Source organism: Solanum dulcamara, chromosome 9 (assembly GCF_947179165.1).
Source record: "Solanum dulcamara chromosome 9, daSolDulc1.2, whole genome shotgun sequence".
NCBI lineage: Eukaryota > Viridiplantae > Streptophyta > Magnoliopsida > Solanales > Solanaceae > Solanum > Solanum dulcamara.
The window spans coordinates 10,329,047-10,401,135 of record NC_077245.1 but is presented as its reverse complement, the minus strand read 5'-3'; the positions used below and the strand labels follow the sequence as shown (position 1 = coordinate 10,401,135).

The 72,089-nt window shown below is 33.6% G+C and overlaps 2 protein-coding genes, 1 long non-coding RNA gene and 1 pseudogene across 5 annotated transcripts; 3 read left to right on the top strand and 1 right to left on the bottom strand.

The window, feature by feature from the left end:
- The first annotated feature begins 14,840 nt into the window (after positions 1 to 14,840).
- On the top strand, positions 14,841 to 19,474 carry LOC129903522 (uncharacterized; annotated as a pseudogene).
- A 4,289-nt stretch (positions 19,475 to 23,763) lies between these two features.
- Positions 23,764 to 40,557, top strand: LOC129902251 (aspartic proteinase-like protein 1). Of its 3 annotated transcripts, XM_055977398.1 has the most exons (11): positions 23,764 to 24,278; positions 25,342 to 25,480; positions 26,481 to 26,722; positions 35,810 to 36,037; positions 36,141 to 36,279; positions 36,419 to 36,483; positions 36,563 to 36,662; positions 38,089 to 38,149; positions 38,246 to 38,317; positions 39,021 to 39,149; positions 40,147 to 40,557. In XM_055977398.1, exons 1-11 carry the CDS (start codon positions 23,977 to 23,979, stop codon positions 40,239 to 40,241), a joined length of 1,572 nt encoding a protein of 523 aa, XP_055833373.1. In that variant the 5' UTR covers positions 23,764 to 23,976; the 3' UTR covers positions 40,242 to 40,557. The 3 variants fall into 3 exon arrangements, with proteins under 3 accessions (XP_055833373.1, XP_055833372.1, XP_055833374.1); XM_055977397.1 differs by lacking the exon at positions 40,147 to 40,557 and having other exon boundaries at positions 23,765 to 24,278; positions 39,021 to 39,350; XM_055977399.1 differs by lacking the exon at positions 40,147 to 40,557 and having other exon boundaries at positions 24,155 to 24,278; positions 26,447 to 26,722; positions 39,021 to 39,350.
- Positions 31,520 to 33,046, bottom strand: LOC129902252 (uncharacterized). Its single transcript, XR_008770067.1, has 2 exons — positions 32,714 to 33,046; positions 31,520 to 31,934 (listed from the first exon to the last, which is right to left on the bottom strand). It is a non-coding gene; the product is annotated as an uncharacterized LOC129902252 (long non-coding RNA).
- A 5,565-nt stretch (positions 40,558 to 46,122) lies between the features above and the next one.
- On the top strand, positions 46,123 to 48,387 carry LOC129903314 (heavy metal-associated isoprenylated plant protein 24). Its single transcript, XM_055978836.1, has 2 exons — positions 46,123 to 46,549; positions 47,960 to 48,387. The coding sequence occupies exons 1-2, from the start codon at positions 46,393 to 46,395 to the stop codon at positions 48,253 to 48,255; spliced, it is 453 nt and encodes a 150-aa protein (XP_055834811.1). The 5' UTR covers positions 46,123 to 46,392; the 3' UTR covers positions 48,256 to 48,387.
- The last annotated feature ends 23,702 nt before the right edge of the window (positions 48,388 to 72,089 follow it).

Sequence of the window (72,089 nt, the reverse complement as noted above, 5' to 3'; positions counted from 1 at the left end):
ATGGATTTCAAAGTATTTATGAATATTTATTTACATACATATTTGCAAGTTGAAGTGATTTGAACCCACCTAGTTTTACTATGTTTTTAATAAAGTTTGACTTGAAAGCTTTGACTCCAAATAAATATTTATAAAAGCAATATCTATGATCAAAAAGGGAGTCTTATGAAATGAAAGAATGATGAAATAATATGAATGATGGATTCTTTATGCAATAAGGACAATTCTTGCATATTTGAATTATCAAATGTTTTAATGAGCTATTCTACCGAATATGATGTTTGAATTCTCAAGTTATATGCTATGAATATTTTGAAGTATTAAACTATTCCGTGGGATTGACTTAGCACCGAATGAGGCATTGAGGTGGGATTCGGTAAGGGAATCCTAGTAGCAACCCCTTGTCTCATTAACTATGTGTCAACATAGGAGCCCTTGTAGGCTTAGGCTAATGGATCCATAAATAGCCCTTAAAGTTAAAGTTAAAGAAAAGAATGAAATTGACGGAGTTCTACCTGGCAAGTAGTCTCCCCGGCCAACGTAGGGGGTTATGTTGGATTCCATGTAATAGCTCGCATGGTCTTAAATGTCGGTTATGGTTAGATTCCCACAAAATGAATGTTTTAAAGGATATCCATATGATTTATTATGCATGTATTACATTATGTTCCATATTACATAAATGTTATAATATTTTCTCAATGTTCATGCATCCTTACATACTTAGTACATTCAAAGTACTAACGCATACTTTTTTGCCTACATGATATCACCATGTAGGGATCGGTGCTCCTCCTCGTTCTCCTCCACGTGGCTAGTTGATATTCTATTGAAGACTACTTTTGGTGAGTTCCCATGTTCCGGGAACAATACTCCTTTATCTTTCTAGCTTATGATATGTTAAGATATTTTATTATGGCATTTCTTCTATTATGATTGAGGGTGAGCTAGGAACTTGTCTTAGTCCCATTAAATCTAATAGTTAGAGGTATTGTTGGACATATGTAAGTTGAAGATTTATTATTATGATTTCCGCTTGTCTATTTATCATCATTACCTATGAAAGGCTAAAAGAATGCTAAGAGGCTTGTTTGAGGTACTTTCGGGTTCCTCATTCGCCATGTCACGTCTAGGCCCTAGGCTTGGGTCGTGACATAAGGGTACAAAGCAACTTTCAAAAATTATAGTAAAATGAATTTCAGAAGCTCTCGCTGTATATGTTTGACAAACATATTGTATAAATTTATATGGTTAAGTAAGCCAAAATATTTTAACAACATTTTTCATAGGTTAATTTGAGTTACATATCAATTCAATTTTTGACGAGCTAAAAGAATTTTGCCTGGATTGAGCGGAAGTTATGCTGAGTTGGAATGAAATGAGTTAGATTGAAATAGACCAAATCAAACTTAAGCCTAAGTTGAACGATTATGTCTTCATGGATAATTTGCAACCTTTACTTTAGTAGGGATGTGCAAAATAAAACTAACCGATAAATCGAATCAATAAAATGCTATTGTATTACCAGTATCGAGCTATTGGATCAATGATTTTGTAAATAGTTTTGTTGGGCTATCATATCGATTTCAATTTTTAGCTTGCGCTTGGACATTCAATGTGAAATCATAATTTCAAATCACCATTTGAACATGCGATTTAGATCATGATTTCAAATCACAAATTTCCCCCAAAAATATTATTTGAAATTTCAAATCATAATTTCAATTTTTTTAAATGTAAAAGTTAACCTCTAAGTTTATACTAGTACTTTGTAAAAAAAGACCCGTCATTGTAATTTTTGAGAAAGAAAAAACAAACTCATATGCTCAACATGAAGAAATTATTTGAACCATGTGAAATAATTATATTAAAGAATAACTAGTTTATTACTAATCTATTATTGTTGACTTGTGGATCCTTATAATTTTTTATTTTTAAAAAAAATTTGAGTCAATTTTTACGCACCTCGATTAATTCCACGAGATATATGTTACCTCCCATTAGCAATAGGTACCGAATAACTCTGTCCACCAAGGTGAGGACATATGAGAAAAATTACCTAGTACCTTTTTTGCCTCCGCTGTAATTTGAACCTCAAATCTCACTCTCAACCACTTCATTGACCACTAGGTCAAACCTTTGGATACTTATGTATATTTGAAAGTTTATACTCATAAAAAATTATTTATTAAAAATATGAAAATGTGACTTATCAATGATACACCTTAGGATATTCTATTATATTTTTATGGATTATGGTTTGTTTATTTGATAAGATTGTGCAGTAATTGAGAAATTTTTGAGAGTTTTCATAACCTGTGTACTTTTCGTGTTTGTGGAAACTTAATTCAAATTGTATGTCCAAACAAAACTTCAACTTTATAATAATTTGATTTCATATCACATGTCCAAATAGGTACTTAGATTTTACGTAACGTTTAAAATTTAAATTAATAGCCTAATAAGATCATTTTTTTAGCTTTGTACGAGATGATTAACTAGTCGTTTCTTCTTTCTCTTTTGGTTTATTTTTTCCATCTTCTGTTCCCCCATATTCTAATCTTCATAATTCATAGAGTTCATTCTTTTCTTTTCCAGGCAGTTCAGTAGGGAAATTAAAATAGAAGGTAGGGGAAAACTCACAAAAAGGGAGGGGGGGATATGCAAGACGCAGTGCGCCTAGGCGCCTGATTTTGTGTTGTTTCTTTCTTTCAACTAATATCATTAACGGTGTAAGCGGTACGGCACATGTGTTTATACACCTTTATTCTTTTGATACTCACGGAGCGCAACTGGCACCTATTGTCAAAACTTTGACCAAAGCCGACTTTGCTGAGCCACTTGCTAAAGGAGTTCATTCTTTTCTTTTCCAGGCAGTTCACTAGGGAAATTAAAATAAAAGGTAGGGAAAACTCACAAAAGGGAGGGGGGATATGCAAGACGCAGTGCGCCTAGGTGCCTGATTTTGTGTTGTTTCCTTCTTTCAACTAATATCATTAACGGTGTAAGCGATACGACACATGGGTTTATACACCTTTATTCTTTTGATACTCACGAGCGCAACTGGCACCTATTGTCAAAACTTTGACCAAAGCCGACTTTGCTGAGTCACTTGCTAAAGGAGTATGGCAGCCACACATAGTCAAGAAAACAAATAAGTATATCTCAACTTAAAATAAGTCCTGAACCTGCAAGGCCCCTATCAACAACTCTAGAAAGAAAATAGCTACTCACAATAGTTCATATAAATCAATAAGCAGGTGGCACATAAGTCTTGTTTGGGCCATCAAACCCGCCATGATATTTATAAAAAACATCAATGCTATGCAGGGTCATCAAGGTCACCATGATCTTTATATAATAACTGAAAAACATGTATATATAATGCAACTAGGCCAATAAGCTTCTAACTGCTACCAACACAACAATAAGTCCCAATTGACTAAAAAGATGCAGCTAATAAACATAGAAGGCCAAAATGGCCACCATCGTAGTTATGCAACCCAACTGACTAGTCTACAAGCCTCTATGAATATAATTCTTGGTGGGACAGGGCACTGTCGCACCCTATTTTCGAACGGGATTGAAATAGTTTGCAACATAAAAAATGGCTATGACTCTGATTTTGAAATTGTTTGTTTAGAGTCGCCACCTAATTTTAAGGAAAATATTAGGAAAACCATTGTAAATGTAAACTCTGTTTTGATTTGCGAAATCTGTGAGATTCTAAGTAAGGGTTTTAGTTACTCGAGGGAAAGGTATTAGGCATCCCTCAGAGCCTATCCGAAGATAGTCCTTAAATTTAGTTTTAGAAAAATGATTAGGGATATTTATTCATTTTGTTTGTTTTAGAAATATTAAGAAGAAGGGTTTTTATTAAATTTAAAAAAATGGTGAAAATATAATGTATGTCATATATATACGTCTTATATATGAATGAACCAAATTTAATAATAATATATTTATTGTATAGTAAAAATAAAATAATAAATAATATACTTAAATATACAAAAATACAAATGTATATTTTAAAATCATTTGAATAAATAACTTACTTAATTTATGGTAAAATAAATGTCTAGTATTAGCAATAATTACTTTATTTGTAGCCACAATAAAAGAAAATGAATAAGATAATAGGCAAGTGTAGATATATAAATATGTAATATGTTGTAAATCTAATTTGGGTGAAATCTCTAATAAGATTAAGGATGCCAAAAAAAATCATTGAGCTTTAAAATATTAAACTACCCCAAATATATATACAAACAAAAACATTTAAAAGTCGACAGGAAATAAAATTATCTACGTTCTTATTTTCTTTGGATCAGCGCCGGCTCATTAATCGGAAGACAAAATATATAAAGTTTTTGTCATTTTTCTGCTCGGGTCAACTTCCATCATTTCCGAAAGGCCTAATTACCCCTACCCCTCTTAAGTTTATTTATTATTATAATCCTAAAGCGATCTAAAAGAAATAATAAAAACTAACGTCTTTAAAAGGTGTCTAACGTCCCAACTTAATATCCAAGAGGCATTGGATGTACTATTTAGGATAAGTTTTAGACCAAAGGAAATATAGGCATCCTAATTAGACACATCGTCAAACAAAACAGATAGGACAAGCAGTTAGCACATAAAATCTCAAGTAAGCCTCTAAATTAATTAATTAGCATGCTTGAAAACACAGATAAGTTGTGAAGGTCATAATAATTATGAGTGTGCATATAATCAGACGTAGATATTGTAAAATATAAAACTTGAATAAGATAGACAATAAATTTCATTATTTTAAATATATGAAGGCAATGTTAATTACAAAGGCGATTGTAATAAAGAAGGCATGCTTGATAATTTTAGCTATTAACTAATAGTGTTTATAAATCCTATTAATATGATTTAGTTAATAACATGCTGAAGATTTATTAAAATACTATAGATATGGTTTCTAACTGAAATGAAAATTTATTAAAATGTAGACATGGCCTCAAAACGGAATAATACAATAAATATTTGTTAGAATCTTATAGACATGATTTTTATACATAATAACGTCACATTACAGGGGATATAATTTTAACCGGCAAAATCAATTTTTATCTATGGGTATGATTTCTACATAAAACAATGTTCTTAAAATATTTACAATCAAAAGATATGCTGAAATTATTATTTAAACCTATGAACATGATTTCTAAAATATAGAAATATGATGAAATATTTATTAAAGGCGCAGAAACTATAAGCATGATAACTACAATAACTCGTGTGAGTTCTTCCTAATATTTAGAATACATTTTTTTACTACTTTGCTGAAAATCTTGGATAAAGTTTATAAATATGGAATAATATGATTTTAAATAAAGAGAATGTTCTAATATAAAATTGATTAATTAACAATTATTCAAATAGTATGAGGATTGGTAATTTAACTCAAACGAGGCAAGATTTTGGGCATATTATTACTTTCATATGTATATTTAAAGGAAGTTCAAGACATTAAACTAGATGACACGTTTTAAATACATAACAAGGATAGTAAACTAAGATTTAGTCTTTCAACGTCCTAACAAACATAAAATCAACGACCTTATTAACAAACTATTGCTTTAAATTAGATCTAAAATGATATTAATGGCATGATTTCTAAATTTTATTAAAAAAACTATAGGTATGATTTATGGATTGACAACACACTACATTAGACATGATTTCTATGTAAATCAATATAATGAAAATATTTGACATCTTATAAGCATAATTTAATTCCTATAAAAATACTAAAATATTAATTAAGTCCTATAGACATGATTTGCTATATGATATTCAACATAAAATCTCATGCACATGATTTTCAAATGACTAGCATGTTAAAAATATTAATTAAAATATTTAAATATGATGTAATTAAAATTGTAGATCCAATGAACATAATGTCTACATAAAATGACATTTAAATTTGAATATGATTATTACTACATTCAAAATTATTTAGTAGATCCTACATATATAATGTCTAGATAATTAATATGACAAAGCTATTATTTGAAACTATATTCATGGTTTTAGTCTTAAGTACAGGTTATAATGTGAAAATATCATCAAAGTAATTATTAAATGAGATTTTTCATAAACAAAGATAACACATATAAAATAAACAAATTATTTTTTAAACATGTATGATGATAAACGATATTTAACAAACTATTCTTAGATCATTTTTATTGTTATTTTTTTAATATATAAAGTAAACATCTTGTAAAAAATATAAAATTTTATATCGTGAATAAATGGACCTAAGCATGTGGAAATGAGTAGTATAACTAGATCACATGCATTCAAACACATAAATTTATGATAAACTAAAAAATAAATAAATAAAGCAAGTAGCAAGTATATCCCCTCCCCGTATATTTTCCTCAATTTTCATTATTTATATAGAGAGTTACTTACAAAATTATTACAAAACCGCATAGAGAAGCAAATAAATAAAGTAACATAAATTACAAATAAAAAATTCGAAGTAGAGTAATAAAATTTCGGATCTCCGGTCCAGGCGAACTCTTCATGTCTTGAACTTTAAAGTTCAAATCCTGCTTAAAGCATAAGCAAAATACAAGCAATATACAAATATGTAGCGATATATCATGATTATACAATCTTACTACAACAAAGCAAACAAACAAAGCAAGAACATATTTCAAAATAATAAACTAATATATTGAGGAAAGTGGAAACTAACCTGAATACTTCATGTATTTATTTTGACAAGATATAATATGTAAGAATCTAAAGTAAAGACAGTACAATAAAATAGGAAAAGAAAGTACTAACCGGTTAATATGAGTTTTATGTCGATGAAAAGCGGTAGCAATATCCGAGATCCAAACAAGTTGAAGTAGCAAAGAGGCAAAAGAAAGAACTTAAAAGCAATTAAGTATTTTTGTTAAAGCGCTCTCTTGTGTTCTAATGTATTTTGTTTTTCTTACTACTAAAACTAAAACTATATTTGAGAAGAAGTATATATAGAGAGAAGAAATGCTTAAGAAAGCTTGATGAATAAAATGAGGAAATAAGGTGGGTATTTATTGGTGGGAAAGAGAGACCTAACAATAAATAAAATAATTATAAAGAAAAATCTGAAAATTTAATGGAATATATTGATGTCATGGATGATGTTAAATGTAGGACAATTTATGTCATGAATGATGTCAAATGTATCTATATATATATATATATATATATATATATAAATACCACATGTATATAATATGTACTAAAAATAGAGGTGTAATATATATTAACATAAACAAGTAAGAATATATATAATAAACTTAAATAATAACCCTTTTATATACATATGTACATAAGACCTATTAAAATACGTATATATATTAATATGAATAAGTAAAATTACAAAAATAAACTTAGTAAGTAACATATTTTATAAAGAAATACTTATGTATATACTAAAATAGATATGACATACATATTAACTAAAATTCACAATAAACTTAATTAAGTAATATTTATACAAAGAAAACACACACACACGAATAATATATACTAAATAATGTGAAAAAAATAATAATAATATAAATATATATATATATATATATATATATATATATATATATATAATATAAGAAAGTAATTTTTTTTAAAAAGCTTATCTATTAAGATAGTGAATCGAAAAAATAATTATAGGTCGGTCAAAATTGGGTGTCAACAGGCACCAACCTACTCAAAAAACTATAAATAGCAAAAAGGCAAATCTCTAAGACTCTAGCGACCCCTGAAAGGAAAAGAGCCAACTAACCCGCTGAAGCTCGGCTATGCTACTCGTCAAGTCTGTTTGATCATTACTCAAAACCTGCAGGCATGAATGCAGTGCCCCCAGGCAAGGTCATCAATACTGAAAATGTACTAAGAATTTAAGGCAAATAGAAAGCTGAAACTGAAGTATAAGTACTGAACGAAAAGGACAGAGGTTAAACAGAAGTACAATACCTTATCTCCCTATAACAAGACAATATAACACATAACAAGTAATAACCTGACCTGGCCCCTATAAGCCCGATAGGTACAAATAACACACAATCACTATAAGTCCTAACAAGTGCAAATAATTGCTAATTACCCATATTAGCCCCCTTACCTTGATCTTAATGATAATCTAATCGGAACTATCTGAATATACATGTGCCATGAATCAATGCAACTCTAAAGCTCCGTGGTACGATACATATATATTTCCCCATATGTACAACCTGCCTGTCCCGTAGGTACGATCTACCCAGACCATAGGCTCGGTATAACAATTAATTTATCTACTAAGCTAAAACAAACTCATAGGCGACAGCTAGATGATAAAACATCACAATAATAATAAGTAATCATAATTGATCAAAACATAATTATAACATACTCTTCTAGGCAACTAGGCAAGGAGTAGAGTGTCAGTGATATATATTAATCATACGATGGTAGCCAACTCAATAGGGCAAGGCTACAAGTCATATAACGATTATAAATAGGCCATGACAAGCTTAGGCTATCAGAATCATGCCATAAGAGAAAAAAATAGCCTTAACATATGTAATGACCCTCAAGGTCATTTTTGGAATTTTGTAAAATGACCATTTTACCCCTCCCTTTAGATGGCCCGAGTCATTTCTAATTGTTATCGGGTGTTGATTTTTAGAAAATTCTATGAAAAGTTAAGTCCTTGGAAATTTTGAGTTTCATAAGCTTTAAGTGTTAAAAAGTGGTATTTGGGGTCAATCGGAGCTACAGATCTCAGAACGGAATTCCGTCGATTCCAGCAGCTCTAAAATGTCGAAATTGGGCTAGGAGACTTTACGGAATCAGTTTTGGAGCTGTAACGAAGATTTGAGGCCTTGAGTTGAGAATTTGAGGAACTTTAAGCCAAGGTTTGACTTTGGTCAACTTTTGGAGTTTCAATGCTCGGAATGGAATTCCGACAACTCCATTGGATTCAGGAGATGGTTTTTGGTCTAGAAGAAGTGTTGGTTGAATTTTTAGAGGTCCCAAGTCCATTTTGGTATTTTAAAGGCCTAAATTAGTTTAGTTGCGACTTTTTGATTTTGGGCTAACGAAATCTCGAATTCAAATTCTGATGGTTCCATCAGCTCCGGAATGACCAAATTAGGCTAGTAGCACTGTTGGAATAACTATCGAGTCAATCGATACGAGTTTGGGGCTATTTGGCGCTTTTGACTTTGAAACTTAGCCTATAGTTGACTTTGGTCAACATTCTTGGAAAATGCGCTCGAATAAAAATTCTGACAGCGCGGTTAGTTCCGGAATGTTGATTTTAGTCTAGAACGACCCTTCGTTCGCTTTTTGAGACTTCCGGACTAATATCGAGGCCCGCTATGAAATATGACTTAAAATGACTCTTGGATGTGGGATCCACTTTTTATTATAATAACCTCGTATGAGAATTCTGAATGCGCCATTGAGTCCGAAATATCGAATTTAGTAGGGTATCATATCTGGTTTATTTTTATCGATTCCGAACGAATTCCGAGGGTCCATTCGGAGACTTTAAATAATGGAAAACCAGAAAAAATCTGGTGCAATAGTGCAGATTTTGCACCAGATTTTCAGATTTTTCTCCTCAACTTTGAACCCTCATTTCTTGAGTTCTAGAGCTCCAAATTGGGTGATTCAAAAGGCAAAATTGTGAGGTTTTTCGTGGAGAATGCATTGGAGAGATTGAAAACTGATTTGGAGCATTCGATTCAGGTAAAAATCGTGATTTTATTTGCAGCAGTATCCATTTTCGGAATGGATTTTTGAAGAACTTTGACAAGTTATTTCTTGACCAATATAAATCCGATTTGGGTGATTCCAGAGGCTATCTTGCGTGGAAATTTAAGGAGAACATTGTGGAAGTTTCAGAATCTGTTTTTAGCACGTCGTTCGAGGTAATAAATTGATTTTTAGCTGCAGATTTAGTGATTTTCGGAATGAAATTTTATTGAATTTTGAAAGAGTGTATCTTGCTCAATATAACTTCGTTTTGAGTGATTCTTGAGGCTAGATTGTGGGGTTTTTCGCAAGGATCATCATAGTGCAATTTGTTTGGGTTGAAAGAGTCTCGTATTTCCAAAATCTACTGATTTCGATGCTGCCATTTTTGGTCCTTTAGTCCAAATTTATGAGTTTTGGTTGTTTGATCGTCTTGCGTAATTTCCCACCCCGAATTGTATTATAAATCTGATTTTTGAGCTTGGGGTGACGTTTAGAACCTGTTTTGGGGGTCAAATCCAGAATTTCGTATGTGGGTCCCACAATTCCCGTTTTCGACCCCAAAATTGGTCCATTTCCAAAAATTATGAAATTAGTGTCTAAACGACCGTATCGACGTTGTGGTTCTATTTTTGACAGCTTGGCAGCGTTCCGAGGCCGTTCGAAAGGGAAAAGCTCCAGCACAGTGATTTGGAGCCCGCATGTTTGGCCTACAGGTAGGCTACGGTTTACCTTTCTTTAGATTGAGCCGAAATGTGTGAAAGCATGTTGAAATAGTTGGAATTTGGGTTGGGTAGTTTGATTGTATATCTTAGGCGTTAGAAATTATGCTTTAGGCTTATTATCGGGTTTTCGGATATTTAGAAGCATGTGTATCTTGTCGTTATTTGTTAAGTTTTATAAGTAGAGTTGAATGAGCATGTTATTGATACAGTGGGGTATGTTGGCCTTAGTATAGGATGTAAACTTGCTTTAGATGTCCCGACGTCGCTCCGGTAGACTTAGATCCTTGTAGAATGGTGTAGCGGGCTAGTGCCTAGTAGTTTGGCCTTAGCTAGGCGTTACTCTTACTCTTAAAAATACCATCATCCATAACTCGATATAATCATGACTTTTGTGAGGCATCGGCAGCACTAGATTTCGTGATCGTTGACTTTGGCTCCGGTTTTAGTTTTGGCGGCATATTGGTTGACTCATTGGAAAGGAGATTCTCGGTACTATTATTGTTTAGTTGGAAAGGAGAATATTCGGCACCATAAGATAAAATATCTGTGAGTATCCGGGTACCCAGTCCCGGCCTCCATTCTGAATTATCGAGGAGCATCCGGGTACCCAGCCCCGGCCTCCGTCGACTTGGTAGTATGACGAGCATCTTGGTATCCAGTCCTGGCCTCGATCATATCGATGTGTTACGACGAGCATCCGGGTACCCAGTCCCGGCCTCGACCGTACTTATATATTATGGCAAGCATCCGGGTACCCAGTCTTGGCCTTGACCACTTTGAATATTCGGGTGAGCCTCTGGGTCCCAGTCCCAGCCTCGACCCCTAAGTCACCACTAGATCGATTGACTCTTAGAGATTCTGGGTTTGGAAATAATATAATACTTCGGCTCCTAACATCGCAGATTCTTGGTTCCTAGCCTTGGTAGTTGTAGCTATTCTGTGTACTCGGCGGGCTTATGGGGGTTTGTCCGAGTTTTTATTTAACTTGCGCACGAGTGTCCCGGTTGGGCTTATGGGGGGCTCAGTTGGGTATAGTTAGCTGTAGTTTTCATAGGTAGTATTTTTTTTCCTTTTGATGCTTATGTTGACTCCTATTTAGGCTATTCTTCTTTTTCATATTGTTTTTACCTTTTTTGCTCAGTCGGCCTATGATGCCTACTGGGTACCTGTTGTCTTGGTACTCATACTACACTCTGCATCTACTTTCGTGATGCAGGACCGAGCACCAGCTATCGCCGTGGATAAATCGAGCCTGTTGCAGTCAACTTCGGAGACTAGGGTGAGTACTTGGCGTTTTTAGATCATTCTTGTCTCCTTCAGCATGGATGGCCCGTCTTTTGCCTTCTGAGACTAGCCAGTTGTTTTATATCTTTTTGGTCCACTTTCGGGACTTGTACTCGTATTTTATTTTGTAGCAGCTCTGTACTTGTGACTTCCAGGTTCTGGGAGGGATCTTTAGTTGTTTAAAACATGTTTTGGTTTACTTCCGCTTATTCATTCTGTTTACTTTTATATTTCAATGCTCTTATATAGTTTTTGCCTTCAAACACATTACTTGAAGTTCCGGGTTAACAGGTTGGCTTACCTACTAGAGGGTTATAGTAGGTGCCATCATGACCTACGAAATTGGGTCGTGACAACATACCATTCAACCAAAGCCCAAAAGATGTCGCTATGAAGCTTGGCCAACCAAAAATAGTGCTACAATGTGAAAATCAACATGACTACAAAACAAACCATAACTAATCAATAAGGCGCTAATGTCACACTCGTGATCAGCAAAGTTCAAGGCATAAAATGAGTCTAATAACAATAATACTTAGCAGCTAAATCCATTGAAGACATTCTAACAACATCACGAGGAAGCGACAAGCTCCCGAGGCAACTTAACTATGTATTTTTCACGCTATTTAACCTAACAACCATCTAATACAACCCGAATAATAAACACACTGATCCCCCCATTACCTCTATCACCTTAACACCATTAATACACAATAATAATATCCCAAATAGATAAGAAAAAGGGTCTGCCCAAAACCACAATATCAAAACACCACCATGTGGCTCAAAATAAATAGAAACGATACTAGGATATGGAATTACGAAGGAGGGTTGTAAAAAGAAAGTTAACTCAACAAAAATGCTTGAAATAAGAACCTTAAAAATTTTCCTCTTTGCAGCAATATTTGTAACGACCTATCTGCGTTGTTAGGAGTAGGCCAATGCGGAAGAATTTTGGGTCAGAAGACTTCGGATAGTATCCTCAAAAAAATTTAGCCTAGGCTAGACTTGGACGAATTTTAAGTTAGGTGAAGTCTGGAGTGATCACATGAATGATGGAGATCAAATCTCTAATTTGATTAGACAGACTGATAGCCAAGACGATGCGGAGCATTTACGCCTTCGCAGAATTGCATTCGAACAAGTAAAACTCTCGGAATTGAATTTGGCGTGAAGGGTGTATTTTAATATTTCCGTGAAAGGGGGTGTGTTGTGAAATAAGGGCTTGGATCACAAATTCTAAGCTCACTATATATCCCATCAGGGTGGGATTATTCCCGCCAGATCGGGGCAGTCGTGACAAAGTCCAAAAATGATCTTTTTCTACAAAATTAGTTTCTAAGACTTCAAGAGGCAATCTAGGGTGAATTCTATCAATTTACCACGGAATTCCACGCTTAAAATGAGGATTTTACCCTCTAAATTCATTCTTTGATTCTTAGAACCTAGAATTTATGGTTGGTAATCATTGTGGGGGGGGTTGAACTGAAAAACTAATTGTGGAAAATAGTCTTAAGGTGGGGTTAGGATTATGGGTTTGGCCCAGGATATAATTGTGTTATATTTTATGATAGTTAGGTCATGTGTTGATCCTTTATATGATTTTACTTTTTCTAGACCAAGAACGAAAAAAATGAACCTAGAAAGGGAAAACACTTGCAATGTAAAGTTGTTGAAGCGTGAATTTTAGGTAGGTGATGGTCTAGTTTTCCATATGTGATTCAATACTTGTTAAATTGCTTTATGATATGCATGTGTGTCTATGTATAGGGAAATCTGCTAGATTGTGTGTGAAATGATCATTTACTGACTTGTTTTGTGATGAATATGTTCTTGGCGATATGATGTTGTAAATACTGAATGCATTTGAGATTGTGGTATGTTTGCATAGGGTGTCACATTCCGACACATAATTAGATCGGGTGTCATATTTTAACACATAATTGGATTGGGTGTCGCATTTTGATACATATTTCGATCGGATGCCACATTCTGACACAAAGTTGATTATTTGTAGGTCTCTCGAGAAGACCCTTGTGTAAAGTTATAGTATGTGGAAAATATGAAGTTATGATATTGCTGAATATAGTTGAAATTGAGATTATTATTTTATATGTGTATATGCCTATTATGTGGAATTTACTTATTTATGATTCGCTTACTGGCTAACAGCGCGATCCTACAAGTACACCATTGTTTTTGTGTACTGATACTACTCTTGCTCTACTATTTTGTTGAGTAGAGGGCATATTCAGCCGGCTGCGGAGAGACCTCGGTTAGAAGAGTAAAGCTTGTTCGAGTTCAAGGATGAGCTATTTATTTTAAGTTGACGTGGACTCTTCTCTGTTCTAATTCCTTTTTCACGACTCAGATATTCAAACACTGTTTAGTTTTATGACTTTTTTTGGGAGTATTCTCCTTTTTTTAAAAATTGACATTTGATTAGAGTTTTGGTATGGACGACTTTCAGTTTTTAGGATATTTTCGCATTTCGTTGTTATTAAAATTATTAGTTGAGTTTATGGGAACTCAGTATTATTTTTGATTTTATTCCTGCTTCTACAAGTCTTCAATTGTTAGTTCTTAAGTTTGACAAGTTGAGCTGTAAAAATGTCTTTCCTACTGAAGGGTTATTGTGGATACCAGTCAGGGCGGGTCGGGGTCATGACAAGGTTGGTATCAAAGCCTAGGTTCATTGATCTCGTCATACTAAAATGAGTCTAATGGAGTTTTGCAGAATGGTACGGAGACGTCTGTACTTTTCTTCGAGAGGCTATGAAATTTTAGGAAAAGTTTCATTATTTTCTTTCCTTCGTACTATAACTTGATTCCAATTGGTATTTGGTGATCCAAATTTGTTTCTAACCTTTTTCACTCTTTAGTCTGCAGATGGTCAACACTTTCTATAATGACGTCAGGCCCGTAGCTCCAATGGAACCAGAAGAAGAGTCAGTTGTTTGAGGGCGTGGTAAAGGAAAAGGCAAGAGAGGGAGGCGAGGCAGGGGCAAAGAGAGAGCAACACTTGCCAGAGTGGAGGTCCCTTTTGACGAAGTGATGGTAGGTGAGGCCCCTCCCACTCCCCAAAATGAGTTTGAGGGAGAGGTGGAAGTTGGAGAAGAACAAGAGCAGGCCGAACAAGAGGAGGACACCCAAATTGGGGCTGCTGGTATTCCCCCTCTGGATTCAATATTAGCCCAGCATATCATGGTCTTTATGAGTGGGCTGGCTGGCACTGGCGTCATCCCCACCATGCCTGCAGCACCTGCTCTTGTTGCTCGTCCATTTGCTGCTGCAGCTCAGCTAGGAGATGAGATGGTAGGCAAAGATGTATTTTTTAAGTCACTAATGGGTTCTGTAATGACTGGTATTGAGCATGGCATGCTTACCAAGTTCCTCAAACTCAAACCCTAGTCTTTCCAGAGTACAAAAAATGAAAATGCTTATGAGTTTATTCTTAATTATTATGAGAGGTTGCACAATCTAGGTATAGTGCACCAACATGAAGTAGAGTTTGTGATGTCCTAACTATAGGGTGAGGCCAAGAAGTGGTTGAGGGCTTATATGGAGTGTCATTCGCCTGTGTTGCCCCCATTCACTTAGTTTTAGTTTCATACTCTGTTTCTAGAAAAGTATGTGCCCCGTACTTTGAGGGACAGAAAGAATGTTAAGCTTATGGACTTGAGCAGGGAGGGTTATCAGTGGCTGCTTATGAAGCCAAGTTTCATGCATTGTCCAGGTATGCCACTAAGCTGGTCACTATAGAAAATGAGAGGATCAGGTTGTTTGTAAAGGGGTTAAACCCCGAGTTGCAGGTACTTTTTGTCCATATGACTTCGTCTGGTAAGAATTTCAACGAAATTAAAGACTTTATTAAGAAGCCCAAAAGTGCAGGTAATTTTTAGGGATCCTATTTTAGAGGGTCAGGCAGGCTGGTGATTGCTGCCTAACCAATTCAGTCAGCACTTCTCGCTTTTACTAGCAGTTTTTCAGGTACTCCATAGCAGCATCCGAACTATGAGGGTCACGAAGAATCATTCCTAGGTAGCCGTTTGTCCTTTGATCGCATCTGTTTTAATTGTGGGGAGCCTGGACATATACAGAGGGAGTGTCCTCACCGCCACGGAGATAGTTTTAGCACCCCAACAGGCCAAAGCAGTGGTCCTAATAGCTGGAGGGAGCAATGACTAAGGACGTCCATATGATGGGTGAGGAGGAAATCTAAGAAGCTGTGGTGACCGAAGTAATGATAGTGTAGGTCAAGGAGCAGTCTATCTGGGCAAAGAGGTAGCCGTTAGAATGACTGGGCTCAATTTTATGCATTTTCGAGCAAGAACGAGGCAAAGGCGCCTGACACAGTTATCACAGGTACTATTCTTGTCTTTGACCGGATGACTACTATTTTATTTGATTCGAGTTCTATTTATTCCTATGTGTCTGTAAATTATGCCTTGGGTTTTGATGCACTGTGTGACATATTGGATGCCCTTCTATTGGAGAGTCAGTCATAATCACCTATGTGCATCGTGCTTGTTCTGTTGTATTTATGGGATACCAGACTTGGGTTGACTTAGTAATCTTAGTTATGACAGATTTTGATATGATCTTAGGCATGACTTGGTTGACCTCCTACTTTGTTGTACTTAATTGCAATGCAAAAACTATGGCTCTAAAGATTTCGTAGAGGGAAAGGTTAGAGTGGGAAAGGGTTTACAAGCCTAAGCCAGCTAAAGTTATATCCTTTCTTCAGGCTAGAAAAGTGGTGCGGCAGGGTTGTTTGGCTTATTTGACCCATGTTCGAGATGTAGATGTAGAGTCTCCTACTATTCAATTTATTCCAATATTGTGTGAATTTTAGAAAGTTTTCCCTTCAGACTTGCCTGGTATGCCTCCTGACCGAGATATAGCTACATTGACCTAGAGTCGGGTACTTGTCCAATTTCCATTCCTCTCTAACGTATGGCTCCAACAAAGTTGAGAGAACTTAAGGCTCAAATTCAGGAGCTTCTTGACAAGGGGTTTATTCGTCCTAGTGCTTCCCTTTGGAGTGCTCTGGTGTTATTTGTCAAGAAAAAGGATGGTTGTATGAGAATGTGCATTGACTACCAACAACTGAATAATGTCACCATTAGAAATAAATAACGTTTGCCTCGTACTGATGACCTTTTTGACCAGTTGTAGGGTGCTTCAATCTTCTCAAACATTGATCTCAGGTCTGGGTATCACCAATTGAAAATTAGGCCTAAGGATGTGCCCAAAACAACTTTTAGAACCAGGTATAGGCACTATGAATTCTTAGTAATGTCCTTTAGCTTGAGCAATGCACCTACAACCTTTATGCATTTGATGAATGGGGTGTTTAAACTATTCCTGGATTCATTCGTGATATTATTTATAGATGATATATTAGTATATTCAAAGAGTGAACAGGAACATGCATGTCATCTTCGAATTATGTTAGGTGTTTTGGAGAGACAAAGGTTGTATGCAAAATTGTCTAAGTATGAATTCTGGCTGCTTTCAATTACCTTTTTAGGCCATGTTATTTCAAAGGAAAGGGTAATGGTGAACCCACAAAAGATTGAGCCAGTTAAAAATTGGTCTAGGCCTAGTTCCATGACCGAGGTTAGAAGTTTTGTAGGGCTGGCTAGTTATTATCGCCGGTTCATGAAAAACTTTGTTTCTATTGCTATTCACTTGACTAGGCTGACTAAAAAGAAAGTGCCATTCAAGTGGACTTATAAGTGTGAAAAGAGCTTCCAAAAGCTCAAGACTTTTCTGACCACAATATCAATCCTGACCCTGCCGATTGAAGGTAAAGACTTTATTGTGTATTGTGATGCTTTACATTTCAGTTTGGGTGTTGTGTTGATGCAGGATAAGAATATTGTATCATATGCTTTGTGACAATTTAAGATGCATGAGAGGAACTACCCAATTCATGACTTGGAGTTGGTAGCAGTAGTGTTTGCACTAAAAATCTATAGACATTATCTGTATGGCGTCAAGTATCAGGGGTTCACTAATCACCGCAGCTTACAGCATGTGTTCATCCAGAAGGACTTAAATTTGAGACAACAAAGATGGATAGAGTTGCTTAAAGACTATGATGTCACCATCCAGTACTATCCAAATAAGGCTAATATGGTAGCAAACGCATTGAGCCAGAAACCGGTGAGCATGGGCAGTCTAGCCTATTTGGGAGCCTTTAAGTGACCCCTAATAGAAGAAATTCAAGCCTTGGAGGCCAGGTTTATGAGGCTAGGTATTTGAGAGAAAGGTAGAATGATGGCCGGAGTTGATCTAAGGCCCATTTTTATAGAAGAAATCAAGACCAAGCAGCTTGAAGATATTAAATAAATGAAATTAGAGGAAATGTATTGATGGGCAAAGCTCAAGACTCAACCCTTGATGCAGGTGGGGTGCTTCACTTTAGAGGAAGGATTTGTGTTCCCCGGATAGATAGACTAATTTAGAAAATCTTGTCTGAATCTCATAGTTCGCGATACTCTATTAACCCGGGAGTAACTAAGATGTATCAAGACTTGAAACGGTTATATTAGTGGCCTAGTATAACGAAAAACATAGTTGATTATATAGTCAAGTGTCAGAATTGCCAAAAAGTGAAATATGAAAACCAAAGACCTGAGGATTGCTTCAAAGAATATCCATTCTAGAATGGAAGTGGGAGAGAATGACCATGAATTTCGTGGTGGGACTTTCCATGACTTTGGGAAAATATGAATCCATTTGGGTGGTAGTTGACAGGTTAATAAAGTCAGCGCACTTCATTCCGATTAGAGTGAACTACAATGCACAATAGCTGGTCAGGATTTACATGAAAGAGATAGTAAGATTGCACGGGGTGCCCCTTTCTAACATTTCAGATCGTGGTACACAGTTCACTTCCAAATTTTGGGGGAAGTTGCATGAAGAGTTGGGCACTCAACTCACTTTCAGCACGACTTTCCATCCACAGATAGACGGGCAGTCGAAAAGGACTATCCAGGTGCTGGAAAATATATTGAGGGCGTGTGTTATAGACTTTGAAGACATTGGGACAAGTTCTTGCTCTTATGTGAGTTTTCCTATAATAATAGCTACTACTCCAGTATTGATATGGCACTATTCGAAGCCATATATAGGAGGGGATGCAGGTCTCTCATAGAGTGGTTTAAAGTTGGGAAGTGGAGCTATTGGGGGTTGACTTAGTGAAGGATGCTCAAGATAAGGTAAGAAGAATCTAAGCTAAGCTGCTAGCAGCTCAAAGTCGTCAGAAAGAGTACGTTGATCGAAAGGTTAGAGATATGCCATTCAAGGCTGGTAAGAAAGTACTTTTAAAAGTGTCACCCATTAAAGAGGTGATGATAGTTGGCAAGAAGGGCAAACTCAGCCCTCGCTATATTGACCCTTTTGAAATTCTTGACTGTGTAGGACCAGTGATGTATGGATTAGCCTTATCACCTAGATTGTCTAGGGTACACCCAGTGTTCCACGTGTCCATGCTGAAAAAGTACCATGGGGATGGGGACTACATCATTAAATGGGACTCGGTGTTATTAGACAATGAACTTCAATATGAGGAGGAGCCAGTTGCAATTTTTTATCCTGACATATGGAAGTTGAGGACTAAGGAGATAAATATGGTTAAAGTGCAATGGAAACATCATTCAGTGGAGAAAGGTACTTAGGAAACTGAGAAACACATGCGAGACAAGTATCCTCAACTGTTCGACGAAACAGGTACTACTCTATCTTTACTTTAGTCCTGTTTTCGCTAGTTAGTCACTCGGGGATGAGTGATGGGTAATTAATATCTATTGTAAACCTGTCCGCGTCGTTAAGAGTAGTCCAATGGGAAGGATTTCGGGCCAGAAAACTTTGGGTACCTCAAAAATATTTAGCCTATGCCATACTTGGATGAATTCTGAGTCAGGTGAGTCTAGAGTGATCATGCAAATGATGGTAGGTCAAATCTCTAATTTGATTGGATAGGCTGAATCCAAGATGATACAAAGCATTTACAGCTTCGCGGAATCGCATTCGAGCGAGTAAAACTTCTGAAATCAAAGTTGGCATGAAGGGTATATTTTAATACGTCCTTGAAAGATGATGTATTGTGAAATGGGGGTTTGGAGCACAAACTCTGAGCTTACTGTTTTCGCATATCCCGCCAGAGTGGGATTATTCCTGCTAGAGTAGGATGGGTCCCACCAGTGCGGGGTAGTCGCGACTTAAGTCGTGACAAAGTCCATAAATGGTCTTTTTCTGCAAAATCAGTTTCTAAGACTTTGAGAAGTGACCTAGGGCGAATTCTATCAATTTCCCATAGATTTCCACGCTTAAGGCAAATATGTTATTCCCTAAATTCATCATTTGATTTCTAGAACCTAGAATTTGTGGTTGGTAATCATTAGGGGAGGGTTTGAACTGAAAACTAATGGTGGAAAATAGCCCTAGAGTGGTGTTAGGATCATGGGTTTGGCCTAGGGTGTGAATTGTGTTATATTTCATGATAGTTAGGCCATGGTGTTGATCTTTTATATGATTTTACTATTTCTAGACCAAGAACGAGAAGAACGAACCCAAAAAAAAAACTCTTTCAATGTAAGGTTGTTGAAGCTTGAATTTAAGGTTAGGTGATGGTCTAGTTTCTCATATGTGTTTCATATATTTGTTAAATTGCTTCATGATATGCATATATGTATATGAATAGGGAAACATGCTAGATTGTGTGTGAAATAATCACTTGCTGGCCTGGTCTGTTCTTGGCGATATAATGTTGTAAATACTGAATGCATTTAAGATTGTGGTATGTTTGGATCGGATGTCACGTTCTGACACATAATTGGATCGGGTGTAACATTCCGACATATATTTGAACCGGACATCATGTTTTGATATAAAGTTGATTGTTTGTAGGTCCCTTAAGAGGACCCTTGTGTGGAGTTATAGCATGTGAAAAATATGGAGTTGTGATATTGCTGAATATGGTTGAACTTGAGATTAGTTGACTTATTTTGTACATGTATATACTTATTGTGTGGAATTTACTTGTCTATGATCCGCTTAATAGCTAACCATGCGATCCTATCAGTACAGCGTTGTTTTTGTGTAGCGACACTACTCTTGCTCTACCATTTTATTGAGTACAGAGCATATTCAGCCAGCTGCGGAAAGACCTCGATTAAAAGAGTAAAGCTTATTCAAGTTCAAGGGTGAACTGTTTGTTTCAAACTGCCGTGGACTCTTCTCTGTTGTAGTCTCTTTTTCAGGACTCAAATTTTCAAACACTGTTTAGTTTTATGACTTCTTTTGTGAATGTTCTCTTTTTTCTTTAAATTGACATTTGGTTAGAGTTTTAGTACGGTCGACTTTCAGTTCTTAGGATGTTTTCGTATTTCATTGTTATTGAAATTGTTAGTTGAGTTTATGGAAATTTAGTATTATTTCTAGTTTTATTTCTACTTCCGCACGTCTTTAATTCTTATCTATTAAGTTTGACAAGTTGGGCTGTAAAAATGATTCTCTCACTAGAGGGTTATTGTGTGTGCTAGTCACGGCGGGTAGGGGTCGTGACAATATCAAATGGAGCCTAAATCAACAAGAAAATTATACCACAACCATGAGCTCACGATGTAGAGCAATTTTCGTTCAACTATCGAGTTGAAAGAATCAACACCCATGAAAAGTTTAGTGGCTTGTATTATGATTTTTCTGAGTTTTTTTTGGTGATTTCTACTAAAAAAATGAAGAAAATAGGTTTATATAAAGATAAATCGACTTAGAGTTGGGGGCCCCACTACGAGGTGCCTGCTTACGTGGTCTCACCGAAATGTGAATATCTCTTAATTTTGAAGTCGTATGGACGAGCGATTTTGTTCGTTGGAAACGAGACTCGTAGACCTTCGATTTGGTAGGTCATGGACATTCTAACTCTTTATATATTAGGAGAAAAGTACTGAGACATTTGACCCAAAATTTTGGAGAATTCCCTAACGACATTTACAATACCTTTTGCTGACTTTTATTTCACAACTTTCTTGACTTCCATATTTAACATACAAACCTTGTGCAATTAAAATAACTCATAAAACATCCTTCCTTATATGTTAAGAAGTCTTCGTCTTATTCCAGAAGTAAAAGTTAATTCCAACGTTCAAATGGGCGGGGTGTTACATCCTTCCCCCTTTAGGGACATTCGTCCTCGAATAGTGCTAATATTTGTGACATCATAGAAAATAATACAAGAACTTATATAACACATAAGTAACATACGTCATATATTCAAAGGAGGGTCTATTATATGAAGAAACGAACAAGTTGGGATATTTGAACTTTATGTCTTCTTCAGCTTCCCACATTAGCTCTTCAATATTTCGGCTCCACCAAAATACTTTCACAGAAGGTACATTCTTATTTCTTCTTATAATGATCTATCGTAATTGACTTGTCCTTTTGAAATTTTATTCTAATTTTTTTTACCCTTTTTGCTTCGTACTCTATTTTTTTATCGGTTAAATTGAAATTAAATCGATCATTGATGGATAAATTATAAATTAAAAATTAATAATAAATATTTTACACCATAAAATCGAATCGGTCCGACCATTAACACTACTGCTGCTGTTTAGGACCTTCAAGACAGAATTTTTGTAAAACAACAGTAGTTTAAATCATGAATGTCACGGGATTACGGGGCCCATACACTTTTTGACCATAGTTAAGAAATACCACATTACATGCAAATTAATCATTATTATTTGTTCATAGGATTCTTGATGGGCATGCTAGAATCTCTGTCACCTTTCTTCATTGCCCTATCAATAAAAGTCACACAAGTGAAAAGATCCATTATAAAGTCTTGAAAACAAATGATTAAGCATGTGTATATAATGCCAAAAGTAAATCTAACAATATAGTCAAAAATTCAAAATATTCAACATATCCACAACCTCTAAAATTAAATATTCAATGATTGAGTATTTGAATATATGCTAAAATATTTCTCATTAAACAAATCAATCTCAAATTTTGAAATTTATTTTCTGCATGTTCCCAAAAACTAGTTAAAGAGGTTTTGATTTTTTTTTTTAAAAAGCATAAAAAATAATGTCCAATCTGTCATTATTGATTATTTTAAGAAAAAGCTATTCAAAAATTAGTCTTCAGTCTCAATAATTTAATAAATTTCACTAGTGGTCTTCTTGCCTAAAAAAAAAGGAGTCAAGTCTATTTGATTTCGTATATTTTAATTTATTTTATGTTTGGTCAAACAAAATATTTGACTTACGAAAATATTTTTTTAAAAAAATAAGAAAATAATTTGTATTAAATTTTTTTATGAATGAGAAAAATGACGCGCGAAAGAAATGTTTTTTCTCCTTCCCATTCATCAAATGCCCTAACCCCCCTATCATCTCACCACCTACTACCCTTGAACTCTCATCTAATCCTTGTAATATTTTATTAAATTATATATAAATGTTCTTAAAATAATATTATTTTATTTACTTACTAAACATTGAAAAATAAGTAAAAAAAAATATGCTTAATTTTTAATAAAACATTTCCTAGAAACATACCGTAGATATTGTCATGAAGTATTGTAAAATGAATGAGGTTTTTTATTTTTAATTAGAGATCCCAAATTTTGATTTAGGAATGGATAATCGGTATGAAGAGTGAATTCATATATTACTCATTTCGTATCATAATATTTTCTTTTTCGAAAACCAACTATTTGAACTATGAACAATAATTTTTTATTTTTTTTACACTTATAACATTTTTTGCATAATTTTTAATTAATATAATATAATTAATTTAAAATATTGATCAAATTGATCTCTCTCTAAAAAAAAAACGTGACAATTAGAATGGACTAGGAACTAAGAATTAGATGATTAAAAAAATAAAATGAAAAGAGCGGTGCTTATCTTTTTTTTTTTTTTTCACCAAAGCTATGTGCTTGTCAGAAAAAGAAAAGAAAACCAGAAGAAAAGAAAAGTAAAATCTGGAATGGGGATATGACTTTTCTCCTCAAGGAACAGTGAACACTCCCATTTTGTTAACTCTCTCCTTTGCCTTGAAAACACAAACAAAAAGCCTCGGATTCTCTATTTTCTCTTCACCCATTGCACCTCCCACTCCACACCTACAAAAATTCTCTACCCTCTAGGGCTTTGCTTCAATGGCGATTCCTCTTACGGCAGTTGTACTACTGACGGTGACGGCGTTGATGTTCTCCGTTGAGCTCGCCGCCGGCAATACATTCTCGACGAGGTTGGTTCACGGGTTCTCAGATGAAGCGATGTCGTTTTGGGCATCTAAAGGGAAGACTGTGACGTGGCCGAAGCGCGAGAGTGTGGAGCATATGAGGTTGCTACTTAGTAATGATTTGAAGCGACAGAGACTGAAGCTTGGTTCGCAGAAGCAGCTCTTGTTTCCGTCTGAAGGAAGCGAAACTCATTTCTATGGCAATGAATTGAGCTGGTTAGTAACAATGCTTAAATAAAAATAAATTTCAGAATACTAACAGTTTACGAGATTTGTTAAACATTGAAGCTTAAAATGCGCAATGCTGTAATGGATTTGGAGTCTTTTTTTTTTCTTTCGAATTTCCTGGAGTCGATTCTTTTTACTTATGATATTCAAGTTTTAGTTGAAAAAGCACAAGATAAGTGACTCCAGTGGGGCCTTGGGTACTCCCTCTTAGATATGTGAAAGAAATGAGCTACTAAAATCAAGGAACCTTATATTTCCAACTGAGCAATTGGTTGACGTTTTTTTTGGAAGTTAAAATCTTGTTGTTGTTGCCTCCTTGAATGTATACTCTTCTCATTATCCATGGTATACATTTTGAAATGATACAAGTTGGTCACATGTTTGAAGTTTCTTCTTCATGCCTCGGTCATTTTCTTCCTAAGTGTCAAGCCTCATAGTTATTCGGCTTTAAAAATCATGAAGAGATTTTCTTTCCCCTTTTATTTTAGTAGCTGTCTCTTCTTTCAGGAAATTAAAAAAATATCAGAGCCCCTATATGCTGGGAACAAGAAAAACTACGTTGGTAAATAAGAATAAGAATACTAAGCTCTTAACAATGTTAGTATATGAACACATCTGTTCCACCTTTCTCAACATGTCACCTTTTCGAACATGTCCCTTACTATGGAGCTCGGGGCTGTGAGAGTCATGTGATGGTGGCCGATTATGTTCCCTTTTCTCCCCTTAGAGGGGAGGGGTGGAAGTATTGGAGAGCTTGTCTCATCTTTCCTTGACGAAATGGATGTTGTAGGAGAGGTTGGAAGGGGGGATTTTGCTAATGACGGTCTGTGCGCAAGGAAGGCCTTTTACCTTTCTCCTTCCATTGCTTGACCATGTTTGCTTTGCAAGGAAGGGAAGCTCAACAAAAAATCCAAAACCCTTGACAACTCAAATAGTAAAACATTGTATATTGCATCAAATATTTTGTTGAGATCTTTGCCAAGTAGAAGAAAAGGTTTTTTTCTCAAGATCTAATTAAGTCTCTTGATTGTTCTGGATTACTATTATTCAGGCTGCATTATGTGTGGATTGACATAGGGACACCAAATGCTTCATTTCTTGTCGCCTTGGATGCTGGAAGCGATCTGCTCTGGCTCCCTTGCGATTGTGTACAATGCGCTCCATTGTCTTCAAGCTACTACTCAATGTTGGTAGGTTGCTCATGCTAAATGTTGCATTTGACTGTTTATTCTCGCTGGTAATATTTGACCTTTCTTTTATTTCAAAACATAAGCTATGGTTCTGAAACTACTATCAACTCAATTCTACGGGCGATGTCACCTTCACTTATAGTGGGACCACTAAAATTCTAAAATGTCCTTAATTTAATTTGATGCAGTTACTCTAAAGGAAGATATATAAACATTTAACCTTCTTACAACATCAATTGTGCTCTGCAATTTTCTGTCCAAGTTAAGGGGGTATTTGGATTGGCTTTTTGTAAGTAACTTCTAAGCTAAAAGTTAAAAGCCATAAGTTGGTCATACCCAACTTTTGGCTTTTAATTTATTCTTGTACTTCTTATTTGTCTTTCCCAAACACCTCCCAAAATAAAAAAAAAGTTTAAAAGCCAAAAGCTACTTAAAATAAGTCAATCCAAACAACTTCTAAAGCTACTCGTGCATTTGATGCTCTGTGCAACCTCAAAGTCCAATTCTGCGGTCTCAACTTCTTTAAGTTACTGCTGTACTCTGATGTATTTTCTTGGAACCTCAACATTTTTTTTTTCTGAAAGCCATTGATTTTCGTTTAAAGATATGCCAACTTGTAAAGGGTTAAATGATTTTAGATTTTGTTGTACCTCACAGCCTCCTTTGTTCCTCTGTTAACCTTTTTCTGTTTAAGTAAAACATTTTTATTTTAATATATGGAGGATTCAAAGTGTAGAAATTTTGTTTATCTATTTTACAATCTATACCGATTAGGGCATGTAAATTTTGGCTGGTTCATCTCTTACTAAACAAGTAGAAAAGCCATTTTTACTTTTCTTTATATCTGTTAAAACTCATTATTCAGTTGAGCTAATTAATCTCTTATCAGTGAAGCATTCAAAAGTAGTCGTGTATCTCATCCTGGGAACAGTTTTAGCAGTTAATTCTCCAATGATTGATTGGCAGGTGCTCCCTTGTATTTGGGGCATCTATTATGCAGGATAAAGATCTGAATGAGTATAGCCCAGCACGATCAAGCACTAGCAAACATCTATCTTGCAGCCATCAATTATGTGAACTGGGTCCTAACTGCCAGAGTCCAAAAGAACGTTGCCCTTATACTGTTAATTACTATTCTGCAAATACATCAAGTTCGGGTTTTCTTTTTGAGGACCAATTGCATTTGACTTCAGTTGGTGGATATGAACATCAAGGTTCTGTGCGAGCTCCTATTGTTATAGGGTATGTTTTTTTTCTCCAGTTCTGTATTCTTTTAAGTAGGATCAGCTCAATGGATTTGTTACATAAGAAGACTTGAAAGACCTACTTTATGAGTTTCATTAAGGGCGAGTTTGTAGGTGCCGTAGCTGAGTGTAGCAAAGGATTTTCCAATAAGAAGATTTGACCCTTGACCCTTGACCCTTGAAACCTTTTATAGCTGTCTCAGTTGTGACTGCTTATTTTTGGTACTATGATTAGTCTAGCTTCTAGTTGTTGATGCAGCTTAGAATCCTTAATCCAATTGAATGCCACACGAGAGAACCTAAAGAGTGAATATACAGAATCACTCTTGAACAGTTACACTCAAGAACCCTAATTGAGAGCTCAGATTAGTAAGAAGAAAGAGAGAAGATAGTATTGCCTTTAGAATTATTCCTTGCCTTTACAACAGCCAACTATCAGTTTATATGGAGTGCAGATCCATTGGCCGGAAAGTTAGTTGTAACAGCTAACTGACTAATTGGCAGCTTTCCCCCATGTGCTGTGCACGTGCCAACTAACTCTTTAACTACTAATTACTGTTTGCAGATACAATGAATTAACTATGGAAATTGGAATACAATTGAAATGAGATCATATCAATACACCCCTGCTAGAGGAGATTCTTGACCTCAAGGATCAAAATGAAGAAAAGCTTGAGTGAAAGAGTGGAAGTCCTCCCACGTGCTATCTTTAGGAGCTGAGTTAAGCCATTGGATCAAAAGTTGAGAGACAGCTCTACCATTTTCTGAATCATCCTCCTGTCCAAAACTTTTTCAGGATACAGCAAAACAGGACCGAACAATAGGCAGGGTGACAGAAGCATGTTGAGAGCCTATCTTCCTTTTAAGCTGAGAGATGTGGAAAGTAGGGTGGACCTTAGCAGTAGGAGGAAAGGCTAAGGTATAAGCAACACCACCACCCTGGCAATGTTTTCAAAGGGTCCAAAGAATTTGGGAGAGTTTTTGACAAGAATGAGGTTTTAAGGACATTTGTCTGTAAGGTCTCAACTTGATATAGACCCAGTCCCCTACAACATATGACCTATCTGTTCTACCTTTGTCAGCGTGTGATTTCATCCTGTTTTGAGCTTTAAGCAGGTTGGGTTTGAGAGATCTCAGAGTGGCTTCCCTAGCCTGAAGGCTTCTGTCGACCAAGTCTAGTTGTGAGTCAAAAGGCAAGTAAGGCAGGAGAGGAGGTTTTTTTTGACCATACACAGCTTCATAAGGAGACATGTTGATGGAAGAGTGGTGGGATGTGTTGGACCATCATTCAGCCAAAGCCAACCATTTAGGCCATTTCCTTGGTTTCTCATAAATCGTGCACCTTAAGTAACACTCTAAGCACCTATTAACAACCTCAGTTTGGCCATCAGGTTGAGGGTGATAGGCAGTAGAGATCAGTAAGGAAACTTTCTGCAATTTGAACAACTCCTTCCAATATCTACTGGTGAATACTGCATCCCTATCAGACACAATGGTCTTGGGCATACCATGCAACCTGAAAACCTCACTCATGAATAGCTGGGCCACATCTAGAGCAGTGTAGGGATGCTTGAGGGCAATGAAATGAGCTGCTTTACTCAACCTGTCAACTACTACAAAAATGACATCCTTACCAGCAGCTTTTGATAACCTTTCTATAAAATCCATAGAGATGTCTTGCCAAACCCTGTCAGGAATGGACAAGGGTAGTAATAATCCTGGATTAGTCACATTTTTATTTTTACGCCTCTAGCAACCATCACAGATCCTTACATAGGAATAGATATGCTGCTTCATCTTTTTCTAGTAGAAATCTTGGCCTAACCTTTTGAGTGTTGCTGTGATGCGTGAATGGCCCCCCATTGGGTTGTCATGGTAAAAAAACAATCAACTTTTCCCTTAATTCAGATTAGCCCCAACCAACATTTTACCCCTTCTGCTTAGGATGCCAGACTGGTACTGATAGTGAGGTTTATGAGCCTTCCCAGATTGTATCTGTTGGATGATGAGCTGCAATGTTGGGTCCGGACTCCAAGAAGCTTTAACTGCATCCAACAATTCAGCCTGCACCCCTGAAATGCTCTGGAGCTTGATAACATCTTCCTTCCTAGAAAGGGCATCAACCACAACAGTCTTTGCCCTTTTTGTGCTGTATATAGTAGTCATACCCCAATAGCTTGCCTAACCATTTCTGCTGATTAAGGGTAGTGATTCTTTGTTCGAGGAGAAATTTGAGACTGTGATGGTCAGTTTTAATCACAAGCTGCCTGCCCAAGAGATAAGGTCTCCACTTTTGAACTGCAGTCACTATTGTCAACAACTCTCTTTCATAAACAGAGAGTGCCTTGCTCCTGTGAGACAATCCTTGACTAAAAAATGCAATCGAATTATTGTCTTGAGCTAATACAACTCTTATGTCTTCCCCAGAGGCATCAATTTCAATGATGAATTCCTTTGAGAAATATGGAAGGGCGAGGACAGGTGCAGAAGTAATAGCTTGTTTCAGTTGATCAAATGCTGCAGTAGCTGCTGGATTCCACACAAAATTACCCTTCTTTAAGAGATCATTTAAGGGTCTTGCAATAACCCCATGCCCCCTAATGAACCTCCTATAGTATCCTGCTAATCCAAGGAATCCTCTCAACCCTTTGAGATTAGTAGGTTGTGGCTAGTTAAGAATGGATTCCACCTTCTGCATATCCATAGATACTCCTTGTGCTGATATAACACGACCTAAGTAATCTATCTGTAATACCCCAAATGCACACTTTCCCTTTTTAACAAACAACTTGTGAGTTTTCAATACCTTAAAAGCCTCCTGCAAGTGTCTGAGATAGTCTGTCCAGTCCTTGCTGTAGGTGAGAATATCATCAAAGAAAACTAAAATGAATTTCCTAAGATAAGCATGGAAAATCTGGTTCATCAAGCTGTGAAAGGTTGAAGGGCCATTAGTAAGGCCAAAAGGCATCACTAAGAATTCATAATGGCCATGGTGGGTTTTAAAAGCTGTTTTAGGTGTATCAGCCTCAACCATTCTAATTTGATGATACACTGACCTGAGATCCAGCTTAGAGAAGTATTTTGCTCCGTTCATCTATTAACTCCTCAATGACTGGTATTGGAAACTTATCTTTGATGGTCCCCTTGTTCAATTCTCTGTAATCCACACACATCCTCCAAGAACCATCCTTTTTTTTCACCATGACAATGGGTGAAGAATAAGAACTAATGCTATGCCCGATCACCCCAGACCCTAACATTTCATCCACCAACTTTTCAATTTCATCCTTCTGTACTGCTGGATACCTATAAGGCCCGATGTTAATACGTGAAACCCCTTCCTTCAATGTGATCTTATGGTCATGGAGTCTTGAGGGTGGTAGCTCTGTTGGGACTTCAAGAAGTCTTGATATGCTTGCAGTATGACTTGTAGGTCTTCCTTATCAACAATACTCCCCTGATCTCCTTCCATAGTGAGTAGTGTTCTCATGCCTTCCTAATCTTGTCTCTATTGAAAGATTCCCACCGAGATCATACATAGTTCAACTGGCTTGGCTAACAACTTCTCCATTTTCTCTTGTAGTATTACCCTTGCAGTGGGTGATTTAATTCCCCTTAATGCCACCTTATGGCCCATTATAGTGAATTCCATCCTCAACTTACTTAAATTCCACATGACATCTCCTAGTGTAGCCAACCATTGGATGCCCAAATTTACAACCACCTAGTGGCAGTATTAACATATCAGACTCAAATGAGACACCCTGCATTTTCCACACTAGGGATTTGCGTATATGAATCTCTTTCCATTAGTCACAGAGACAGAGAAAGGTGAGATGGCAGTCAGAACACACCCTAATCTCTTGGCAGTATCCAAGTCCAACAAGTTATGTGTACTTCCAGTATCAATCAACACCTGCACAACTTTCCCTTTGATAGAAATAGTGACCCTCATATTCCTGAAATCATGTAAGCTATTCATGGCATGGACAGATACATGAGGTAGTATGGAACTCTCAGAATCAGTTTCCCAGTCTTGCTCACGCATAGCCAAGCATTCAGCAGGATCCCATATTGCATCCTGTAATTCTGTAATCTCCTCATCTTCGTCCACCTCCATTGAAAATAATTGCCTCTTCTTTTTGCATACATGGCCAAAAGTGTATTTTTCATCACAATTAAAGCATAAACCCTTAGGGGCCGTTTGGTTACTGGTTAGAGTTATGCAAGTATTAGTTATGTAGGAATAAGTTATGCAAGTATTAGTTATGCAAGTATTAGTTATGTAGGAATAAGTTATGCAAGTATTAGTTATGTAGGAATAAGTTATGCAGGTATTAGTTATGTAGGAGTAAGTTATGCAGGTACTAGCTATGCATGTATTAGTTATGCTGGTATTAGTTATGCAGGTATTAGTTATGTATGTATTATTTATGTAGGATTTAGTTATGTAGAAATTACAATACATAAATTATTTTTTATTGAACATTTATTAATTATAAATCAATATGCTTTTTTCAAAAAATAAATTTGAAATTATAAAAATCGAAAAATAATAGTATACTTGATAAACAAGCATATGTTCGCACTATGCAGGTACGCTTGAAGAGGCAAAGTTGAAAATACTCAATCTCGGAGAAGATTCTAACATTTTTGAAATCACTGCCTAGTTGTTTGTTCATTAGTGTGTGTATTTAATAGATATCTGTTATGCTTTTATCTATAAAAAAAAGAAGCCAAAATATATCGCTGTAACATTTTTTTTATAATAATAAAATGAATTGCAAAGAGCCAATGAGTAAACAATAAAATTGGTTTCCATACTTGATGAAATCATGAAATACTAGTTCAGATAAGTAGCCACTATATTCGCATAACAAACAAAATTAAAAACCCAAAATTTGGATAACAGTAACAACATTAAATAGAAATCTAGAAAGCCCCTATTACTCTAGATTAGTCTATTCTTCTACGGCAGTTTCAACATTCTTCTTGTTGTGCTTCCTAGCACACCTCTAGTTCCTCATGAACTTGGAATCCATCCCTTTGGTGGAGCTGTGACGGTGACTCTTCGGTTTCTTGATTCCATTGAGCCTTGTACGACTGATTGTGTGCAATATGATTCTTCGACTTGGTCATTTTTGGTATTCGATCTCACAATCAAACTGCTGTCGGTGTTAGGGTTTTTAGTAGTGATGAACAAGAATTCGCTGTAACATTGGAATATTTCCAATAAATAAATTAGGGGTAAATATGTAATTTTATTATTTTAATCCATGTATAACTAATATCCACATAAATTATTCCACCTTCTACCCTGCATAAAATTATACATAGATTTCTTCATAAGTTATGTGAGTATTTATTATATTGAATTACTAAAACACAACCAAACACTGTATAGAATTAATACATGAAGAATGTTTATACAACATTTGAAACTTACCAACCAAACATTGTATAAAATTAATGCATGAATAACTTTTATTCTATTTACAAACCAAACAACGTATAAAATTTATACATGAATAAACAAGTTATTCATGTATTAAATCGACTCTTATACCATAACCAAACGGCTCCTTACTTCTCCTCTCATCCATCTTAGCAGGAGTGAGTAGTTTGGCATTTCTATAAGGCGGTTTAGGTCCAACAGTAGTGTTGGTGGGTGGCTTAGGTGTAGCTTGAGTAGGTCTGATATTATGACAGGGGTTTTGATAATTGAAAGGAGTGGCATTTGAAAATTCAGCATGTTTCTGGGATTCGGCAGAACTCCACCAAAAACTTGTTTGTGCACCACTCAAGTTTGTTCCTTAATCTTTGCCAAACTGATGGCTTTGGCCAAAGTGTTGGGTCCCAACATCTTCTCAGGCAACCTAATTTCAGGCTTTAAACCTCTTACAAAGCAACTAACTACATAATTTTCACGTAATTCTACTCTAGTCAACAATTCATCAAACAAGTCAACATAATCTTGGATGGAAGATACCTGCCTAAGGTCTTTAAAATCGCCCATAGGATCATCAGATAATTCTTTTCCAAATCTGGCATACAAACAACCCACGTACTCACCCATCTAGGCCACTCTCTGGTCATCCGATGTTTCATGTAGGATTGGTGCCATTGCAGGGCTTTCTCCTCCAAATTACATGAGGCCATTTTCAACTACGAGTCCTCAACTACCTCTTCCACATCAAAAAATTGATCACATCTATACAACCATTGAGTCCGGAGCTAAAAGGGTAACAAAATCTTTGAAAAATTCCAAGACGTCATGTTATTTGGAAATGATACCAAAAGGGTAAAGGCCCTTGCAGAAATGAATGGATCAGAAAGGGGCTTGGTTCTCTATTTCCGGGCGGCTCGAAATGATCTTCCAGTTAGGGGGAGAATTCGCAAAATTCCGTTTTCATCGAGAATTGAAATGCAGGTCAGCCCGCACCTTACCTTCGACGGCCTTAACAGTGTTTAACGCAAGTCACACAAGGTAGTGCGCCTTATATAAGTCGCACCAATATAAGGCGCATTGCCACATCACCCATCTATTTTTTTAAAAATAATTTCTTGTTTTCCCTTTAAATAATTCCTTTTTTCTTTAAATAATTCTTTTTTTTTAAAAATAATAACGAACAAACATAATTAAAATCTAATGATTTTTTTTTACTTTTTCACTTCATTGTCTTATTTTCCCACATTCTACTAAAATAATTTAAATTATTTTCATAAAGTTATCATTTTTTATACTAATTAAAATTATTAAAATTTTATAGTATACAAAAATCATATCTTTATTTTTTCTTGTTATAATTAAAATATGTGTTATTATATTTTAAATTATTAATTATTGTGATTTATAGCTGTTTTATTAAATTCCTTTCCAAAAAAATAATTTAAAATTAGGATTAAATACAAAATTTTACTTTTTTTCTATAGTCGATTAGAAATGTATTGGAGTCGAACAAAATTCACCTTTGATGAGAAAAAATATGTTAAAATCCCAATTCTAAACATGTGTTATTGTATTTTAAATTATTAATTATTGTAATTTATAGTTGTTTTATTAACTTCGTCGTATCATCCTTTCTAAAAAAATGATTTAAAATTAGGGTAACTAATAATGTAAAGTTAGGGTAACTCAATAATTTTGTTAAGTTTTATTTGTTGTATGTATGTAGTAGCTATTAGTAGCTTACTATATCCCCCCCCCCTTCCCTTTTTTTAAAAAATATTTTTTTCACTTTAATAAGTGTGTGATTGATCTTTATTCTACTAATATAAGCAATAGGGTTCTGGAATAATTTATCATCACATAATTAAGTCTTTAGCTAATTGCCATTTTTTTATTAAAAGAAAAATAATAAGGATTTAATAGATGAAATTAGAGTTATTAACTAATGGTTATAACTTTTAGCAACACTAGTAGACACTTTTCAATTTTGATATTTATTCTACTAAGTGGGGTTTGTTGGTTTTTGTTTGTTTGTGTAGTTGAAGTATGTTTTGGGTGAGAAAAAATAAAAAAATCATCTCATTTTTTGAACTTTTTGGGAGTGACAAAATGTCAAAGAATTATGATGGGATAAATGAATTTACATGCACCTGTGGTTATGTCAAAATGACACTTAACACCTCTCCTACGCTTATGACTAGATATTTGGTACGTGAAATTAATATACATGTATGCTTCAATATTGAGTAAACCAACAATGACGAAGTGTAGGTGTAGATCCAATACACCATTAAATGAAAATTAGAAGTTCACTAGCTTATAATTAGAAGAAAACAATTCGTTTTTTCAATCAATGTGGGACATTGAACAAACAAAATTTAGGGACATGAAAAAAAAGAAGCATTAAACGTCTAACATTGAATAATGATATTATCGTCTGCCTCGACGCGGTTGTTGTTGTTTACGTGTACCCGTTCCACACATGGTTGGTACGTGTGGCCTTGTTGTTCTTTGCGGATTGTTAATGTCCTGCAAAATTCATTAATATTAGTTATTTTAATATTTTAAAAATGTGAATATTGAAGTTTCGTAAATTAAAAATATCACAACATACATATTGTTGTGAAGATTCATCTTCATCATCATCATCATTTTGAGTTTGAGACATATCCTGCAATAAGACGAAAAATTATTATCACATAATTTTATTATGAATTATTTATTTAAAAATTATTTAAAGAGTATATTAATAACCGTCGAAAACTTCAATATCCCAGCATCAAATGATGAGTTTTGGAATTCACGTTGTTGTGTATTTTGCACTAAACCAAAATTTCCACCGCTGAATTGCTCAAAACCCAGAATTGGTACATTGGGAGTATGAAAACCGCTAACTTTTTGTTGCGTATAATTGGGCACACTCGAAGATGCTGCACCAGAGTCAAAAATAGGGTTATACAGAGTGTCAGAAGTAGCCAACAATAAAGTGGTGTTGGCGTCATATTGATTTTCCGAAAACTCCACATTATGTTCTTGTATATGAGTTTCATTAAGGCCGAGTTTGTAGGTGCCGTAGCTGAGCGTAGCAAAGGATTCTCCAATGAGAAGATTTGACCCTTGACCCTTGAAACCTTTTATAGCTGTCTCAGTTGTGACTGCTTATTTTTTGCAGTATGATTAGTCTCCTAGCTTCTAGTTGTTGATGCAGCTCAGAATCCTTAATCGAATTGAAAGCCACGTGAGAGAACCTAAAGAAAATATACGGAATCACTCTTGAACAGTTGCACTCAAGAGCCCTAATTGAGAGCTCAGATTAGTAAGAAGAAAGAGAGAGAAGATAGTATTGCCTTTAGAACTATTCCTTGCCTTTACAACAGCCAACTATCGGTTTATATGGAGTGCAGATCCATTGGCAGGAAAGTTAGTTGTAACAGCTAACTGACTAATTGACAGCTTTCCCACATGTGCCGTGCACGTGCCAACTAACTACTTAACTACTAACTACTGTTTGCAGATACAATGAATTAACTATGGAAATTGGAATACAATTGAAATGAGATCATATCAGTTGTCAAGTTACAGTATTTACCAGTTGATAGATGAATGTGGTTTTCTTTTACCTATTGACTAATGCAGCTGTGGTAGCAAACAAAGTGGCAATTATTTGACTGGAGCTGCTCCAGATGGGGTGATGGGGTTAGGGCCAGGAGAAATTTCTGTCCCAAGTTTGCTGGCGAAGTCTGGATTTGTTCCACGTTCATTCTCATTGTGTTTTGGAAAGAGCAATTCTGGCACAATTTTCTTTGGTGATAAAGGGCCCGAAAATCAAAGACGAAGTTCATTTGTATCTTTGGATGGGAATTAGTATGTATCTCCTCTATTCTTTTGTGCTATGTTTAGTTTGATAGGCAATTAAGCAACTTCATTTGCACATTAATCTTATGTTCCTACTGGTAATTTGTACCAGCAATACCTATGTGGTTGAAGTTCAACGTTATTGTGTTGGGGGTACCTGTCCAAAGCTAAGTGGATTTCAAGCCTTAGTTGATAGTGGGTCGTCCTTCACTTTTCTGCCTTCTGAAATCTTTACAAAAGTAGTAACTGAGGTACAAGTATCATTTTTCTCTTGCCCTTGCTATTCCCTGTTTTCTTTCTTGGTTTCACAAGTTGCTCTTCTGCTTAGTTTTAGAATGCACATTCAGTTTTTTGTTGTACCTGAGCTATTTCCTATTTCTTCTCTTCTAGTTTGAAGAGCAAATGAACGCTACAAGGTTAGCTACAGAAGATTTTCCCTATTGCTATAAGGCTAGGTAAAGTCTGCTCTCATGAAGATGCTGGTTTTGGTTTTATCTACTTGTAGATTATTGTCCATATGCTCTTTTTATGCAGTTCACAAGGTTTACCAAACATACCTAGCATGAAACTTTTGCTAGCTGCTAATCAGAGCTTTGTAATTCAGAACCCTATGTTTGCCATCTCCAGTGGTCAGGTCAGTATCTGAATCTCTTTGCTTTGCCATCATCCTGCAAATTAATCTTTTTCTCTTGAGGTGTGGATGATTTATCTGTAAGATTTTTACTTGAATGAGCTGCTAATATGTGATTTTTATGCATGCAAACTCTCTTGCATTTATATTAAGGAAGAAGTTAGTGCACCCAAAATGCAGAAACTGAATAAGGTCTTAAGCTGGAATTAATACTATTATACCGTTATCTGTCAATTTAAGTACTTCCTAATTTCTTTATCAGGGAAAAGAAAGTACTCTATGTTTTTCATTTTGTGGCTGGTAGCTGACTGGCTTTAGAGCTTTTAATAGTTGTTAGATATCACTGGTACTATTGATTTAGCATTTGGAATTTCTCTAAAATCTAAGTGCTTGTGAAATTGAATCCAGCTCTTCACCCAGATGCTTGAAGCATATCACTTAAGGAGAATGAGAGTCACTGCAAGAAAAGATCCAAATTTTTGCTATGAGTGATGGTGAACAGATAGGAAACGGGGCTAATTGGTGCCATGACACCCCAAAGTTTAAGAAACTTTCTGCTGATACTTGGGGAATTTTTGTTAGTGTAAACTAGATCTATAAGATTTGGTTTGTGGCTCCTTTGATAGGTTTACTGTAGAACTGCAATCCTTCCCAAACTTTTCTTCTGTGCCCATCCCAGCTTGTTAGTTCTCATCTTCTCTTCTTATGAATTGAGTTCTCTAAAAATTCTACTCCCCTTGTTTCAATTTGTTTGTCTTACTTTTCCTTTTAATTTGTTTCAAGAAGAATGTCTCTTTCCTAATTTGGCAACTCATATCAATTTCAACATCCTACCTTGCATGTTTAAGACCACAAGAATGAAGTGCATTTTGATATATTATACATATTCTTAGTTTAAGACCACAAGATTCATTAGTCTTCTTTACTTTCTTAAACTCCGTGCCAAGTCAAACTAAGACAAGCAAATTGAAATGGAGGTGGTATTAGTTTTGTCAACAGTAGAAAAGAATATTTATTAGTTTTGTCATAGTGGCTAATGGCTACAAATTCAGTATGGTTGGTCCCATTCATTAGTTATTAAAGTTGTAGCATGTTGTTTTGCAAACTTCTGGAGTAAAATGCCATCTATGTGCAAAGATGAAATGATGGGTAAATGCCCCTGTACTTGGTCTGTGTTCATTTTTTAGTTTTTACTGCTGTGAATAACTGAATATACATGTTAATTCTCAAAAAACAAACAAACTGATATACATGTTACCCTGCTACCTGTGCATGCTTAAGTAAGATCTTTTCAATTCCTTTTTCACAAAGCAAGTATGGTTTCTCCATAGGTTTTCCAGTGTTTGCTTGCAAGTTCATTGTGCCCTCTCATGGACTTTGTTCTGCAGTCCTGATAGTGATGGTTTCTTACTGGAGGTATTTTGTGCAGGGTGATAACTTTTATTGTGTGGGTCTCGTACCTATTGAAGGAATGATTGGTATTATTGGACGTAAGTTGATTATGTAATTTAAACTCATAAGGTGCACATACATGCATGTTGACCATTGGATGATCCATGCAATTTCATTTGAGTTATGCTGTGCAGAAAATTTTATGGAGGGATATCGAATGGTGTTTGATTGGGAAAACATGAAGTTGGGTTGGTCTCGCTCCAAGTGTAAGCTCATTGTGCATATTTAATTTAAATCAAACTAGTTTTGGTTTTTTATTACTGGATTAAAAGGGAAAGGCGAAAGAAGAGTTTTGTGATCTATGGGAGATAATTGGATTTGATAGTTATTTCCTTGATGTGTTCCTGTTTAGAGTTTTAGATTGAAACACGTGGGTTATTTATACGGTCCTGAAGTTGGTAATTATTATGTTGTTCTTTGAGCAAATTCATGCAGATAACACCTTTGCTCATTTTGACTTGTATCAGCCGGCTAATCTTAGTAAAACCTGCTTTTGTGAAGTTTGGCACATATTAATGTTTCACTAAATCCGTCCCTTCAATTACTTGTCTATTGAGTTATAATTGGTATATTAACCATGATAATTATGAAAACCGTAGTAAACTAGTAGTAATTAGCATAATAACTATCATAGCTAGTACTTGCCTCATGGTCTGGAATGATTTTCCTACAAGAGTCTTAAAAGCATGGAGAATTTTAAAAAACATGCAAGAACCCAATTGAAGTATGTATGTTCTTCTGGGGTTAGATTTATCTTTAATAAATTTCACATGCTTGACCAGTACATGTAGAATTCTGTTGCATTTTCATCAGATTTGATAAACAATAGTATGTGTTTCTCTTCCCCGCGCCCCCTTTTCTGAATTTTGTGTGCTTCAATTCACGAATTCATCTTTTATACATCTTCAGGTCAAGACATAGGCAGCACTGCAAAGTTATCACCAACATCACCTCCAAGTGGTTTGACATCAAATCCGTTGCCAACAACTGAGCAACAAAGAAACCCGGGTGGACATGCAGTTGCACCCGCCATTGCTGGTAAAGCTACCCCCAAACCATCTGTAGCATCACTCCATGCAGTTTCATGGCATTACACTATGAGTTCTCTTCTACTTTCATTGATTTTATGGTTGCCTTATCTGATATAACATTTGTAATTATGCACGTATATGTAAATTCCTTTTCTCACAAATCATGTACTCTAGTCAATTAATATCATTGGTTTTGTTTCTTTCCTCAGTTCTATAGCTTTCTATGTCATTTTGGTGTTCATTTGTTTGCTGGGATTCAGTGTCATGATTGAGGCATGATAGGACACAGTTGTGATTTGACTTGCAATAATTCATGAGCCGGGATCTTTTATAGACCTAATCAATTTGAGTAGTAGTAAACTATCATTCCCGACACCGATGATAGTTTTTTTAGGAATACATATCTTACACAAGTTACTCGAGGAGGGAGGACTGATAAGATCATTGATTGGGGTGGTTCCAAATCCGTTGAACGGAAATATGATGTGAAATGTTTCATAGACAGAATTTTGGACCTTACACTTGTCAAGTTAAGTTCTGCACCTTTCTGCCAAAGACGACTAAGGCAACTCAAAAGCCTAGTGATTGTACAAAAATAAGACAAGTGATACCTAAATTATTTTCTGCTGCAGTTTTTAGAGAAAACTGTAGTCTATTGTTGATCATGCTCACTATTAACTAGACATGCTCGGACAGCCATTTTGGTCTGCTTGATATTTAGCCTAAATATTGACTATGTAAGAAATATGGTTCATGATGATTCATATAATTGATCCTAACCAGGGGGGTTGAGATATAGTTGTTAATTGTTATTGACTACTGAAGAAGCTGATTGATGGTCGTTTGGCAGATTGTATAAGAATAGTATTGAATATGGTGAATTAGTAATGTTGAAATTATTTCTTATCAATTGTTTGGTTTGTTGTATAAAGGGAAACTCTTGCATATATGTGGAATAAAGAGGTTCAATTTTTAAATTAGTACATCCTTTTTCTACTCTGTAGAATCATGCGGGATAAGTTCGGACGATAATCAAGCTCTGCGTGTGGATACTTTCATGTCCAAGTGTAATACTTCTGGGCTTGCATTTGCTCTCTGAGTAGTGCATGATCGGAGTGGAAATTTCATTTTAGTTAGAATTCTTAGAGGCTATTCTACCCTAAATCCTGGGTTATGCCTATATGAAGGGCACTATATTTATTTAAAGAGGCATTTTGAATATTCTGCAAATTCATGAAATATTCACAAAAATCATTGGAGATCAAATAAATCTCTGAGGTCCATAACATTCTAGTTCTAGAAATACGACACTATGACTCTCGAATCACGGAAAAATCTTAAGAGAGAAGAAATCAAGGGAGGAATATAATTGTACTCTATTATTTTATCAATAATATTCTTATTTTTTCATATTTTATTTATAATTAATTTATTTTCTATTTATCTAAAATTTGTTGCAAACACCAATAACTATAGTTTCAAACTCTATATTTACTTAAAAATATGTTTGTAATCCTTTTATATGTGGATGTATATACAACAACTTAAATCACGCAAATAAATACGTGGATGTGGCTAAAGTAGATAATTGGAGTTTGATAATGACAAATGAGGAATTTAGTAATGAATAGCTTAACTTTAGAAAATGCTATTAATAATGATATTGGGAGACGTACCCTTTAGGTGTCATCCCACCTGGGTCCTCCTTTTCAGCGTTATGAATAATGAAAATGACCTTACGATAGAGTCGTGGAATGTACCTTTCATTTTCTAACACCAAAACTGATTACCTTAACAATTTAATTTATATGTTTTTTGTCATACTATGAAATTATTTTATTTGGTATGACGATAATATTAAGAATTTAAATGAAAGAAAGGAAATTTATAGTCAATTTTAATTAATTTTGAAATTGAGTCATAGTTATCATTGTCACTTTTCTTATTATAAGACGTCTTAAGAGAAATCTAATAATCATTAATTGGTGTATAATTTTTAAGGAATTTGAAAATAATTTAAAGCAAATAATTAATATTGAGAGTAAAATATAATTTTTTTTCTTCTTTCTCTTGATGCTAATATGTCACAACTATCGAATACGTATCCTTAAAATTATATCAGATTAATCAGTTTAATAATTATTTCAATGTTCTGTTACGCAATAATGGAATAAAAAGGTAAACATAGCTTTCTAAACTCCAAATCAAATCAAATACTGTTAAATTAAAGGGGAGAAGGGGGATTTAGGTGACACAAGTCATCCTTTAATTAGTATTAGTAATGAATTAGGAGTACATGTTAATAAGAGATTGGAATTGCAATTACCTACCCGTTGCGGCTAAACGCGACAATTTTTCCTTTCTCTTACACCTTTTCCGTTTTAATTGGTCCTCCAATTTTAAAATTAAAAGTAAAAGGAAATGAGCAAGATAAAAACAAACTATATACGGATTAAAATAATCTAACAGATATTATCCATTTTGGGTTGAACCCACCGAATTTTCTCAAAAAAAACAATTATCATTAAGATTTAAGAGTTTCGGGATCGGAGTCGGAACGCAGATGAGCTAAAAGCAGGCGTGCCTCTCTTATAAGAGAATATGATACCATCCTCCATTTTTGGCGCACTTGTTTGATAAGCTAAGCCTAAGCGTCATATAAATCAAAAGCTAGTCTGAGACCTAAAAAAGCAAGGTCGAAATCCATCTTTTTTTCCCCTGTATTTGACTAGTAGGGCTAATGAACGACCCTTTGATCAAATCAAGTCGAAATCAAGAGTCGATTTAGGGCCTTTGGATCAGGGTTGGGAGTCGGGTTTGAGAGTCAAATTCAGAGTTGAGATCCAATTTCGGATCTCGAGTTAAGATCAAAGTTGGGAGTCAAGTTTTGGGTTGAGTCGAGAGTGGGACCCCAGGTCGGGGTCAAAGTTGACATTCAAAGTCAGGGTCGGTAGTTTGGATTGAGATTCGGGTCTTATAGCAGGTAGGGTTGTTCACGGTTTGGTTTGGGTAGGTTATAGTCAAAATCAAACCAAATCAATTTAATCAATTTTAAAATTATTAAAACCAAATCGAACCAGTTAAAATATACACCCATCGGTTTGGTTGTTATCAGTTTCGATTTGGTTTGATTTGGTTCGGTTATTAGGTTATTAACCATACACAAAAATAAAAGAAACGAAGAAAAAATAATAATTCATTCAAAAAAATAAATTGTCTTCATGCCATTTTGGATCTTATAATTCTTATACCAGAACTTTAATTATGTTTAACATCCTGCTTATATTGTTAGTTAATCCAATGTACTAAACAACATAAACTTACTGAATAATGCATAAGCTAATGATATAGTTGTACAAATAAAAGACGTATCATACCTTACTATTTTAAATTAGTGTGATGTATTTTTTGTATAAAAACTATTTATAAAAAATAATATATTATGTATATATAATTATAATAAAAATATGTATATAATTTATCGGTTTGATATATTATTTCTTTGTTTTTTTTAAACAAAACCAAAACCAAATCAAATATTATCGGTTTTTAAAAATGTACAACCAAACCAAACCAAACCAAATAGAAAATTGATTTATTTGATCGATTTGGTTTGATTTTCAATTTAGATCGATTTTTAGCCAAACCGTGAACATCCCTAATAGCAGGGTTGGAATTGGGAGACGGGTCCGGAGTTGAGGTCGAATCTGAGGTCTCGAATCGAGGTCGAATCTCGAGTCTCGAATCGAGGTCGAATCTAATATCTCGAGTCGAGGTCAGATCCCAAATCCTCGATTTCGAGCCCTAGGAGTCAGGAGTCAGGATTGAGAATCAAATTTCATGTCGGGGTCAAGATTCATGTCTCGAATGGAGGTCGGAAGTCTGAACTGGGAGTTAGGTTTTGAGTCTGGATTGAGAGTCGGATCCCAAGTAGGAGTTGGGATTAGGAGTCAAGTTTCGAATCGGGATCTAGAAAAAGATCCCAAGTTAGGGTCACGAGTTGGGTGCCTAGGTTGGAGTCGGGACCCGACTCTTGAATAGTGTACACTTTAAGGTGTTATTTGGTTAAAAATCAGGTTCTGTTCTAGAATTATAATTTGGATAAATGAGCACACCTACAATCTCATGATTATGATATAAAATTTAAATCCAAGAATAAATAATTATACGTTTATATGGAATGAATAATTTCATAATTATTGTATAAAATTTATTCTAATTTAAGTTAATATCTTCAATTAAATACAATATAAATTTAACCCCAAATTTTAAATAGGAATAACTCACTTAATTCCTCAAATCAGGCTCCCCTTAATTACATGTAACTTCTTTTTTTTCCCTTAATTTTTAACGTGAGACCTTATTTGCACATCGATCGGGCACCATCTTTACTCCCAAAAATTATGGAGATTAAAAACGTACGTTATCTAATCCTTATACTAAGGATCTTTTGGGCGGTGCTATTTCATGTCTATCTTTGAAGAAAATACAGTATGTCTTTAATTTTTCTGGCCTTTGGTCAAGCACAACACAACAAGAAATTACCTATACGTTACTAATTAAAGAAGTGGTCTGTCAGTTAGCTCTTCTTCTTAAGTTCCTTAAACAGTGGGTAAACTGTGGAAAAAATGTAACTTTTGTATTCTAAGTACTTTAAGTGAATTAAATATTAGTTTCTTCTAGGAAAAAATAGCCAATTTACAATACATATAATTAGTGAGTATTCATATAATCGACTTTCACTTATTTAAGACGGAAGAAAGTAATAGTTATTGTATATTAGAAAGACTAAATTTTCAAAACTATATTATGAATTATCATATCTAAACCATAACAAATGTTGCTCTAACTCTCAACAGAATTAAATATAACTCACAAAATATGGATAGTTTAGATAAATGACCTCCTCATTTATGTTTTTATGTATTCAATTTGTTGGTTATAAGTAATTTTCATCCACCCCCACCCCCACCCCCACCCCCTCTCTCTTTGTCACACCAATTTGTGGCGTTATCTAATGTAAACAGAGTCTATTTTTCCACAGCACCACCGCCCAATTTTATTCCAAAAAAAAACAATTAAACAAATTCAATACATGACAAACTGCCTTAACTACCTGTTTATTTCTTGAGTATACATGTACAAATATCTGCCCTTAGATTTCCCTTGTTTCCACGTGTCATTATGATCTCTTCCAACGGGGCAGCTATCAAAATCCACGACAAATTATATAAAATAAAATTTTACTCCAATTTTGGCCAAAATCCCTATTATTCTTTATTTGATATATAAAGTGGACAATCTTTGGGAAGGTCCCTTTCTATAAACATGAAATCGCTCAAAACTATACTATATTATTCTTTCACCTTTCGTGTGAACCAAGTGATAGTTTCTCTTTATTGAGACAAAATACGATGAAAATAAATCTTTTTTTTTGTACGATAATGTGTGCAAAGATCTCTAGTACATAATTCAAGAGGATCAAAATTACAGTCCACTGATATAAATTGGAGCAATAAAATTATTAGGAAAAAGGTAGTCGCCCGGCTAAAAAAAATAGCTGATAAATATATAATATATGTATCATTAAGTATAATACATGTGTATTATAACTAGTGACTATAATGATTTTGATCGAGCAATCAAACGTATAGCTTCGCCCAAAGATAACGGGATTGCAATATAAAGGAAACTTCTAACAAAGGGAAAGTTAAGTTTTCTTTTGGAAAATTTCAAAAATAGCAATCATATTAAGCTTAACAATTCCTTATGAGTGTAGTTTTCCTAATTATTCTACATAGCTATATTTATTTTTGCTATGGTTATCAACGTTTGTATATCTCGCTGCATTATACAAATTAAATTTTCAAAGAAATTATATATATTCACTTTCAGAATTTTATATTCGCTTCCAGATTTGTATATTCGCTTTCAGATTTGCTGTAGAGATTTGTATATTTGCTTCTAGATTTGTATATGAACCCTCATATTTATATAATAACAAATTTCAATAAAATATAGCCAATTCGTGTAATTAATTAAAATTATGCCCTTATCGCATAATTATAATAGTAATATTTGTCAATCCACATAATTTTCTCTAAAAGGATAAATTTAATTATTATCATTTTAAGAGAGATAAATTAAAAGAGATTTCCGCCTCCGGACGGGGGTTCCCCGCGGGGCTATTACACGTATTCCCTACAGAGATAGCTACAAGCATAAACCGGTTTAATAAATTACGTAGAGTGATCGCAGAAACTATTCGCAAGCTTGCGCACACGTGGGAAAGCTGAAGCTTTCTGAGAATGGAGAACCCCGGACGATCGTGGAGGCCTGAAAACAAGACAGTTCAAAAAAAGGACTACGCTCTACAGGTGGGCATCACTATTTATCATGTCAAGATAGAATTTCGATTTGTTTTTTAAGGTGATCAAAAAAATTCAACAAAAACCGGACATACATTCGAAAGAGAAAAGGATTAGTTTGTGTCTGGGTCAAGGGAACGGGCGTGTAAAATTCAAAGGGAACGGAGAAAGTATTAATCGTGCATGAAATCTAACAAGAAGATCTTGCTACACTGATTAAGAGGCCACGCATTAAAAAGTACTTTTGTGGTCTATAAACAATTTCAAGCAAAGAATACTCTCAACTATAGGGACACCATCAGAAGCTTCTTCCAGTTTCTAGGTGAACCCCACTCTGACAAATAATTGCATTTATGTTTCCATTATTATAAACTCATATTAAATTATATATATATTATGAGCGTAATTTTTAAATTTGTGATCATAAAGTTAAGATAAATTACTTGTTATAACACATAAAACATGATTTGATAGTGTAATTTTTTTTTATATATGCTGACATGAATTGTTATACCTTTTTATTTTGTTATTTATGGATATTTATTATTATTTTTCCATATTCTTCTATAAATATAAGTTGTTAAGAAGTTGCAAATCATTCATCAACATTATTTTTCAAAGACAGAATTAAACGCTCTTTTGGCCTTGTCACTTGTCACTCTTGGCTAACTTCTTCTTCTTGTCTCTTTATATATACTTCACCTGATAAATATTAAGTCCCCACTAAAAAACAGATTAACTAGTACTATATAATCCACCAGACCACCACCACTACTACCACAAACACAAAACTTTATTTTCTCAACCAACTTGAAAGATTTTCTTAGTTAATTGTAATTTCTTTTTTATTAGTACCATATAAACACACAAGTTATATACATCATGGGAGTTTCAGGGACTCTGGAATATTTGTCTGAAGTACTTAGCAGCGTTAAGAAGAGCAAGAAAAAGAAACAAATCGCGACTGTATCCATCAAGATTAGAATGGACTGTGAAGGTTGTGTTCGTAAAGTTAAGAAAGTTCTCTCTGGGGTCAAAGGTATATTAATTTTATAGAGTTTTTAAGTTATATACATCGTCAGTATTTTTTACATAATTAAATTATCAAAGAAATATTTATGGATAAAGTTCTTTAAAATAGGTCATTGAATGTAAAATTATAAGGGATAGTGTATTTTTGTTTTTTACACTATCATGTCAATTTTACTCCGTCATAGCACGTCTAGTACTATTTATAGAGGGCTACCTACATGTATCTTTTTCAATAATCTTATAGAGTAAAAAAAATTAAACCATCAATTGATATGAGTTAAACACCGAAATTAAAGAGTTTATAAATAAATTAAGAATATAATTTTGTTTGAATAATCTGAGAATAGAATATTTACTTCTTCCATTTCAATTTATTTGACCTTCTGAGTCAAACGTCATCAAACTAACTATTTTTTTGTGTGTGAATCCCAGATATGAAATTTTAATTTTTTAAAAATAAAATCTACATTTTTTTATAAGTTGTCGTAGATAACAATTTAAAATAGCCAAAAGCGTCTTTAATTTCAACTTCTCAAATAATAACAGGGACACGTGAAAGGAAACAGAAAAAGATGAGAGTATACTATAGAATAAAGGGAAAAGGGTCAAAAATGCTCTAAAACTATTTGAAATAATTAAAAATGTATTCCGTTAATATTTTGGTCCCAAAATGTCCTTGCCGTCAATACTTGGTCCAGGAAAGCCCTATTATTATTTAATAGGTCATATATATATATATATATATATATATATATATATATATATATATATATTTGAACACATTTCTTTTTCTAATAATATTTTTTTTATTAGAAAATGTTTATTCGACTTCGATTAGAAAAAAAATTAAAAATTAAAAGTATTTCTTATTTTATTATAATTATTTTTTATCGTTATTTGAATAAAAATTAATAATGGATTTATTATGATCTTATATATATGACATATATTATCCGTTAAAACATAGAGTACAAGAAATTATTCATTTTTAATTGATAACATGAGATTACGAAGAATAATATAATTTCTTATATTTTTATTACTTAAAGTGGTTTAAAAAGAAAGAAAACAAGAATAGAGTTTCTTAAAAGTAATATTTTTTATAAGAAACAAGATTTGTTTTTTTCTTAAAAATTTATATATTTATTCGGAAAAGGGGATTTTTTGACCCATTTTGTAATAATAGGGGCACTTTTGACCCATTAAATAACAATAAGGGTATTTCTGAATCAAAATATTGACGGTAAGGACATTTTTAGACCAAATTATAAACGGAGGACATTTTTGTTCATTTCAAATAGTTTAAGAACATTTTTGTTCATTTCAAATAATTTAAGGACATTTTTGACCTTTTTCACTAGAATAAATAATATTTTCTACCTATATATTTATTAATTTGGGTCCAATTTTTGTGTAGGTGCAAAATCAGTGGATGTGGACTTAAAGCAACAGAAAGCAACAGTAACAGGATTTGTGGAGCCAAAGAAAGTGTTGAAGGCAGCACAATCCACTGGCAAGAAATGTGAGATTTGGCCATATGTGCCATATAGTATGGTGGCACATCCTTATGCTGCTGGTGTTTATGACAAAAAAGCACCTCCCAATTTTGTAAGGGCAACTACTGATCCTGCTGTTGCTCACTTAAATCCTGTTGAAGAACAATATTCTCTTATGTTTAGTGATGAAAATCCAAATGCTTGTAATATTATGTAGTTAACTTCCTTGTATTTAGTTTTTTTTTTCTTTCTTATAAAGTATACTCCTTTATTGTACTGTATAAAGTATTTCGATTTGCAAATTAAAAGTATATATCTTGATTGTCTTATAAGAAGAATTTTAATTTTACTTTGGCCATGGTCAGTTCATATAAGAACAATGTGCACGTCTATTGGTCACGATATACATCATTGCACTTCTACTCACTCCTATCATAATGATAATCTTGAATTTTCAAAACAAACTTTATAATTTGAGAGCTTATCAATTTTAATAATAGTTGATTACACAATTATTGATAATTTTCAAATCTCATTTTATGAGATTATATTGAATATAAATATTATTATTATAATTATTGATAATTCAGACTTTTGAATTAATTCATAGATAGTGTCAGAAGAAATGAATATTAAACCCTTCTTTGCACAACTATTTAGTATCCGAAACATATCAATTCAATTAATTTAAATTTATGTCACACATAATCAATTAAAGGAAAAACACTTCCTACGAAATGAACATATCCATTTAATCTATTCCACTATAAAAACCTCGATGGCATATAAACTTTTTTTTTTTTTTTAGTAAAAAGAATAAGAAAAAAAAGAGTAAAAGAACCAACAACGTTTGAATGGTCCCCTTATTCCTCAAACCGTGGAAGTGGCACGAGTCAATCTTTCTGAGGTAGTTAATGTGAACGCAGTCACCAGGAGTCAAATATATAATAACCTTATCCATTACTACAAAGTTAGTTTGTTCACTTCCTTAGCTAATAAAGTGAGGCCACTAATGAAAAAAAAGAAGCTTATTCTGGTTCTAAATAAGAAAATAAGAAGAACGCAAGTACAAGCGGACAAGAAAGAAGGAGAAGAAGAGGCGAGTACAATTTCACTTGCTTGTTCCAAAAGGGTTAAATAGACAATATTTAAGAAATTATTTCTTTTATTTTAATTTGTGTGACATTGTTTAATTTGACACAAAATTTAAAAATTAAATTTTTATATCTTGGTACATTATATTATTTATCAATTATTATAACTTTAAATCATCTCAAATTTCAGTCGAGGGCATATATAATAATTTGAAAGAAAACAATAAAATAAATATTCAATTGAAAAATTAATGTGGATAATTTAACTTTATATAAAATAAAAATTTGACATCATCATATTAAAAGTATCACTTAAAATAGTCAAAAACGTAACAATTAAAAAATAACACATTTTAAATAGTTCAAAAATATATTTGTTCCTTTTCCCTCTGATATATTACTTTCATAGCAATCCTATGAAATCATTGTGCTTGAAGCCCATTTTACACGCCTGAGTAGGAAATAATGAATCGTCTACTTGTTTGATTTATTTCTTATATTTCTTTTATTTTCCTTCGTGCGCATGTGTGTACACTTTACTATTGTTTTTGCTGAAGTTTGATTATATTTACTTGCTGTTTGGCTTAGGTGTTTTTTGTTTTTAACCTGAGTCACCCTATGATGTCTATCACTACATAGCGATTTTTACTTATACTTTTTATTTTATTTTATTGAGTGCAAGTTGTGTTTCAGAGGTTCCTCCAAGACCCCAGTTCTAGCGTAGTCAGTAGATTTCAATCCAAGGATGAGCGCTCCATTTTCAGGCTACCAAAGATCAACTTAATTGTCCTTGTCCATCTTTCATACATTGAGACAATCTATCTTATTTTAGTCGTTGAACCTTTCTATTAGACTTGTTTAGTTATAAGTGCTTGTACGATGGCTTTCAATTTTTTAGGAGTTGTTTAGATGTTGATTTAATTTTGCATTAGAGTTTTATTTTTATTTATAATAACTCAACTACTTTAAATATTGTTTCTCATATGAATGGTCTTAAATTGGCTATGTTTTGAATTCGATGATTCTCCTATCGGAGTGTTAGTGTGAGTGTCACTCATGGCCATTTGAATTATGATAGAAAGAGAAAAAGAAAAGTTCCTATCTCTTGTTTCTAGATCTCTACATTTCTTATTTCATTTTGTTGTTCTATCTTCTTCTTTCATAACATAATGTGATATTTTAAAATAATTATATAATATTAACTTACGGCGTAAATTTCCTTTATAAAGGAGATTACCACACTTTCGTCCCTATTTTGTGTTGGTCTTTAATTTTTGCTCCCTTATTTTTTTTTTGTGGGACATAAGCTTATAGTTTTTCATCCGCTAGGTGTAAGTTCAGTTTTTAAGATCAGTCCATTTGAAGAACTAACTGTACAATTAAATGGTTACAAGGGAGGCTTTGGACTGATCAATACGTTGAGTTAATAAATGGTTGAGTCAATGATCCAGTACTTGAAAGTTACTTGAGATGACATATATTTGGCTAAAATGAACTAAAAAAGCAGTCCATAATCCAATCCGTACAATTCTTACTAGGTTTTACTTTATTTTTTTTGGTTTATTCTTTTGTAAGTTTTTAAGTATTTAGTAAATTTTCTTTCTTTATTATGACTATTTAAAACATATCAAACAAAAAAAAATTCAAAAATATTGCGACAACATTTCTAGAAGTCAAGTTGATTTACATATCAATCCAATTTATATCGATGGGACTTAGAGAACGTTTGAATAAGCTTATAACTTTTGGCTTCTAAGCTTAAGAACTCTAACTTATGAGTTTTGATTGATTTTTATTTTTTTTTACTTAAAATAAGTGCTCAATATAATTTTTTTTTTTTAATTTTATTTGAATACTATAAAGAGAAGCTTACATAAATAGCTACATTTTATGGGTTATAGAATTTGAATAGCTATAAATATCATATTTACTGAAGTTAATTTGATTTACATATCAACCTAATTTGTATAGATTGGACTTAGAACACGTTTGAATAGACTTATAACTTTTGGCTTCTAAGCTTAAGAACTCTAACTTATGAGTTTTGATTGTTTTTTTTTTTTTTTTTACTTAAAATAAGTGCTCAATATAAATTTTTTTAATTTTATTTGAATACTATAAAGAGAAGCTTACATAATTAGCTACATTTTATGGGTTATAGAATTTTTGAATAGCTATAAATATCATATTTACTGAAGTTAATTTGATTTACATATCAACCTAATTTGTATAGATTGGACTTAGAACACGTTTGAATAGGCTTATAACTTTTGGCTTCTAAGCTTAAGAACTCTAACTTATGAGTTTTGATTGTTTTTTTTTTTTTTTACTTAAAATAAGTGCTCAATATAATTTTTTTTAATTTTATTTGAATACTATAAAGAGAAGCTTACATAATTAGCTACATTTTATGGGTTATAGAATTTTTGAATAGCTATAAGTATCATATTTACTAATAATGACTATATTTTCTATCAAAAATTAGCTAAATGTATGTGTATGTGTGACATATATATATATATATATATATATATATATATACAGACATACAAAATATATATATTATGCATTAAATAAGGCAATATCAGTTACAATAACTGATTTCATATAATTATGTCCCTAAATTCCTTATCTTCCCATTGTTAATAACAACTACTATTATAGAATGTATGAAAATTCAATTGGAATTATATCAGAATAGCAAAAAATATTGGGACACTTATCTTCTTCTCCCTTCTTCTCCATTTTTTCCTTCAGTCTGCGTGAGGTTTGCCTAGAAGAGTGTTACTCGGTAAGTCTGAGTAGGTATTAACGTATTATTGTATATAAATTCTTTTGTTATGATTGTATTTGATTAGTTCACTATATTCATCAAATTATTTTTTTGATTCATTTTTGGAAAAGGTGAAAAACATGGAAAGTATAACTGTATTGATAAGGAATTTCAGAAAGTGGAACAAAAAAAATGCTCATTGAATATAGTATCGATGGATTCATGATGATGGAACATTCTCCGTATTCTGATTTAGTTAGCCTAATTTCTTTTCATTTGAATATTGATCTGACTAGTAAGGTTATGGAAATCAAATACATTGTTGAAGGTAATGATATGCCAATGAAAATACGCAAAGATATGTGTGTACGGTTATATGTTCAGTTAAAAAAATTGCATCCTGACTTTGGGTTGTATCCCTTGTGTGTAAGAACTTTTGATAGTGTATATACACCAAAGCATGTATTCTTGAATTTATTCAACTAGACATTGATAAGCTTGTCCGTCAAATCTCGAACTATGTTGTGGTTTGCATATATCTGAATGTGTGGTGCTTCAATCGAATAATTCACCACATAGAATCTAATTTCCTACATACGGGGATACAAATCTATTAATATAGCAAGGATACAAATCATTACAAAACTTAAGGAATACAAGTAGTAATTTAACTAAATCTATTAATATAGCAAGGATACAAATCATTACAAAATTTAATGAATTACACTTGTGGATACTACTATACATGTAAATAAATTGTAACGAGGATACTACATGTGGATACTACCATACATATAAAGTATAATTACACTTATGGATACTACTATGCATATAAAGTATAAGTAGGGCTGGGCGTTCGGTATTCGGTTCGGTATTTTCAAAATTTAGATTCGATAATTCGGTAATCGGTAATTCAAAGTATATACCAAATATCGAACTTTCAAACTTCGGTTCGGTAATTCGGTAATCGGTAAATAAAAATTCAGTTCGGTACGGTATTCGATAATACCAAAATTTCTGCATCTTATAAGATCAACACAAATGCAAGCATTTTTTTTACAAGATAAGTAGCCACAAACCATCTTAAAATAAAACCTAAAACTAAAAGGCAACAACAACAACAAAGTGCTTCAGCTGCAACACACAACAACAACAAACAACATAAGATGCAACACTACAGCAGCAACACACTACACATAACACCACCACCACCTGCAACAGCTCCCTACATCAGCCATCAAAACAGCAACAACCTGCACCAACAACACCTGCAGGCTGCAGCAATAATTGGCAGGAGCAACACAACAACAGCACCTGCAACAGCATACAACATGCAACAACAACAAAAAAGCCACTAATTTGTTATACCAATTTCTTATACCAATTTTGTTGAAGAAGATTCAGCCATAACCAAAAAAGCATTTGCTTTCCTGTGAAGCTACTTTTTTTTTTACTTTCCTGTGAGACGATGACTGTCGACTGATGAGTGATGACTGATGACGACGAGAACTGAGAAGTGAGAAACTGAGAAGAAGTGAAAAACTGAAGAAGAAGAAGTAAAGAAGTGAAGAAGAAGAATAACTGAAGATTGAAGAAGAACTGAAGATGAACTGAAGAAGTGAAGAAGAAGTGAAGAACGAGAGAACTGAGAAGTAGAGAAATCAGAAACAGAAAGAAAGAATGAAAGATAACCCTAGCCCTAAATGGATTTTTGTTGTAATGTTGTTAGAGTGGGCTGTTGGGTTATTGGGTTAGGGATTTGGGCTGCCTTAAAATAATTCCTAAAGGGCTTAGGCCCAACAGACATACAATAGTGGACTAGCGGTCCACTAGCCATATTAATTACGGTATTCGGTATTTATCGAACTATCGAACGGGAAAAAAATAAATACCGAAATCGAAACCGAAATACCGAAATTGTGGACTTTTGGTACCGACTACCGAACCGAATTACCGAATACCGAAATATCGAAATAGCCGGTTCGGTTCGGTAATTCGGTTTTCAGTATTTTATGCCCAACCCTAAGTATAAGTATATCAATATAACAAATTAGTTAAAGTATAAGAATATCAAACATAATAAAGTATTAGTTAACAAAACAAGTTAATTAATAAAATAAATATGTTAACGTAGACATGTGAAATTATAAGTATAAAAGTATATTGAACAAAGGTAAAGTATCAAAAAATCAAGAATGTTAAAGTATCAGAATATAAATCATGCAAAAGTATTATAGTATCAAGCATGTTAGATTTTTAGTATAACAAACAATTAAGAAGCACGTTAAACTATACGTATAAGTATATCAGATTATTACTTCTACATTTATCATATGAATGAGGCTCACTACTGTATTCAAGGATACTAAACTTATACTTTAACATGACTACATTAACATGTCTACCTTTTTATTCAAATGAACACAAGTATGACTTCTTTCAAATACATTCCACATTTGAAAAAAAATGGTGTAGCTACTGTATTCACGGATACTAAAATTTTTAGTTGTACAAGGCACAAATGATAACCCTCAAATTGACAACCCATCACATGGCACAAATTGACAAATCATAAGCATGGTACAATTGATAACACTAAAATCGTATTCCAAAGTGTGTGTATATATATATATGTATATATATATATATATATATATATATATCACTCTAAAAATTTCTCAAAAAAATAATAATTAAAGTATCCAAAAGTATAAACAAATCAAGTTTGTTAGAAAAACCTCGGTATCTTCATTCTCCGCTTCTTGTTGCTAGCCACCAATTTTTTCACTGCTACTCGGATCAACATTGTTGACCTTTTTTTTTCCGAGGCTATTTTACATGTCCAAAGGAATTGAATCTTCTTTATTCTTTGTGAATTTTTTCGATTCAGTTTCATCCGTGAAATTCTATGGTATAGGATCATTAACCTTCTTTGATCTTCTTTCGTTCTCCAATGCAGCAATAGAACCTGAAAATTCGGCTTGAATTTGAGTAATAACCAAATTAAATGATGAAATTTCGTTCAACAAATCATCAAATAAATGTATACCTCTCGTAACCCTCTTAGAAGAGTTGATTTCCACCATTATTATGGCTACAACAGTGGTTGAATAAAAAATCCAAAATCCTATGCAACTAGAAGAAACATGAATATGTATACAATGATAAACTTGAAAAAAATTAGCAAAAATCAAAATTAGAATATATCTACATAATTAGAAGATACCTAATAAACATAAATCACTGAAATCACTCCTAAATTTGTATAAGAAAATTCTGTTAATTTGGAAAAAAGTCAATCTAAAATCGGGCTTGTCTATTCAGTAGTGAAAGGTGAGAGAGACTTTGACGTGAGTATCCAACTTAGTTTCTCTAGGAAAAACATTGGGAATAAACATAATTTTAGGCGTGTCAAAGGCAACATTAATTATTAGGCGTGTAAGTAGCTTCATTTTTTTTCAATATTTAATTCTCAATATATAATATTAAAATAAAAAGTTATTATGAAATATTAATTAATTTTCTATTTATATTATGAGTGTATCCATATAATTTTAAAAAATAAACTATAGCTATTTAATTTAAATATGTATCAAGGTTTTCTAGATCTTGTAGTTTTTCCTACTATAAAAGTACTTAAAAACACTTAGAATAAGTCAACTCAAATAGACTCTTAATGGATCTTGAATTAAATGGATGAAGTTAATAATTTGATTGATCAATGACTCGCTCAAATTTAAGATGATCAATTAATCCATATATTCATGAGCTATTTTTATCGCCCTATCTCAAACATAGAAATTGTGTATATACATTTGTAACGATCCGTTCCGATTGTTATGGGTAGACCAATAATAAAGAAATTGGGCCAGTTTTTTTTGAGTAGTGACTTAAAAGTTCTAGGTTAGGCCAGTCTCATACAAAAACTATGTTGAGGTCTAGGGCAATTCAAAAAGGGATTGGAGATAATGTCTAAGCTTGGGTTTGACTTTCTAGTAGTAAGACATTAAGAAATTCATAGTGCCTTTCAAAATTGAATTTGGGTGAGTAAAACTCCCGATATCAAACTTGGTGTGAAAAAGTCGGTATGAAACATCAAGGGTTGAAGGTATGTGTCACGCCCCAAACTCAAAGGGCGCAATTGGCACATAATTCCATAACTCAAGATAAAGCCAACTTTACTGAATCATTTGCTACTAGCGCATAACAGCCACACGCAATCAAATAAATAAATAAGTATATATCAGCTTAAAAATAAGCCTTCAACTGGTAATGCCCCTGTTAACAACTATTCCTAACAATTCATATAAAGAACTAGTACACAAGTTTTGTTTGGGCGGTCGAGGCCACTATGATCTCTATATAGAAGCTGAAAGTAGGTATATATCAAGACAATACGTCAAACAACTTTCAATCTTCAACAAACTAACAGGCCAACATGGCCATTAACATAGCTATATAATCCATACACTAGTCTGCAAACATCTAAGAGTAGTAAATCTTGTTGGGACAGGGCTCAGACCTACCTAAAAATATATACAACAAAAGCCAACAAACCTTCTAACTGTAGTAGCTCCGGAAGAAAGGGGCTATCCAACCTGATAGAAGTCAATCGTGCTGCTGAGGAGGTCTATTAAGTCATCTGTCGGGACTTGTGGGCATGAATGCAGCGCTCCCAAGCAATGGGGGCATTAATAAGAAATAATATACCGAGTATGAAAGGCAATAGACTAAATGAGCAGAAATCATAATATATTGATAGTAATCAGGTAGGAAATCAAGAACAAGATAAGCGTACTGACCTGCTCTTGAATCTAAAAATATAAAAGATAATCAAATAAATAACCAAACAAAGCTCCCATAAGTTCGATAGGTACAAACAATAAACAAGACCACCTACTAGGGACCCCATAAGCTTAGAAGGTGTTAATTCAACCTATATACCTCTATCGAATAGTCCCCAAGCCCCGTAGGCAGTCATATGGCCCTCTTAGGAAACACAATAGTCTTGGCAGTCACATAGTCCTCTTAGGTAATATAATAGTCCCGTAGGAAGGAAGTCTCATAGCTCTCTTATGCAATAACATAGTATCGCAGGCCGAATCATATCCCTCTTAGGTAATAATATAAACCTATAGGCAGAACATAACTTTATTAGGCAATAATATAGCCTTATAGACAGAACATAGCCTTCTTAGGCAATAATATATCTCCATAGGTATAGCTTGTCCATCCTGTAGGTATGGTCTGCTAGCTCGAAGGCAAAATATTAGTAATCAGAATGTAGACTCCAAAACTCTGCAATGTCAGTATCTATTGAGGTCAAAATGTAACACCCGACGACTTCTCTTTTAGAATCAAAATCTTTCGACGTAAGTATCTAAGCTTGAATCGGGTGGTGTCCTACCTGTACTTATTTGTTAAGGTTTATTAAAATAAGTGGGAAGTATATTGGAGCTGATTTAAGATCATAAGAGACCTCTCGTACTAAGTTGAGTTCAAAACCTTTCTATCGGTTAAATTTTTTGCATTAGTTAATGAAAGGGTCAACTTCAAATAATCATATCTCCTCTAATATAAAGAATTAGGTAGCCTATGAACTATCAAATTAAATATGTTTGAGTATTTTTTCCAACGCCAGCAAGTTTGTTTTATTTGGACTAAAAGGTTATGCCTGTTTTAGTGAAGCTGTAACTTGCCGTACTATTCTAACTTAGATTATTCCGAGAACCAAGAGAAAAATTGAGAAAAATGAAACTAGAGACAAGGACCTGGGCATTTATTTTGGCCCGGTGTAATAATGAGATAGTATAGTGTGTGATTTTTCTGCATCGCAGAGAAAGAAAAATTGTTGAAACTGAATCTAGGGACCAGGTCCGCATCGCGGACTTGGGAGTCAAATTTTGCCTGTCACCAATTTTTATGAGGGACAAAATTATCTTTTCCTAAACTTAACCCAGTACGTTTTAGGACCAAAATTTGTCCCTTACCATTACTCAATGGGGTTTCTCCCTTATTAACACCTAAAACCTTTTGTTTCAGATATGTAAGACTATAATAACGGTGAACTAATTTCTTCCTCATGCCCTATATCTCTATGTAGTCGAGTTTAGTTTTAAGATTGAGTTTTTAATTCCAATAATGCGAATTCTTGAGTTATCTGTATAAATTCTATTGAGTTTTTGTATATATTTAAATATACTTTGTTGATTTTCAATAGTCGAGTTTTGAGATTAACTTTCATGTCTACATTCACATGAACCCTAATTGAATTTTTGTATTAAGTATTTTATGCATTGTTTGAGCTTAAAGAAATATATATTTTCATCTTTAAATGAGAAAGAGTTTGAGAATGAGTTGAGTTTAAGGAGTCTCTTAATTATTATTTTGAGTATGAGTATGTAAATTCTCTTAATTATTATTTTGAGTATGAGTTTGAGAAGTCTCTTAATCATTATTTTGAGCATGAGAATTTTGAGTATACATGAGTTGAGCATTAATATCTTTGAAACATCTATTTTGAGATTGAGTTAAGAAGTTAAACTTTATTTTTAAATGCATTCATTGAGTTGAGATTATATCTATTTTAAAGAGAAGAGACGAGTTGAGATTAGTTGAGTTTTGGGTTTAATAAATGAGTTAATTGAGTAAATAAACTCTCTTGAATTATGTACATAATAAATCATATTATAGGAGGATATTGAGCACCAATTTGGGTAAGAATATAGAACAACTCGAACCCCATAAACTACATAGCTAGCATAGGATATGATGGTACCATTCATTCAGATGACTCCTCATTGTCCCAAAAGAGGACTTTTATTGAATTCAGAGATGAGTTTGCATTCCTTACCCTGGCAATGTATTGAACGACTGTGGCAACGATAACAGTTTGTTGTATCATCACGTAGCATATAAGTGATGATTGTCATTTAGAAGAACTCCCCAAGAAGTAAAGTATTATATTTTAATATACTGAGTTGCATTTATTATTGCATATCTTTTAAAGCAATTGTCTTTCATTATATTGCGTATACTTTATTGGATTGAGCTATTTTCAGAGTTGAGTATCTTTGAGTAAGTTTCCTTTAAGCTATTTTATATACTCGTACATTTTATTTACTAACGTCATTTGGACTGCATCATTTTTATAATGCAGACACAGGTGATAGAGATCCTCGATAGGGGTACCGTTGAAGGTTAGATTCCATCTAGCATTTCGGTAAGACCTCTTTGTATTCAGAGGCGCTCCTGAGTCTTTAATTTTAGTATTTCAAGGTAGCCGTGGGCCTGTCCCGGTACCTAATCAGAGTCAATTTAGAGGCTTCATAGATTAGACATATAGAGTTTGAGTTTATTCAGTTTTATTCAATTGAGTTGTATTTTTGAAAACATTTGAGTTATATCTTACCTATATTTGAGTACCAAGTTTTAAACTGATATTTTTAAGTTTGCATACTTATTGTGCCCATTTGAGTATTCTTTTTATGAGTTAATTTTTCCGCTTAGTGAGTTAGTCAGGTCAAGGGTTCGCTAGAGACCAACAATGATTTTCGTGTGCCGACCACGTCTAGAGTGTAGGCTTGGGGTGTGACACAAAAAAAGCTCATATGCGACAGTAAGACGATAAAAACAACACAATAATAACATGTAATCACATGTGACCTCAATTCAATTATAACATACTTTTCTAGGCTCCTATGTAAGGAATAGAGAGTTGTTGATAGTCGGTCTATCATGCTGTGGGGGAAAACTTAATACTATAAGGCCACTAGTCGAATAATGACATTGCATGTGTTATATAAGCATTGACCTAAAAGGTCATGCCAGATAGTGAAACTTTCAACTGAAGCCCTAAAGATTTCTTTATGAAGCTCAACCAACCTATTATAACGCAATAATTGCTAGAATCAACAAGGCTGGAAGAGTGAGCCATAGCCAATTGATAAGGCGATTCATTACTATGACTGGTCAACTCCAAAGCATAAAATGAGGCCAATAACAATAATAAACGACAGCTAAATTCAACAATAATATGCTAACCATATCTCAAAAGAGCGACGAGCTCCCAAGACACTATTTCAAAGAGTACTTCACGTTATTTAATAAAACAACCATCTTACGTAACTTTGATAAGAATCAAATAAAACCCCAATCCCTCCAATATATTAACACCATCGGTAGACAAAAATAATAACCAAACTAAATAAGAAAAAAAGGGTTTTCTGTAGCCACAATATCTAAAACATAAGTTCGTAGCTTGGAAGTCTATAAAAATGATACTAGATCATAAAATTATGAAGGGGGATCATAGGGGATAGGCTACCTCGACAAAAAGATCTGAAATCCCAAGAAAAATGAGCTGCTTCTTTGCAGTAACAATAACCAAAGGAAAAATCGACAAGAAAAGTATACCACAACGATGAGCTCGCGATGTAGAATAACTTTTGTTAAACTTCCGAGTGAGAATCCTAACACCCATGGAGAATTTATGGGATTATTATCTGATTTTTGGTAGGTTTTCATCTGATTTTCTAAAAAATAAATGAAAGAGGAGGTCCTATATAAAGAAACACTGACATAAGGGCTTGGGGACCCACCTAGACGTGCTTGCTTGTGTCATTTCATAAAAAATCAAATATCTCTCTATTATGATATCGTATGGACGAATGATTTGATGCTTTGGAAACTAGATTCGTAGACCTTTGATTTGATATTCATGGGCCTCATAAATCTTTAAGATTGAGAGAAAATATGTAAGACATTTGACCCAAATTTTAGAGAAAACTTTAAAACGAAACTTACGATAACTTTTGCCAACTTTTATTTCGCAATCCGCTTAACTTCAAAACATAAACTACAAACCTTGAACACTTAAAATTTGACATACCACATAATTATTAACTTATTAACCACTCTTCGTCTTACCACGAAGATACGGGTTAATTCAAATATTTTAAAAAGTCGAGGTGTTACAGTGTGTTGTGAAATAGGGGTTTTTGAGAAGATTTACAAGTTTTTGATTTCGTCCAAACTGCTATAGCGGGCGTCACACTACTACAGTAGAATGATTTTGCAACATACTATGATGTCACCACTATAGAGGGATAGCTAACTATAGCGGGGTAAGTCGTGGTTTTATGTAGAAAAGTCTCAAAAACCTCTTATTTTCTACAACTTCATTCTTGAAATTGAGAGGGATGATTTAGGGCAACTTTCATTTGTTTTTCCTCCAAAAGTTTTGGTAAAGGTAAGTTCATTACTCCCCGATCATGTAAATTGATTTTAAGCCATAAAATCTAGAATATTACTCTTGAGGAAGGGTTTTGACTTGATTCAATGATTTGAAAAGCCCTAATTGGGATGGAATGATCATGAAATTGACTTAGGGTTATGATTAAGTTACAATACTGGTATTTTTAGGTCATTATTTATTGCTTATTGTATTTGTGTTGTTATTTAGACCTAGAGCAAGCTAAAGCTTTATAAAAGGAGTCAAGGTTTCGATCAGACTTCTGCAACAACTGCTTGTTGTGGAGATAGGCTATGTTTTCTTAATTGAGTAGTTTTAACCTATTTCCAATTGCATAGTTATTATTGATTGTTGTTGTTAAAGGCGCAAATAGATAATGATAGGGGGTGGTTCTCTATTCTTGATTGTTAATCTTGAGTTTTATTGTTGCGATCGTTTGGTGATAACTATAAGGTTAAGTGTTAAGAAACTGCTGGGTTACAACCATTTCTAAAAATTTGGTAAACAAGGGCTATATAATGGACATGAAAAGTTTTTAATTTATGAGATTGGGGAGGTAATTTTAAGGAATTAATGGGTACTCATAAGGGGTCAAATATTGCGCTATAGATATATGGGTGTATATATGTGTGTGTATGTTTGTGTTGACTGTTCTATGTGAAATGCTTGTGTAATGCATATTCAGTAAATAAAGGGTGAATGTGAAATGCTTCATGTTAATGATCTCATGCAATGAAGCTGTTTGATTTATTTATGCCTTTAAGTGTGGTTGTTCATTGTGATTATGATTGTGCATGTTGTTTGTGATTTTTGGTTGGCTTGAGTATCATGTCAATACACTAATATTATAATAATTGGGTCGGATACTATACCTGATACATATATCTATATGGTTGGCTTGAATATCATGTCAGTATAATTTATTAACAATAATCAACTCGGGTACCACGCTGGTACACTAACAATTGTGATCATATAGGACATATTTCATGTGTTTATTAAGTCAAGATTTGAGATCGGAGTCTATTTCTGTTGTTGACTTGTACTATATGTGTTAGCTATGTTAGTCTATGAGTGACTGGATTATTGTGTTTAAATGATAAGATAGTTCTTGTGTAGATCAGGGTTGCATGTTAAACACCACATGCCATGTCTTAAGGATTCTTGAGTGGTTTGAGTTACTTGAAAGGTGAGTGGTACTCAAATATAGTTAAGCGTGATGACCAGATTCATGTATCATGTGATGGTTAGGTTTGAAAAGCCTTAGTGTGTATTAAGTGTTAGGCTTGAGAATCCTTAGTGGGTATAAAATGTTAGGCTTGAAAAACCATAGTGTGTATAAAGTGTTAGGCTTGAAAAGCCTTAGTGGGTGTAAAGTGTTAGGCTTGAGAAGTTGTAATGTGTGTAAAGTGTTAGCTTGCGAAGCTTTAATAGGTATAAAGTGTTATACCCCGCACCTTTATAAATTGGAGCACATTTTTTTTTCTAAAAGATTGTCATGTGATCCATGTTATCTATGAAGTTCTACGTGAGTAGTGACGGTTGGAAATAGGTCTAGAAGGCTTTAGAGGGAGTTGGAGGCCAAATAATGAGTTGTAGTACTCAATCTACTTGCGTAATCTACAAACTTGGACGTCTTACATAATTAAGCTACTGGAGTGCATGTTAGGCTTACTTAGAAAAGACTACATAGGTTCTTAAAGGGAGATGAGATTACGAACCCACGGAAGGAAAATAAGAAGACAACGCACCTACTTGAAGCAAGTAGGTGATGCACCTACTTGAAGCAAGTAAGTGACACACCTACTTGGGGTGGGTCCCACGCTGTCACGTGGCAACCATGGATTGGAAGCATGAATGAGGTGGCTCCTTAGGGGGCTACCACGTGTCACCCCTAGGGGGATGACACGTGTCACACCCAAAAGAGGATATATATGCTTAGTCTTATGACTAAGCTTTCATTTTCAGCCCTTGACACTTAGAAAAAAATAGAGAAAACCTAGAGAGAAAGGAAGAGGAGCTACGACCAAGCTCCTCTAAGGTGAGTTCCCCAAATTTTCTCTGTAAATTAATTATTTAAGGTATACTATGGTAATATAACAGTGTTTAATAGCGTAAAATTTCTATTTGGGGCAGCAAAAACGTGACCCAAACAGCCCACCAATTTTCAGCACGTTAAGGAGCTTCCGAAGTCAATTTCAGCAAGGTAAGGTTTGATTCTCTTGTTCCACATTTGGGTAAGTGTTTAAGAATGTTATGGCTGTGTAAATATGGGTTGTAGATGTAAAAATATATACATCACTGCTGAAGGAGGCTGCAAGTCGTGTAGGGATTATTTTGGTATATTCTAGTTGTCTTAAAGTTTAACTAGTGTTGTCGTTAGCATGTTGTTGTGTTTGGAGGCGATTTATCTATGTTGCAGGGATGGAATATGACTAAAAATTACTGTATATTCTGCTGGTTGCATCCACGTGACACCTCGGTTCATGTCTTTAAAGGTTTACGAAATAGAGATTAAAAACCCTATTTTGGTATCGTAGTTTTAAGCGAGTTGTTTGGAGTTTGTGTTGTGTAATGTTGAAGTGGTTTACTTGTATATATGATACTGGTTGTTGTTGTTGGTTGGATACTATGGTTTGGGGGTTAAATTGAAAGTTCAGATAGGGCAAGTTGTAGAGAAGATGCTGCTCGAATTCCGTTAACTTCTAACTAACTAATAGACTAGTCGAGACTTGTCAAGAAAGGCGAATAAGGAAATGGTTCCTATGGATACTTGAATGCAAATGTAGGAACTAGAGAGTCAAAAGCTATTAATATGAGTATTATTTTCGTGTTAATTAGGTTTAGAGGATGACGACGCGAACGTGGTTACGAGTGACCCATAAGAGGTATGTCAAGCTATTCTTCTTTCTTTTGGCATGTATTAGATATAAGTTATGAATGGTTTGTATATGAAACATGGGGATTATTCCATTCATAAAGCTCTGAGTAGAGTTCATAATTCTTATCCACTTCATGATGGTAGAACTCCTGTAATAGTTGAGCTACTGCCTTTTTAAGGCTTTTATATGATAAAAGGTAAAATATGTAGAGCCTATTGCTCCTTTCTTTTGGGATGTCTTAAATGTAAATGAAATGAGATGTAATATGAGTGTGGAGGTAGTTCCAGTTGTAGGCTCCGAGTATAACTCGTGACTTGTGTTCACTTTTGAATGTTAAAGTTCTTGAAGTAATTGAACTACTACCCTCTAGTCTCCTATATGATGAATAATATTTGAACGTATAGGCTCCTATTCCTAAAGACTCTGCGATGACGAACGTCTCTTATTCTACGAGCTTTTTAGACTTGTCTGGATATACGTTTAATATTCTTGAGACCCAGTAGATATGACCCCTAACGATATTTCATAGGGTACTTAAGACGATTATTGCTCTGGTCTTCAAGTGACGGTTCACTTGGCGGTTTCATTGAGTCTCAAATGATGAGTTAAATTGCATATGGTTCCTTAATACTCTACTCGTGCATGCTGTTAATACATCCTTCATTGAGTCCCATAAAGAGCTGGGTACGACCGAGTCCCATAAAGGATCGAACATGATAAATGATAAATTCACCACATCCCATGAAGGGCCGGGCATGATAAACGATAAATCCACCGCGTTTCATGAAGGGTCGGGCATGATAAATGATGAAATGATTATTTACCGCGTCCCATGAAGGGTCGGGCATGATAAACGATGAATTCACTACGTCCCATGAAGGGCCGAGCATGATATATGATGAAATGCTGATTCACCGAGTCCCATGAAGGTCCGGGCATGATATACGATAAAATAATTATTCACCGTATTCCATAAAGGGCCGGGCATGATACACGATGAAATGACAGTTTTACTGAGTCCCTCACTAAAGGGATGGATACAGTATATAGGCATGGATATGAAAACATAGTGATACATTTATAACCCCGAGTCCCATAGCGGGCCAAGTATGGTATGAGAGGAAGATATACATGCCTCATTTCACACGGTGCAGGTATAGTGATTCGTTAACTATTACATTTGTTGCTTGCATCCCTATTTCAGTTGAAATCTCATTTATGCTATGTTATGCTTTGTATACTCAGTACATCTATTGTACTGACCCCCTTTCTTCTGGGGGCTGCGTTTCATGTCCACAGGTACAAATATTTATTTTGAGGGATCCACCGACGTAGGATTTTCACTCAGCTATGTTGGAAGTGCTCCACTGTTCCGGAGCCTAACTTTTGATACTGGTCATTTGCTGTATATATTTGTTTATTCAGGGGTACGACGGGGGCCCTGTCCCGCCATATGATATAGTTTATACTCTTAGAGGTCTGTAGACATGTGTATGTGGGTTGTTTATAAATTGTTCCAGTTATGCCCATACGACGTGATGTAAATGTTATTATGTTGTGGCAGCCTTATCGGCTTGCGTGCCCTTTTATGATATGCTGTAAATGAAAGAGGCTACATGTATATGTTAACTGTTATCACCCACTAAGGGTTCTTATGTATAATTTTTATAACGGATAGTTACGTATACGGGGTCCAGGTTGAACTCCAGTCGCGGCCTACGGAGTTGGATCGTGACATAAAGTGTTAGACTTGAGAAGCATTAATGGGTATGAAGTGTTAGGCTTGAGAAGCCTTAGTATGTATAAGGGTGCTAGGCTTAGAAAACCTTAGTGTATTATAAAGGGTAGGCTTTGAAAAGCCTTAGCGTGATAAGGGAGTAGAATGAGCAATGATAGAGTTGGCAGTGAAATAAGGTAGACATTTGGATCAAGTGTACTAGTTATGAATAGTGTAATCGGGATGGTGGGGCATGATGACTAGGTTTGGAATGGATCATTTTTCATATTGTATGTTTCCTTTTGACTATTTACATGTTATTATGTAGTGAATTCGGGCCGATCGATGATGTCTACTAGTACATGTTGTTTGTACTGAAACTATTCTTGTTATGCCACTTGGCAAAGTCTTATTGTAGGATCAATGGTGTTTTTTAGGTGAAGACGGTGATGATCCCCGTCAGCTTTCATTCCTCTTTGTCTAAGGAGGAAGTTGTGTCTATTTTATTTATGTTATTTATTTTTAGTAGTTCTTGTACTTATTTAGACTAGTTCCTTGGGAGGAATTTTTTGGTATTTTCAAAAGGATTTTTATTGTATTTATCAAAGTTTTATATTGAAGGATTGATTTGAGATCTTTTCTTTATTGTTATAAAAATGAATCGTAGTGCTTTTACTTATTTTGCATGACCTACTTTTAAAATGGATGAATTTTTTTTCCTATTTAAATGTTAAAGTAGATATCGCATGACCCGATAAGTTGTATCGTGAAAATATTTTTTGATAGACTCCAGAGTTTTCTGGTCATTTTCAAGTTGGTGATTGACCCTACATTTCTTGTACTCAATTTTCTATCATTTTCTTCTAGTACTTTCTAATTTTTTTTTGACTTGATTGGATTCAAACCATTTGTTCTAATGACATTTGCTAGAAGGAATTTATCTAGATCTTGTACTCACGAAAATATATTAGTATTATATAAAGAAACTAACTCTTTCCATCTTTAACGCTTTCATGAAATTTTAGTATACATATTGTTGCTTTATCTATTTGGTAATAAATATTTCTCTATCGACTAGAATCGTACATTATAGGATAAGAAATCATACAAAGTTACTATAAATTATAATAATTAATAATTTAAAATAATTAAAAGGTATTTACGGAATGGTAAAAGGTCAAATTTGTTCATGTATGTTTTAAAAAAGTTATATTGTTCTTTGTTATATTTTTTTTGATATATTTGTCTTTGCGAGTTAACTTTGGACACATATTTATTTTTGAACAATTTAATACTCTTTGTCCAACCTTTACTTATACTATGAAGATGCTTTTTTTGGGATAATTATAATAAATGACCATTTGGTCATTTTAATTACCAAATTGAAAAAATTACTATTTGATGTATATTCGATATATATTTTATGTATAGAGTGTACTATAATATATATTCAGTGTATAACTCATGTATAAGTAATCTATATTGTATAGTCAGTGTATACTTTCTGTGACTTTTCGCAAGCTATATTGTATAGTCATTGTATATTTCCTATGATTTTGGTTATTTTTTATATAAATAAAATATGACTATATTTGTTGTAAAATAATTAATTTATTATATATATTACGAATTGCTCCTTTTTTTTTCTTTCTAAATTTATTCTCAATTTACAGTATCTTAATCAGACTCCATCATTAAACCTGATCCAATTTGTGAAAGAATTTTTTTTATCTGAATAGGTTATATTGATTTATTTTTTTGAAAATTGGGTCGAATTTAATGGTGGATCAAATTAAGTTATTTTAAATTAGGATCAAATTTAAATGAGAGATAAAATTCACATAGGCACTACATAGGAAATAGAGGAGCGGACAAGAAAAATTAATAGTTCCAAAGTAAATATGCGCTTAAAGGATAATAAGGATAAATATATCCAGAAAATATAATAAAGTACAAATATAACTATTTTGTCAAGAGTACAGTCAAATTTTATCCTTTTCTATTTGATTTTTTTTATGGATTTTCTCATACTGTCCAAATACTCCCTCCGATTCTATTACTTTGTTTATTTTCTTACTAGTCCATTTAAAAAAGACTTGCATTTTGATATATTCTACACATATTTAATTTAAGATTACAAGATTGAAAAATCTTCTTTACTTACTTAATCTCTATATCAAATCAAAATCAAAGAAACAAACTGAAACAAAGAAAGTAATAGATAAGACAAGTAAATTAAAACGGGAGGAAACACTTCTAAATATTAAAGTAAATCATAACAAAGGATGTTGAAATAAAAAACATGATGTTTTCATTCAAACTAGAAAGAAATATGATTTATTGATAACTTGAAATTGACAACAACTTAATATAACAAAAGCTAAACTTGAACACTTTCTACTTATGAAATTCAAAGGACTAAAAGGGAAAAACATGATTCACTGAGCAATGTGATTTTTTTTATTAATGATAAAATAGCTCCAACTTCAGCACAATATTCATTACTCGTTCAAGTCAATCACCTTTTTGCCCTTGCTATCAGCCTTACGCTTCCTTTCAATTTTAACTGGGACAATTAAAAAATCAATTATAATCAATATACGCATGAAATTATTTCATTTTTGGCTCATAATTTTAAATATTAAAAACAAAAAAATGACTTACAATAGTTTGGATACTGCTTGAGCATACGCAAGTGAGGATCCACCGGCAGACCTTTGGCAGCAAAGCTTGGATCATACAACCGATTGACAAGAGGGCTACATTTCAAATCAATTATTATTATTATTATTATTATTATTATTATTATTGTATTTTCATATCGTACAAATAAAACTCGTGATTTTAATTTCTTTTGTAATTCAATGTATTTTCACAAGTTGTCATGTAAGAAAATAAATGATGTAAGCTTTAGATATATTTAGAAAAAAATGTTAAAAAAACAAATAAAACGATATAAGTTCTTGGAAATATTTTAAAATTTTTTACCAAAAAATAAGAAGGAATGTTACCTGATCGCCTGTGGAATTTCTCCCCTCCTTCTAATTTCTTGCCTAGCAACTTCTCCCTGTAGTAATTTCATTAAATTTGAAAATTACATATTATTTTATTGTTTTAAATTGTTATATATACAGATCTATTGAAAATTAGTTTTTCTCTAAAAAAATAAACCAATTAATTTACTAAAAATAAATTAGGAACGAGAAATACTCTTAAAAGATAAGCGTCATGATGCGTCGTTGGCATTATACCGCATGCATAGCTAGCCTGCATTTATTTACATAAGAAAATAGGCTATAATTGATATTTCATAGTAAAAGAAAGTTTAATAATTCATTAACAGCTCAAAGAAAGAGATTTAATAATAATAACAACAATAATAATAATAATAATACTAATACTAATACCATTAAATTATTCAATCGTGAACTTTCCGGTGTTGGAGGAATAAGATCCCCAATGGAGTTGGCATTATTTTCCTATATAAAATAAAGTAATAGAATTCAAAAAAGACATAAATTGACATAATAAATAAAACACATAATAAAATTCAAAAAAAGAAAGAGGATGTCAAAGAAACATACCTCCAGAGGTACATATGAACCTAAAGCAGTTTCAAGATCAAAATCTTCATCATACACATTTCTAAAAAAAATATATAATTACCTTGAGTAAATTATAAATTAACAGATTTTGATAAAAAGTGAAAAAATATATTTTATTAATAATAAAAATAAGTCAAGATGTATTTGATGATGTTCACACGATTGTTTGCCGGCTAAAGTTTCCAAAAAATATAAATAGAGAGAAAAAAATGAATAGCCTATGAATAAAATTTAAAATGTATGAACATAACACTTGGTAATATTCACATTTTAGACTTTAAAACTATGTTTACAATCTAAAATGAAAAAGGGAAATGTGTTTAATATATTTAGATAGGATAAATTTAAACAACTCATTCAAACATATATATGAAATAAACAAAGAAAAAAAAGTTATAATGTCACCAAAAATATATTTTCACAACTTTTTCATGTATATGTAAACGTAAATAGAATCTCTAATAAATATAAAATATTTATACATTAAAAACATAATTTTTCTGCATGAATTAATTCGACTAAATAAATATTTGGTCATGTAATCAAACCTACTTACATAAAAGTAAAAAAATAATACCTGCTCAACATGGTTGTGAAGTTTTGATGACTTTCTAAATTATCATTGCTTTGAGACCTAAATAATTAACCATAAATTAAAGATGTCAATTTTGGTGAATGTAGGCCTCATTTGTATTCTCCAAGTGAATATATCAAAATTAAAAATTCTCTACAACTGAACACACACACATAGAAATAGAATAATTAATAAACTAATAATTAAATATTATATTGAAAAAACATCTGAATCAATATGGGTTGGAAATTGATAAATTAAAAAATGAGAAAGAAATAAACTTACATTGCTGAATCAAAAAAAAAATAATAAGAGAGAAAATCAATGAGTGATGACTTCACAGACAATCAATTAGAAGAACTTACAAATGAGTATAATAATAAGCGGCCATGCAAATCTTATTTATAATGCTCAAAATTTAATTTACTTTCCATGTAGATTAATTTCTCGAGATTTACTTACTTTAATGAATTGAATAGAAAATAGATAGAGTCAAATTAAATTTTAATAACTTGATGGATTTGATACAATAAAATTCTATATATGCCTCTAGTCAACAATATTTATTGCATCTAAATTCATAAAATTTCTTGATTTGACTCTAGTCTTGTCACGATGCAACTCATCGGATCGTACGGACAATAACTCTAATATTTTGATAGGACAATTCTTACCATCCATTTATAAAATAGATAATGCAAAATAAATAAAAGTCTAGTATTTCACCACTTTAACAATAAAGAAGATCTCAACCTTTATTTAAATAAACATCTTTTACAAGTATGAAGAAAACTCTTTTAAAATACCAATACAATCATTTCATGGAACTCGTCTAAACATGTACAAAAACTTTTAACAATAAACAGACATAAACAAAATGGACACAACTTCCACCATAAGCGAAGAGGAATGAACCGGCAACCTTAATTCACCTCATAATATCATGCAAAAGCATCAGAAGAAACATGCAACCCAAAATTATGTAACATTGATCCCGAGGCCACATCCTTTACAACCAACCACATCACATACACACACACTATACCAATAACCCGTTCCAACCTTCCACTGCAAACTCCACCACTTAGAGCCAAATAATCCTTCATGTCCAATCGTAACCTGACCTAACATCCCCCCACTATTTTCCCAAACCTGTTCTTTATACCATTTCCAGACTTCCCAAGCCTAACATTACTCAGGTGTATTCAAAACCACTTAACAGACACGCACAGTCCAAGTAAATCACTAAGAACAAGACCCCGGTCATCAGTCTGTCCTAATCATCACATAAAATACCATCACGCTCGTCCATATCTGAGTCTCACTCATTTTTCAAGTAGCTCGGATCCCTCAAGGATTCCTAAGACGTAGTTTAGGGTGTCTAACCTACAATTTCCGGTCCACATAAGAACCATCGTAATATTTAAATACAGCAACTTGGCCACTTATGGACCAACATATCACAAAAATAATGTGGTTCACTTAAGGAACCAACAAGCATACATAATGATAATTTATATCAAGCGTGATACTCGAGCCAATCGATAATATGTACCAGGCGTGGTACCCAACCCAACCAAGAGAACATAACAAGATAAAAGTAGTAAACTAAATACTAAACGCTAAAGAAAATCATTACTAGTTATTACAGGTATTATTAAATAGTATACACCTTTTATATACACTTTACCAAGTATGGACAGTATATAGATTAGAAATACTACTGCTAACAATTTTGACTTGTAATTACTACTACTAAATATATATTTCCGTGTCTTTTTAAGTGGTAGTGGTTGGAATCACCTAGATGAGGTTGTATATAAAATTTGTGATGAAGGTGATTTAAGCTGGTTATATATATATATAAATTTTATGAAAGAATGGAGTGTTTTAAACTGTTTTACAGTCAAAATTCAGAATTGAAGAGCGTTATTTCAATATGTATATATCCACATTGTATATCATCTATATAACACAGATGGATATACATGATATATGAGAGATACAAGGATATAAAGAGAATATACATTGATATATAGGGGATGTACACAAATATATGTGCATTAGGAGGTACATCTTCAACCTCGAGTTTTCAATATAAAAATCAGCTCAAATTCACCTCAAATCGTCTCCAACACCTCTAAAATCGACAT

What these genes read in the sequence shown, in the direction of transcription:
- LOC129903314 (XM_055978836.1), top strand. Translation starts at nt 46,393, where the DNA reads ATGGGAGTTTCAGGGACTCTGGAATATTTGTCTGAAGTACTTAGCAGC. An exon ending in AGTTCTCTCTGGGGTCAAAG is followed by an intron (nt 46,550 to 47,959) that starts GTATATTAATTT and finishes ATTTTTGTGTAG; the next exon opens with GTGCAAAATCAGTGGATGTG.
- LOC129902251 (XM_055977397.1), top strand. Translation starts at nt 23,977, where the DNA reads ATGGCGATTCCTCTTACGGCAGTTGTACTACTGACGGTGACGGCGTTG. An exon ending in TATGGCAATGAATTGAGCTG is followed by an intron (nt 24,279 to 25,341) that starts GTTAGTAACAAT and finishes ACTATTATTCAG; the next exon opens with GCTGCATTATGTGTGGATTG. An exon ending in GTATCTTTGGATGGGAATTA is followed by an intron (nt 36,038 to 36,140) that starts GTATGTATCTCC and finishes AATTTGTACCAG; the next exon opens with CAATACCTATGTGGTTGAAG.